The sequence below is a fragment of the Homo sapiens genome, chromosome 10 (assembly GCF_000001405.40).
Source record: "Homo sapiens chromosome 10, GRCh38.p14 Primary Assembly".
Lineage (NCBI taxonomy): Eukaryota > Metazoa > Chordata > Mammalia > Primates > Hominidae > Homo > Homo sapiens.
This window is the reverse complement of record NC_000010.11, coordinates 8,612,023-8,684,111: the sequence shown is the minus strand read 5'-3', so window position 1 is coordinate 8,684,111 and position 72,089 is coordinate 8,612,023. Positions and strand designations below refer to the sequence as shown.

General features: G+C 37.7%; 1 long non-coding RNA gene and 2 pseudogenes across 1 annotated transcript, besides 1 other annotated feature; 2 read left to right on the top strand and 1 right to left on the bottom strand.

Moving 5' to 3' along the window:
* The first annotated feature begins 14,311 nt into the window (after window positions 1–14,311).
* LOC105376400 (uncharacterized) lies at window positions 14,312–26,981 on the top strand. The gene is made up of 3 exons (XR_001747277.2): window positions 14,312–14,409; window positions 24,896–24,997; window positions 26,864–26,981. It is a non-coding gene; the product is annotated as an uncharacterized LOC105376400 (long non-coding RNA).
* RNA5SP299 (RNA, 5S ribosomal pseudogene 299) lies at window positions 27,281–27,396 on the top strand (annotated as a pseudogene).
* Window positions 27,317–28,516: an enhancer, noted in NCBI's record as "BRD4-independent group 4 enhancer chr10:8697559-8698758 (GRCh37/hg19 assembly coordinates)". NCBI's record gives its function as "activates an origin of replication core promoter dependent on BRD2, P300/CBP, MED14 and CDK7 cofactors, and independent of BRD4, by STARR-seq in HCT116 cells {active_cell/tissue: HCT116}" and the evidence as "EXISTENCE:reporter gene assay evidence [ECO:0000049][PMID:35650434]".
* CHCHD3P1 (coiled-coil-helix-coiled-coil-helix domain containing 3 pseudogene 1) lies at window positions 63,303–64,306 on the bottom strand (annotated as a pseudogene).

The following is a 72,089-nucleotide window of genomic DNA, read 5'->3' as shown; positions in this document are numbered from 1 at the left end:
TTAACCCACAAATAGTTTGATCTTTGTGTATTGACCAGTTGTTTGAATATTTTCATAACCAATTATTTCTTCTTAACAGAATATATAAACTGTAATCTATTCAATGATGCTGGGGAGATGTTTTTGAACTTTTTCCCTTGGTACATTTGCATTTTCAATTTGTAAAATTCTTTGACTTTATTCTCTTTGGAGCATTCTGTTTCACTAGGTTTCATAAATGTTTTCTAATTTCTGAGAGAAAGGTTCTTGCACACCCAGGGTTCTCATTAATTGTTCTCATTTTGCTTAGTGTGTTTCTATCAGGATAAAAGAGGATACAGTAAAATGTGTTTCCACTGCTCGACAAAATCCCTGATAAAGAGAAACTTCTGCGGTAAACTACACCTTGTTCCACACATTCATTAAAATGTCTACTGATAGCTATTTTGCATTAACATATGTCACCAAAGACTAATTCAATAGTTGCTTAACCAGAACAAGCCTCCATTTCCAGAATCAACATTACCCTTTCCTCAATGGGAGGCTGTGAGCTGCTAAAGACTCATAGTAATTGACGTAAGTCTATACGTCAAGTCTAAATAGACTCAGAGTAAATTGCGTAGCGTTTGGTGAAATACGTTACTCAGGGTTCCTTTTCCAAACTGTAATGACTGTAATTCAGTTAGGCTTATTGCCTGTTATTCAAGATGATACTACTGTAAAACTGGTCCTTTTTCATTACAAACTTCAGAGTTAAAGAATCTGCTTTTTTTCTTAAAGACGCCCTCTATTATAGGAACAGGATTTCATATATTTAAAAACTTTTTCCACTGTTTACTTTACCACTGGGGTCAGATAAAGGAGCGAGATTCAGAATTAGTCTCTTGACCTTGCATGGGGGAAGTGAAGAGAGACAGAAACCCCAGAGGAAATTCACTGTGGATTTATTTGTATTTCCCTAGTGCAGAAATTACAGGAAGATTAGCAGTGTTAAGAGAACTTGTGGAAAGAGTAGAAGTGGTCATATTTGTAGTATTATTTTTATTCCTAAAATGCGCTACAAGTAATCCTGAAATATTTTGATACGGGGTATTTAAAGTAGCCTATGAATCAAATATTTTCAATCTCAAAGTTTTTCACCATTAAAAAAAAAAAAAAACTTTTCCCAGGCTGAGCTAACCAAAAGGAGTTTATGTATAGTTCCCTTATCTAACTGTGAAAAATACCTACATATATGGTCTATTTTTAGATTAAAAAACAATTATACAGGTTCAAGGAATTTTCATGCAAGTTAAAAAAAGAATCAGATCTGAGTAGATATGATTCACAGGATGGGTTGGTGTTATCTCTGCAACTGTAGACAAATTACTAAAACTCAGTCTTGTACATCAGAGGATTTTTGTAAATGAGTTAGTACAGATAAAGTACTTAGGATAGTCCCTGGTACATTGCAGGTATCAAAAAAAAGTTAGCTACTTTACTTTTATTATTATTACCATTATGATTATTACTATTTGGAATAACATTGGAAGTTTGTCTATCCTATGAAGTCCACTTCAGTTTTCATCTCCATAGAACTCTCAATGATAGTGGATTATTTTCCATTAATTTGGTGACCATAGTATACAATTTAACACATGATTATATAGCTAATTCTCTTACTATGACATCTTACCTGTGAAAATCTTATAGATGTAAACAGACTGCAGCTTCTTCTACTTAGTGGAAGCTCTGGGAATGCCCCCTCGAACTTCCCTAAGCTGGGAATACTCTTCTGGGTACACACACAGACATATGCATGCACCACTGTGTGTACCCCTAACTAATGTGCTTAATGTAGAGAAGTTGAGATGATGCCTTGTGCTTTTAGTATCCCTTACAGTGCATAGTGCCCATTAAAGCCTTAAGAAATATCACATTCAGTTTAGATTTGACAACATTAGGACCAACACTATTAGTACATATCATTACAGGATCTTGTCATTTAGACCTAATATATGAATTTATACAAAACACTTAGAATATTAAAGAATAAATGTCTTGGGAGGCCAAGGCAGGTGGATCACCTGAGGTCAGGAGTTCGAGACTAGCCTGACCAACATAAAGACACTCTATCTCTACTAAAAATACAAAATTAGCTTGGAGTTGTGGAGCATGCCTGTAATCCCAGTTACTCTGGAGGCTGAGTCAGGAGAATCGCTTGAACCCGGGAGGCAGAGGTTGTGGTGAGCCGAGATTGCACCACTGGACTCCAGCGTGGGTAACAAGAGCAAAACTCTGTGTTAAAAAAAAAAAAGAAGAAGAGAAGGAAGGAGAAGGAGAAGGAGAATAAGGAGGAGGAGGAAGAGGAGAGGAGGAGGAGGAGGAGAAGGAGGAGGAGGCAGAAGAAGAAGAGAAAGAAGAAGAGGAAGAAGAAGAAGACGAAGAAGAAGAAGGAGGAGGAGGAAGAAGAAGAGAAAGAAGAAGAGGAAGAAGAAGAAGAGGAAGAAGAAGGAGAAGGAGGAGAAGGAGAAGGGGAAGGGGAAGAGGAAGAGGAAGAAGAAGAAGAAGAAGAAGAAGAAGAAGAAGAAGAAGAAGAAGGAGAAGAAGAAGGAGAAGAAGAAGAAGAAGAAAAGAAGAAGAAGAAGAAAAGAAGAAGAAGAAGAAGAAGAAGAAGAAGAAGAAGAAGAAGAAGAAGAAGAAAAAGAAAGAAAGAAAGAAAGAAAGAAAGAAAGAAAGAAAGAAAGAAAGAAAGAAAGAAAGAAAGAGAAAGAAAGAAGAAGAAATGCCAAGAGCAACAGTCTTCCAAAATTGGTTAGGAAATGTCCACATTGTCCACATGTCACCTTGTCATTATTACTACTGAGCAATGGAAGCCTTAAACTGTCTGTTGCTTTAATATTCTGATATTCCTATTATTTGGGTTTCTCTAACATAGTATCCAGTTGACTTAGCTCAAGTCACTTATTCTGAAGTTGCCATGAACTCAAATGGAATGGAATTTCACACTGAACCAAAGAGCCCCATTGTAACTGCCCCTTGACATTTGCACTTTGTGTACAAGCACATTTTAGTTCTATTTTCATGGCAAAAATCAGTCAACTTCACATGGCACTTCAGTCATCTTGTTAAAAGTGATACATTACATTAGTTTGTTGAATTTATCGGATGTAAATCAATTTGACTTGTTTCTTTATCTTCACCACAGTAAATAAACTAATTCTTTTTCCTTTTGACCACACTTCCCTTCTGCTCGCCTAACCCCAGCTGACATCACCAGGCACAGGCATCAGGTTTGGAAAAACTTGGGCTCAGATTATTCATCTACCACTCACTAGCTCTGTTTTCTGAAATACATTTGTGAGTATCTGCTTCACAAATTGGTTATGAGTATTTGGTGAGATACAGAACGTTAAGCAGATAGCACAGTACCTAGCATGTTACAAGCCTCCATGACCAAGAAAAGAAATTGCTTTCCAACATGAAAAAAATAAGCTAATTTAGGTGGTGGGTAGTTGGAGGACATTGTTGATGGTTGTGGAACACATTGGCATAGATCTGAGGACAGTTATGGGGAAGACAATTACAGAAAATAGTGTAGAGAAATCCATATAATGTTACTTTTTTAAGTGGAGCAAAAAATTAAAGAATCAAAAAAATGTAAAGACCAAAACGTGTATCGTGGGCAAATAACTTTAAGTTAGAAGTGAGTCCTGGGTGCATAACTGCCTCATAGAGATAATCCATCCAGGCCCACAGTGGCAGTACTGAGTTAATGGATTGCATTATCCAAAGCAACAGTTTCAATGTTTCCTGCTCCTGATGGAAGAGAAGAATGAGCTCTTATTTCCGGATATAAAAGCACTCCAGCCTTCTGAGACCAAGATACATCTTTGAAGTATCATATTTTATTTTCAAAATTCAGGCATATTTTATATGCTATTCTATAATATATCTGTGTTAATCTTAAAGTTTTTTTAAACAAAACTTGGGGCATGTTAAAAGCTCCAGGAACTCCAGAAAGTCAGTCCCCTAGTTTTGCAAATCCCTTGTCATGCTGCTCTCTACTTCAGGATGGGATTCAATTGCACCAGTCCAAGGGGCAAAGAGAGACCCCCAGTATTGCAGATAATATTAGGTTGCCACAAAAGAAATTGCAGTTTTTGCCATTAAAAGTAATGACCAAAACCGCAATAACTTTTGCATCGACCTAATAAAAGCGTTCATAAAGAAATAAGTCTCTATTTGAGGTCTTCTGCAAGTTCCTTCAAGGAAGACATTTCTTTTTTAAGTTTATTTTTTCTTTTTATAGATTTTAGAGGGTACAAATGCATCTTGTTACATGGATATATTTTGTTGCAACGAAGTCTGTGCTTTTAGCCTAGCTACCACCCAAATAGTGTCATTGGACCCCTTAAGTAATTTCTCGTCTCTTGTCTCCATCTCACCCTTCCGCCTTTCTAAGTCTTCAGTGTCTATTATTCCACTCTCATTTTCCACGTGTACACATTATTTAGCTCCTGCTTATAAGAGAGAACATGTGGTATTTGACTTTCTAGTTTTGAGTTACTTCACTTAAGATAATGACCTCTAATTCTATCCATGTTGCTGCAAAAGACATGATTTTATTTTTTATGGATGAGTAGTATTCCATGGTGTATGTGTGTGTGTGTTTGTGTGTGTGTGTATCACATTTTCTTTATTCAGTCATCTGTTGATGGACACTTGGGTTGATTCAATATCTTTGCAATTGTGAATAGTGCTGTGATAGACATATAGGTGCAGGTATCTTTTTTATATGATTTATTTTTCTTTGGGTAGATACCCAGTCATGGGATTTTTGGATCAAATGATGGTTATGAACTTTTACTTCTTTGAGAAATCTATGTCCTGTTTTCCATAGAGGTTGTACTAATTGACATGCTCACCAACAGTGTGTGAGCATTTCCAGCATACACTTTTTTAAAGGTGGTCCTTTATATATATAAATATATATATATATAATATATGTAATATATATAATATACTCCTGAAATAGTTCTGGACAGTTTGGATCAACTCAAAATTACCCATGGATTAGACTGAAGTTAGGGAAAGGGATGACATGCTCACAAAATAAGTTCTCTAAAAGTGTGTCGACCGTTGACAACTATGCCTACAAGCAACTGTGGGTCAACACGTTTCTTTGGATGAAATTGATGTATCTCTTTGGACTACTCAGAAGATAGAAGCAACTCTGCCTAACACATGGTGTGAATACCACTGGTACACCTTCCGGCTATACTGGTAGCTGTTCACTTCTTAGAAAATTAGGTTGTTCGGCCAGGGACGGCAGCTCATGCCTGTAATCCCAGACTTTGGGAGGCCAAGGTGGGTGGATCACCTGAGGTTGGGAGTTTGAGACCAGCCTGACCAACATGGAGAAACCCCGTCTCTACTAAAAAAAAAAAAAAAAAAAAAAAAAAAAAAAAAAAAAACAAAAAACAAAATTAGCCAGGTGTGGTGGCACATGCCTGTAATCCCATCTACTGAGGAGGCTGAGGCAGGAGAATCACTTGAACCCGGGAGGAGGAGGTTGTGGTGAGCCATTGCACTTCAGCCTGGGCGACAAGAACAAAACTCCATCTAAATAAATAAATAAATAAATAAATAAATAAATAAGAAAATTATGTTGTTCCTTAGTGAAACTAATGAGAAAAAATACTCCTTTTTTGACAGTTGACAGACTTATATATCCAAAAATACCAGTCAAAACCTATGCCTAATTATTTTATAAATTATGTTGTGCTATCACAGACTTCTCTTGGAGTCAAGCATTTCCAAGCATTTTCACTCCTCCCCAGCCTGAGGCTGAGGGAAACACACCAACTGCCACCAGTCTTGTCTTGTTCATCCACCCTCACTCTTGTGGGGGGGTCGTGTTTATCTCCTCATTGGTGGGTGGTCCCTCTCAGTCTGCCTTGGATTAATATAATAGGACACCCAGTTTAATTCCCATGATATATGAAGATATTTCTTAAAATGCTATCTTCCAGGAAGGTGAGGGTGTGAATCTCCAACATGCATTTTGCCTGTATTCTTCCTGCCAAAACAAAAGGGAAAATCATTTTTTAACAGCTAGAATTATTTTTTATTTTCTAAATGACATATTATAAGCAATTTTTGTGTGTTAAGAATATAAACTTCTTCTTGAGCCCTGGATATAGAATTCATCCTTGAAAATGCTTAGCACTAGAGAGTACTACTAGACCTGCCTTAATGACCATCTACGAATCACCCCTTCCTCACACTCACACAAACACACGTGCACACGTGCACGTGTAATCACTGCCATGGAATTCCCCTATTTCCAGTCTGATGCTTCTATTTCCTGTAGTAGAACAGATAATTTATTTCATTCACTAATAGAGGACCTAAAATACAAACGCCCTTGGAAGAGATAATAATTGGCCTAAAATCCTAAAATCACACTGAAGACTGAATGATAATAATAGGTCTTCTCTCTGCCCACGTGTAACAGTTATCATGCTTTGGACTGCAGTTAACAGAAAACCTGACTCAGCCAGATCAAACAAGGAAATAGGGAAAATGTTTCATCTCATACAACAAGACATCCAGAGATAGGGAGGTTCCAGAAATTGGTTAGGTTGGGAGCTGAGCAATGTCAAACAAGAACAAAGTTCTTTCTGTCCCCCTGCTCTTTCATCCTCAGTGTGCTCATCTTCACCCGCAGGCTTGCCTCCTCATTGTCAGACAAACTGCTGCAGAAACTCACATGGTCAAACAACAATTTCAAATTTCAGAAAGGGATAGCAGGGCTCATTCCTTCCATGGTTCCCCTTTTAAGGGTGAAGAAACTTTCAGGAAAGCCCTCCCATATTCGCTTTGGATTTTATTGGCTGGAATTATACCATTGACCCATCTTAAACCAACCATCTACTAGGAGAATGGAGTTGCCATGATTATCCTTGACCAGTGGTTCTCAAACCTGGAGAATGCATCACAGTAGCCTGGAGGGTTTACTAAAACACAGGTTGTGGTCCCTACCCCTTGGGTTACCAATTCAGTAGATCTGCAATGATGTTCATAGGTTTACATCATGAGATGTTGATAATGCAAATTTAAGGAACCACAGTTTGAGAACCACTATATTAGACCTGTTGATACAAACCTGCTGGAGCTGGTAAGATTCCCACTTTCCCTGAAATATGTGGTCACCTGAGGCCTGAGCAGAATCAGGCTTCCTTTAGCAAGGAAGAAGAGGGAAGTAGCTTTCGGGTATTTGGGTAAATGTTCCCAGGAGATATTGATTAAAAGAGGCAACTTACCATGAGAGAAAAATATCAGACTGGAGTCCAAAAAATCACATACAGTCAAAGCTTTAACAAGAATTCATGGAATATTGATACAATAATGCAGGCATTCACTAAGGTCTCCAATTTCCTTGGAGCAGAGAACTCCTTCATCCTCATTCTCTGACGTTTGCTGAGGCCCTAGACTGCTTAGTTAAATTCCATGCCACTTAGTGCCTGTGGGAAATGCATTTTTGGAATATCTAAAATCTTTTCCTACCTTTTGCTATTCTCATGGATGACGGTGCCAATTTTACTCTTCTCTGACCCAATTCTAGAGGCTCATGGAAACTCCAGGAGATTATTTCAGACCCCTCTACCTAATACATACTGAACACATTTCTGTCTCTCTCTAGGTTCTTTTGGATAGCCTGGTCTCTATTCAAAAAGGGTGCAAAGATTGTTTCTGTTCTCAGATCTTCAAATCTGTCATGGGATTCTGTTATCTACTACTCCGCCCATCGTGAATTTGGCCAAGCCCAGAAGAACGGGCACAAAAACTGGGTGATATGGTTTGGCTCTGTGTCCCCACCCAAATCTCATCTCTAATTGTAATCTCCATAATCTGCATGTATCAAGGGAGGGATCAGGTGGAAGTTAGATCATGGGGGTGGTTTCCCACATGCTGTTCTGACAGTAAATGAGTTCTCATGAGATCTGATAGTTTTATAAGCATTTGGTAGTTCCTCTCTTGTTCACTGTCTCTCCTGCCACCATGTGAGAAGGTCCAAGCGTGCTTCCCCTTTGCCTTCCACCATGATTGTAAGTTTCCTGAGGGCTCCCCAGCTATGTGGAACTGTGAGTCAATTAAACCTGTTTTCTTTATAAATTATGCCATCTCAAGTATGTCTTTATAGCAGTGTGAAAACAGACTAATATACTGGGCTTTTAAGTTCTCTTTCTCCTTGGATTTTCTCTCCTTCTTTCCTTCCTGGGAAGCCTTTAATCAGTCAGAAAAAATAAAGACCACTTTTTCAATTCTTTTCATCTTATGGCTGGATCTATATTTTGAAACTCAAAATGTAGTCATTTGATATTTTTATATCTGCTGTTTTTCTGTGTAGCAAACTTTTCTATAGTAAACAGGGCATAGAAGAAAACAGCAGAAACATAAAACAGATACATAAAACATGTAAAAGTTGTGCCATAATAATAAAATTTATAACTATGGCCTGTTTCTTGATCCCCAAGGAAGCATTCTTTCAATATGCCATACCGTGGTCTTCCTAATATATTTTGGAGAGCATTGAGCCTAGAGTTTCTGATTCACCATTGGAAAAATATTGGTAAGGAGAAAAAGGAGAAACTTTCAGTCAAGACCTGTACAAAATTTTTACTTCACTTCGCCATAACACATTAGCACTTTTTGATACCTCAGCTTTCAGAAAAAGTCTTAGGGCCCAGAGATAGGATGGATCCAGGAGTCCACTCTGTACTTTGGTCCTTGACTGAAGGTGATTCATGGTGAAGAGGACATCAATAGGTCTCAGAATGAGTTGTAATATGGGTTCTGATAGATTTGGTTGGGATTGTACGAGTCTGATAAATTTTCATGCAGGAAGGCCAAGGAGTTTTGTAGCAGCTTAGCATAAGTTGAAGCTTTAGATATTTCCTGCTTGATTGATTAAAATGACAATGATCTCAATATGCCAGGAGCATTTCATTTGTCATACATAGTATCCTAAAAATGTCTTTATGGTCCTAAGTAGGAATATAAGCAATTGATGAGAAAATTATGAAAGTGGGCCAATTAGAATGGGTAGATACGTATATTAAACGAGATCACATATACTAAAATGCCATATGACTATTCCAGTATAAACAATTAACATCATTATAGCTATAAAATCAGTTTTTATTTCTCTGATTAATTCAATAATTGAAGCATTGGGGTTCAAATGAAAATTCAAGTTAGTAATATTGCCTTGTGCTCTATTTTGGATTATTATTATTTAAAACAACTCATATACTATGAAACATACAGCTTTAAAATTATTTCATAACCCTTATATAAATATAGTGATATTTTCTTATACAATTTCTTAAAGCAGATCGCTTTATAAGATACGCATATTCGTGAATACTATGTAATACTTCATTTCACTTTGTCATTCAATTTCACCTTCATACATATTTTTGATTAACATAGATAAATACTCTTTTACATATACAAATGCTACTAATGCTTCAAAACCAAGTAAACAGAGGGGAAATTATATATTTTTATTTTTAAAAGTCACATAGACTTGAACTTTAATAATGACTATCATCTATAATTCTTTAAAGGAATTTTTTTTTCAGATAGTTTAGAGAACTGTTTTGCACAATGGGCAAATCCAGACTTGAGCAAAGTATTACAAGTACAAAGGTTTGTGCATTTCCTTAAATGCTGACACTTCATCAAGAGCTTGCTACTGTCAAGGCAACCGGAGGTGGAAGAAAAAGTGAGACGGCAGGCAATTAATGAAACAATTCTAACATCGGCACAGATCATTTTCTATTGAATACTTTTTTAAAAGGCAAAAATGATATCCCTGACTAAATGACATGGATAATTACAACAATTATTAATCCTATTTTTAAGATAAATAGACACAAGGCAAGCTAAAATGCTTATCAATGGTTATTTAATGCCAAGGGTCTTTGAAACCAAAACACCTCAATCAGCTTCCCAAAACTCACCTAGCATTTGATAGAATAACAGGTAATGAGAATCAATAATAATTTAATTGTACATTTAAAAATAACTAAAAGACTATAATTGTATTGTTTGTAACATAAAGGATAAATGCTTGAGGGGATGGAAACTCCATTTTCCATAGTGTGATTATTACACATTGCATGCCTGTATCAAAATATCTCATGTACCCCATAAATATATACACCTACTCTGTATGTACCTGCAAAAACTGAAAAAAAAATTTAACTCGCCTAAAATTTCCATGTTTTTCATTAACCAAAAGACGTGCAGTTAAAGTGTTTCAAAGTAAAAAAAAAAAAAAACAGGAAAAAAAAGTAGAAAAATATATGTATTTATTTCCTTTTTTCCACTGCTAAGTTTAAAACACCTATCCCCTCCCCCAGCTGGGAATTTACTACAGAGGCCAACTGGTTAATTTATTTCATCTTTAGATCCTAAAGATGGCACGAGATTTCAAACAATACATTGACTTAAAAAGAAAACTTCATTATAACAAGTGTTTAAAAATGCTTTTCTGTATCAGTTGCCTAAAAATGATGAAGTGTTTATATTAATAAGATATCTCTCTGAGAATTATGTGTTTTCATTCTGGGAGCTTGGTATTCTCAGTTATTTTAATGTATTTTATAAAATAATATATAGGCCAAAAACAAAGAAAATTTGATCAATGTTAAAGCCAAAATCACTTAGAAATACCACCCAAATAAGATGCTAAGGTTTTTTTAATGGCAGGGTCTGGTTTTACAGCAAATGCTTTCTTTTAATATTTTATTTTTGGGGTATACTCTGAAGTTTTTGGAGACCCCAAAATATTAGGAAATCCTATCAACATACACTAGCTACTGTTCTCTCAAGGATATAAAATAATTAACTGAAGAAATGTCTTCTAAATACAAACATTTTCTGTAACATCCAGTAAAACAGAAAAGCAACGCGTACAAATTTGATACTCACGGTCAAGCTTTTTTTCTGTAGATTTCAAGATACTTCCTTTCATCAGAACAGTTCCCAAAATAAGTGTCATCTCCTACAAATCTGCTTCTAAACGCGATCTTTTGTTTCATCCATGCAGTATCGTTAACATTTCCAATACATTATTCTTCTTAAACAGCAGCTCTGCCTTCCAATTGTACTCTCACCACTGAATTGAAATATTCTACCACTCCCTTCCATAAAATGCTTGCCTTTTGATCATCTAGAGCAGCTCTCCCCCAAAAGAAATACAATATAGGTCACATATGTAATTTCATGTTTTCTAGTAGCCACATTAAAAGACAGCTTTATAAAGAAGTTAGAATTAATTTTTATAGTAGGTTTATTGAGATATAATTGATATGCCATAAAATTTACTTTTTTAAAGTGTACACTTCAGTGGGTTTTAGTATATTCAGAGTTGTGTAACCATCACCACTGCAATGGACTGAATGTTTATGTTCCTCCCACAGATTTCATATGTTGAAATCCTGACTCCCAGCCTGAGGGCATTACGAGGGGCTCTGGGAGGTGATTAGGTCATGAGGGTGGAGCCCTCATGAATGGGATTAGTGCCCTTATAAAAGAGGCATCAGAGAGATCGTTTGCTCCTTCTGCCATGTGAAAACATAGCAATGGATGACTATCAAGGTATAAGAAAGTGAGTAAGGCCATGTTGAATCCTCCAGCCCCAGGTGAACTGTCCCAGGTGACAGCAATGGAGGAGAGGGGCCTAGCTGTCTCAGCCATCCTACCTGGCACTTTGGACACTGTAGGGCAGAGCTAAGCCATTCCTGCTAAGCCCCTTTCAAATGCTTCACTTATAAAATAGCAACAACAACAACAAAATTGTTGTTTTAAGCCAGTAATTTTGGGATGTTTTGTACACAGCAATAAACAATGGATGCAGAAGTCGATGCAAAGAGGTGATGTGCTGTCATAACAAAATCTAGAATATGTGCCCTTGGCTTTAGGAGTGGGGAGCAGAGACACCAGAAAGCAGCAACGGACTGTTTCCTAGAGCCTGGAAAGGTAGTGAGAAAATTGCTTTGGAGGCTGGAAAAACAACAACCCGTGTTATGTAGTGGCAGAAAAATTAGTGAAACTGCTGCCCACATTAACTTAGACAGGAAAGGTATCCTAAAATCTGTACATTTGGATAAAAGGATTCCAAGAAGGATGGTAAAAGTGTCATTTGTCTTCTTTTAGCTGAATATAAGGTATTGTAAGACAGAAATAAGGCTAAAGAAGGAACTGCTTAGGGTCCTTTTTAAAATCAGAATTTAATGGGAATATAGAATGCTCAGAAAGTCTCTTCAGTTAGCAAAAGACCTTCAAGGAAAGAAACAAATAGAAGCCTGCCAATAAAACTTGGCCTTGGGGTCAATATTAAATCAAAGATGAAGCTGGAAGTTCTCTTATAAAGACCTCAGAGTGACCTAAGTCAGTGATTCATAGTTGCTCTTGTCTGGACAAAAGGCTTCTAAGAATCTTAAGGGCATTATCGCATGTCATCCCAGCTCACAGCCAATGTAAGGAAGTGCCTGTCTAGAAGAGGTTTATGACCATAATTGTGACACTTATAATTATGTTTGTGACAAATAATCTAACATATCTGATCATAATTTGATATATAGGAAGTCCACAACATTTTAAAGGAGATTTTTAGTGGATAAACTAAGAAACAACAAGAAGGTTCCATGAAAGATGAATATAAGGGCATTAAAATATTTATGTGTAAACATTTTAATTTACTAAACTAACATAGCAGATAAAGTCACATAATCAAATGTGGAGACATATTACAAATATACTTTTCCCTGTTTTGAAGTTTCTAAGAAATATCTTCTGTCCCTCATAAATAATTATTTAAACATTTATTAAATTAAATATGAAAATTCTATGCATATTTAATAGCTGTGTGTACACATCTGCATGTATCTATCTATCTATCTATCTATCTATATATATATATGTATATTTATGTCTGCACCTGAGTTAGCCTATCTTTTGTTATTATGAAACTATCAGCTGGGTGAGAGAGTAGGAGGAGGGTGGATGACAAAAGATTACTTTAGGGGAACAATGTACATTATTTGGGTGATGGAAACCCTAAAAGCCTCGACTTTACCACCATGCAACCTATGCCTGTAGCAAAATTACACTGGTACCTCATACATTTATACAAATAAAAATAAATAAATAAATACAAGCTAAAAGAAGAAAGAAAATATAAGCTCTTTGATAATAGTAAGAAAATAATCGACCTATTTGGAATGAAGACTTCATTTATACAAAGCATATTAGTGGTTCCATACTAACAAGTTAACATAACGACACTGTTTCTTTCTCTGACTGCTGTAACTTGCTATATTAGCGACTAGTCATCATTTAAAAGACTATGTAGTGACACCAGGTAAACAGAAAGTAAAAAGTTGATATAAAGGTCAGCCATTATGAGCATTACCTGTTGAGCCATTTGTGGTTTATTCTCAATAGTGTCAACACAGAACTGGAATGTTATGCTTACAACATGATCCCCTATCTGTCATCTATTTGACATAGACATGCTGGTTTTAAATAATACCTTGAGCTTTACTTAAAAAAAAAAAACCAAAAATTTCAATGACCATGTCTAATTTCCAAAATGGTATTTCTATTCATTTGACAATTCCCTTCAGATAATCTGATCAAGATAACTACATAACAGCATTTTAAATTTCCAAGGTACAAACATACCTCCTTCAGCTTCACTTGTTTATGTACTTATGATATTCACACACATATTAAATGATCTTATAAGGCAGTTTATTTATATTCTTGTTATCCATGAATACACATATTACATGGAAGTGCTGAACCCTGTCCTTTGGATTCAGTAACAGGGAAGTTTCAATCTGCATTGTTCAGTTTCTGTAAGTTTCTGTAGTTTGTGAATGGAGTGGGGGGCACCTCCATGTTTGCAAATGCACACATTTGTGAAAAGGAGAAAGTGATTAGGGGAATGAAGAAGAAATATTTTCTACTAGGAGGCTGTTATACTTTACTTTTTAAGCTATTCCAGCCATATTGGACTCAAATCAGTTCCAACTTTTGAAGTTCATCATCATTCATCTCCCTAGGGGATATGAAAGTGCCAGCATTTGTTAAATTCCTTTTTGTGTGATGCCACTGCTGTTCCCTTATTCGATTCTATTGCCTGTCAGAAACATTTTGTAAGCTAATTGGAACACCCTGTTATTCTAAATCAACTGAAACTTCTCAGTTTATATTTCAATTCCATTTCTAGGCAAGCCTCTGCTAGCCCCTGGTTTCCTTCTCTTCTAGGAACACATGATTTTCTCTTCCTGAAGCATGGGACCGATATTGTAGCTTACCCTCCAGGGCAGGATAATTTGCTCATTGTGGATTAGTTGCCTTCAGCAGGTAAGTCTCACCTGGGTCACATCCTTTAAGGGTATATCCATGGATAGAATTGCCTGAAAACTTTCACTGGAATGTGCAAAATTCTGCCCTGGCTTGTCTTGCTTTATGTTGCACTTTCTTTCCAGAGCTAATTTTCACTCAAAAGCCAACACTATTATTAGTGAATCTGAAACTTCTTTGCTTTTTATTTCATTCTTTTTAGTTTTTCTCGTCGTCAGACAAGTTGTGCCCAGAGGAAAGTAGACTGTCATTATAGAAATCTTTGACCCCATTATTGCACAAAATCTCTAAAGAAGTTTGACTTAATCTGTCCAGCCTAATTTCTACATTTGGTGAATAAACTGGATAATTAATAAATAAGTGTGTATGGTGGGATAGGAGGAGTGTTTTGGTGTGGCATAGAATGTACCTTAAAGAAGACACCCAACAAAATATAAAGTATTTGCCCATCTATTGTCCAGCTTAATATCATTTACTCCATATGGGGACTAAAGTTTATTGTAGAGAATTTGTTGCAGTCTAGCACATCTTGGCATTGAAAAACATTATCTTTTAATCAATAATAGCAGTAAGAAATTGGTATTATTATAAATGCCCCCTCTTCATATTTAGTTAATAATGTTTACCTTGAAGTCCATGGTATATTGAAGCACATACATAAACTCTGCTTATGGCTTCAGGAGATACATGAATTGCTTGAAATTAAATGCATATGTTTGCACATATGTGCATTTTGGGGGGAAAAGTTGTCAAAGTTCTTATGCTATTCTCAAAAGAAACTCTGACTCTTCCAAAATATAATAATAACTCATACTTTAGGTTAACTGTTTTTTGAAAGATATTGAAAATATAGATGCAACATGATAGTTTAAAAATGATTAAAGATCATACTGGGTTTTCCTTTTTATTAACTCTACATAATGGTCTGTGGCTTTGCCTCCATATTAATTTCCCATATTCATTCATCATTTAATCATCACAAAGAATCATTATACAACTGAATCTTATGTGCCGTGCTTTTTTTTTAGACGGAGTCTTGCTCTGTTGTCCTGTTGAAGTTGCTGTATTTTTCCTCTATCCTGATTAGACTCTGATATGGTTAGGCTTTGTGTTCCCACCCAAAATCTCATCTTGAATTGTAATCCAAAAGTAATCTCCACATGTTGGGGATGGGACCTCGTGGGAGGTGATTAGATCGTGAGGGTCGTTCCCCCATAGCTGTTCTTGTGATGGTGAGTGAGTTTTCATGAGATCTGATGGTTTCATAAGGGATTTTTTTCCCCTTTGCTCTGCACTCATTCTCTTTCCTGCTGCCCTATGAAGAGGTGCCTTCCACCATGATTATAAGTTTCCTGAGGCCTCCCCAGCCATGCAGAACTGTGAATCATTTAAACCTGTTTTCTTTATAAATTACACAGTCTCGGGTATTTCTTCATAGCAGCATGAGAACAGACTTATAAAGACCCAGGCCCAGTTTTGTCTGGGTTTGGTTATAAAAGACATTGTAGCTTCCATCTAGTCACACATTCTCTGATCACTGGCTGGTAGGGAAGTTAGCTGCCATGACCTGAGCAGCAATTCCAGAGGGCCACGTACTGAGGCGCCAAAGCCTCCAGTCAACAGCCACATGAGGGTGCTTGGGAGTGCATCCTCCAGCCCAGTCAAGCCTTCACATGAGACAGCAGCCCCAGCTGACATCTTGACTGCAGCCACTTGAGAACCCCTGACCCAGAACCACAGAGCTAAGCTGCTCACAGATTCCTGACATCTGAAACTAAAGTAGACAATAAAAATTTGAGGTTTTAAGCCACTAAATTTTGGGATAATTTATTATATAGCAATAAATAACTAACCCACTTGGCTTAAGGCTTTTTAAAAGCAAATCACATTATTTTTAATACATGATCTTTACAATGAAATTTGTCATCTAGAATTTTGATAAGTCAATAGAACACATTTATTCCACAACATGGTAAAATTGTGACTTGGGAAGCATATGGAACACAATGTAAAGATCACAGGCTCTGTGAAATCACTATCAAAGTGTGGCTAGGGGACAGTTGTTTTACCCCTCTGAGCTTTAGTCTCTCAAAATGTGAGTAATGCCATCTACCTCAAGCAGCCATTGGTGTGAATTAAATTGATTAATGAAGGTAAAGAACTTAATAAGGTGTTTGGCAAATACTAGACACCCTTAAAATTGATGCAACAAAACTCTAATTCACATTAAAAAACAGAGCAATTCATTGCAGTATGCTTAAAAATAATTACATCTGAAGCATATATTCTTGTGGATTCACCTTCCAGGCATGTTATTCCAAGAACCTAATCCCTGCACTCTGTTAACTGCTGCTTTATTTCACTATTATTCCCACTAGACAGTTAGCTTCATTAGAACGGATATTACATTCCTCTATTCATGATTACAGCCTCGACACCTACAACAATATCTAACATATGATAACCTAATAATACTAGCTGTTAAATAAATGAGGGCTCTATGACATAGAACAATATTCCTGAAGAAATTTTAATGACAACTATTCATGGAACTGAATTTAAAATATCTCAGCTTTAAAAATATTTGTAATATGGCTGGACACAGTGGCTCACACCTGTAATCCCAGCACTTTGGGAGGCCAAGGCAGGAGGATCACTTGAGGTCAGGAGTTCAAGATCAATATGGCCAACATGGTGAAACCCTATCTCTCCTAAAAGTACAAAAGTTGGTGTGGTGGAGCATGCCTGTAGTCTCAGCTACTCAAGAGGCTGAAGCAGGAGAATCACTTAAACTGGGGAGGCGGAGGCTGCAGTGAGCTGAGATTGCACCACTGCACTCCAGCCTGAGTGACAGGGCAAGACTCCATCTCTCTCTCTCTCTATATATATATGTGTGTGTGTGTGTGTGTGTGTGTGTGTGTGTGTGTGTGTGTAATACCATCATATTCTGTAATTAATAGTGAATGCTGCTAAAAGTATACTTTATAATCATTATGGTATTAAAATGCAAGAATACTATGTCCTTTAAGAGTGTCAGACTTCTTTCCATAATAAGCAACAATTTAAGAAACTTTCTGTGGTATACTGTTCACATTTTTAAATTCTTTAGCCCTTGAAAACGAAGTTGGGCATTTTTCTAATCAATAACTTTTGTTGCAATAATTACTGATACTTATAACATAATACCTTTTTAAGTTGAAAATTTCTTTTTTCACCGCTGGTTATGAAGTATGTGGCTAATGATGTCACCTCTTTCATCACATGGAATTTAACACATTCAAAGTCAAGGACAATGTGTTCCATATTTTTAATGAAATGAGGGTGTCTTCATTAAAAGGCAAATCCTTCATTTCAAAAATCTGAATGATTCTTAAAATAGAATGCCAGGTGGCTAAATTTAGGTGCTGAAGAAAGTCTAATTCAGGAAGGCTTTCTGGCACCATTCCCAAAACTTTTTCATTTGATTATGGATTGAATATATTTTCATTCATTTCAAACTCTTGCCTCTCTGTATGTTATTCTGAGTTAGGCAAACTAATGTTGGTGGGCAAACTGGCCTCAAAAAACTATGCCACTCTGCTTAAATGATCTATTTGTTGACATACTGAAAAGATGGCCTTATGCTTTATAGTTATCAAGGTCACATGTGTCCCTGGTAAATTGTACATAGGTGCTGTGCTTCATAATAAATGGAGATCCCTGAATTACAACAGGTAAGCCACAATCCGCAGAGACTGTAATGGCTGGGAAGTACAAACCACATAGACCTCTCGGCTATGCCTTGATAAGTCTTTCAGTTCTTGTTTTTATTTTTCTTTTGTTGATTTTGTTTTTGCCATGTTTGTCTTACTTTTTTAAATATTTCTTGTGCATCTTCATCCTAGCTTAGCTTAAATATAATTGTTAAATGAAGTTTACTTTTTTACTAGTCCTCACCATAAATTCATGGATCATTTTATTATTCAGACTTTTTCTTTTTTTCAAAAAAAAAAACACCATTTCTTCTTATTTTTGTACAAATTTGGGCATAGTCAGAAACTCTGCTGACTCTCTCTTCCCATTTAACCTAATCTTACCATAGCACTCCTCACCCTATGACTTGCCCATTGCAGTAAACCAGAAAGCAAAAAAAGGTCAAGCACGTGTGTTTGAGATCCAACTCTAGTGTTTGTAGCAGCTCTGCAGAACCACAGTTTGCACATCTGTAAATTGTGCAATAACAACTGCCCTGCCTGTTTCACAGGGTTGCTTAAAGAGTTATATGAGCTATTGCATGTGAAAGTGTTCCATAAGCTGCCATTTGCTCTGAAGCTCACGGGTATAATTATTCTAGTCTAACCTACTTATGTTTGCCCTCTTTTCTGCAGTTGCATCTTTGTGCATAAAGATTCTCTCTCCAACCTGTGCAATTGATTCATCTTTAAAGACCAACTCAAATTCGACCTTCTAAAAGAAATCTTCTCTGACCTTCCAACTCTAAACTAGAGTAATTTACTAACTGTATTTATCACTTTCAAATTCTTCATTAGGTCTTGAATCATAGAATATTGTTACCCATTGGCATTTATCATCCCTGCCAACAAGACAGTGGGTTCCATGTGTTAGACTTCGTGTCCCATTGCTCCTTGCATCTCAAATGCACATCCCCCAGGTCTCTTGCACATGTCTGTGTGAGGGGCAGAAACACACTGTATGTTCATTTCGCTTAGCTCTTCCTCTCACCACTGCTAGCTTCTCCCTGGACACCATGACTGATGATCCTCTTTCCCTCTCCCTCTCCAAGACTTGTGATATGAGACACATCCTTGTGACACATGCAAATATTGAGAATTAACTTCAGTAATTTAAAATCTTTAATGTAAAGTTTCTGTTAAAATATTTATGTTAAATATAAAACTCTAAATTTCTAAGTTAAATTTGTAATTTTTATTTTTCAGAATTTATCTATATCTACTCAAAATGAATTACTCTAGACAATGATCAAAAAAGAATACATTTTCCCATAGAACTGATGAACTGAATTATGTTTTTAAAAAACAGGCCCAGGCACAACTTGAAAGACAAACCCTAATCCAAACTTAGGTGGAGATTCTGCTAAAAAGTGTTTACCAACAAATGCAGTTGATTTTCAGGTCCTTAAAATATTTTTCAAGCCAAATATTTGATTGACATTGACGGAGAATGTAGCTTACTCTACCAAAGCGTTAGCATCAGATAGAGCTCCACTTAGACTGTGAGTGAAGAGGTTGAGAAGGATGGCAGTTTGCTGAAGTTTGACAATGTTGTCCTAGGATTCATCTTCCTTTATTCACTTTTAAATAGTTAACTGACAATAGACCTAGGTGTAATCACATCATGAAAAATTAAAAAAAAAACTTGCCACTGAGTTATTAATTATCTTCTAAGCATCTATTTTGTAGCCAAAGAAAACTGTTACAATAACTTTTTGACATTTTTGTAAACATCTTCTGAACAAACCTGTTGATTTTGCCACTCAAGAATTGAACAAGGCCAGGCGCAGTGGCTCAAGCCTGTAATCCCAGCACTTTGGGAGGCCAAGGCAGGTGAATCATCTCAGCTCAGGAGTTAGATACCAGCCTGGGCAACATGGCGAAACCCAGTCTCTACCAAAAATACAAAAAATTAGCCAGGCCTGGTGGCACACACCTGTAGTCCCAGCTATACAGAAGGCTGAGGTGGGAGGATCACTTGAACCTGGGAGGCAGAGGTTGCAGTGAGCCGAGATCATGCTACTGCACTCCAACCTAGGTGACAGAGTGAGACTCCATCTCAAAAGAAACAAAATGACAACAACAAAAAACTTACTCCCCACTACAAACTTAAAATATTATCTTTGAGAAAAATTAAAAAAAAAAGAATTGAACAAGCACACTATACTTCACCTTCTTGGTGTAAGATCTCTTGCTAATCACAAAATTATGCAAGTTATTTTTGATAGTAATTTATCTATCTGCTCCTCAAATTATATGTTCTCAAAATATTCCATTAACATAAGTTTGTATAAAGTGCCTTGTTCAAGTTTGCACAATCCAAGCAAAGTTCACAAAACACTTTACAAACTTTGTTTAATTAAACACAATACCACACCTTTGCTTTAAATGTAACAATCGTAATTTCTTGCAGACAATTTTTAATGAGTTTGCACTTTGCTATACCCCTCATATATTTTCCTCTCCTTCCAGGCACAGGTGATGAAATTGTGATCAACATTATGAAATTGGATCACAATTATGTCTTTAATCAAAACAAACCAAGCCTTATGCCATAGGTGTGGAAATCCATTTTGCTATGCTATCCAATTGCAGTCGTATTTTGTAATCAGTGCTTTTGGCCAAACTCATGGTGTAAATTATCTGGAAAAATGAGAAGACGTGTTCTGTCTCATGCTGTTGTCAGGTATGTTTCATATTTAGGCATAAACAGTGAGAGAAATTAAAATTTCACAACAGTTGAGTCATTTCTGCCACTATGAACACTTGTAGTTTATTTGTAGTTTCTCATGATTTTTATTAATAGCAAAGCTGTTGTATGGTTTGGGATCATTTTTGCACTTAAATGATTACACTCTCACCATGTTGCCCATGCTTATTTCAGTCAGTACTAAGCAATAATTCAATTGCTTTTCCCAGAGAGCAACTCAAAGCTCACATACTGATTGAATAACCGTTCTGCAAAAAGCGAGGAGTTACATGGGGAAAATACCATAGTATAAGACATGATCACAAAGTTACTGATATCTTACGCATCTCACATCTAAAATGAAAGTTTCCCTATTTTAATTAATACCTACGAGGTGTAAGAGTTTGATACCCTAAATGCTCCCAACCGAGACATCCTTCTCAAAACTCTGTGCAGAGGTGTCTAAAAACCTATCAGAAAGCCAAATGTTTCTCTTTCCTTTACAATGACTTTGAGGAGATGATGTCTTAAGATGAATTTAGGATGATATCTAGCTAAGTGGAAGGAGTTCCTAACAGTCCAGCAGAATTTTCCAAGTTTCTACATTCAAGTACTTGAACATATTGGAGAGAAATCTCTACCACATGATAAAAACAACATGGAGAAAATGTTTTAAGGTTATGGTCAACTTAGCCATACCTATTTTTTCCAGCCTTTGTTTCCTACACTGATATATTGCTCTCTAAATCTTTGAGGAAAAGGTATTACATGAAATTAAAATAATTAATATCCATAAAATAATTATCAACATTTTAATTCAGCATATCCAACTGAAGTTCCCACGTGTGTAAATACATCTTCTGAACACCATTATGGAAATAGTCAATCACTGGTGCTGATATAAAAAAAAGATTGACATTTTATATGGATTTTTCTCCTACTTTATTCTGCAGCTCTTTCTAGTCTAGAAAATATATCTATTAGTACACAATCTTTTAAATTGCATTCTTAGTTTAATAATAATCACAAATTAATGGTGTGTAGTCACGTGTCCACTCTCTTGGAGGGAAATAACCATATGCTTCAATAACTAAAACTTCTAGTTCCACAAACTAATTAAAAGGCCTTGTGGCACAGTAATCAGAGAAACAGGTGTTTCATTTAGTTTCTCTCCCTTCAAGGTTGAATAGTTGCCATTCAAACTTCCCTGCGATTCCTTTAAAGTCAAAGGAAGTCACATAGTCCTATACTGCCTATCAGAGGACAATATCCTCCTGTCCCGCCCCAGGATTTGGCAGAATATAAATCAAGAAGAGAAAGAAAACAGTTTTATAGCACAATATGTTAAATTATGAGTGAGATTTTTCACAGCAGATTTTGGGAAATTTAGCTCCTCAAAAGAAAAAAAGTTCCAATCCTGTTTTCTTTTCTCTTTGATGTATTGTGTGTGTGTGTGTGTGTGTGTGTGTGTGTGTGTGTGTATGTGTGTGTATATGTATGTGTGTATGTATGTATGTGTGTCTATGTATATATGTGTGCACGTGTGTGTGTATATATATACACACACATATATGTATATACATAGGTTGATTCCATATCTTTGCTATTGTGAATAGTGCTGCAATAAACATACAAGAGCAAGTATCTTTTTGATGTAATGACTTATTTTCCTTTGGGTGTATGCCCAGGAGTGGGATTGCCAGATTTAATGGTAGTTCTATTTTTAGTTCTTTGAGAAATCTCCATACTTTTTTCCATAGAGGTTGAACTAATTTGCATTCCCTCCAACAATGTATAAGCCTTTCCTTTTCTCCACATCCTCACCAACATCTGTTGTTTTTGACTTTTCAGTAATAACCACTGTGACTGCTGTAAGATGGTACCTTATTGTGGTTTTATTTATATATATATATATATAAATTTATATATAATTTGTACATATACACATAAGTACACAGACACATATATATTAAAAACCCGAATACATATGTGTATATATACATATACACGCATATACATAGACATACACACATATATACACATATACACACACATATATACATATATGAAGAGATGTGGCCCTCTCTAAGAGATAGAGTCCATTCTTCTCCCAAATGTAATTGGCTAATCAAAACCACACCTCCTAAGACCTGTTCTTGTGAGTACAGGGTGCATTACATACGTTTTTATAATACACACAGCAACTTTGGAAGGCTTCAGCCTCATTCCTGCTATTATTTAAACTCTGACATATCGCAATAAAACATTTCAGCAGGCACTCCAGTTCAGGGAATGATAGGCATCAACACTGTATTGGTAATGCAAAATAAATGGATCGGGGTTGAAAATAATGAGTTTGGTGGATTACATCTGTCACCGTGAATTATTATTGTTGAACATAATAGGGCAAAGCGCTACAAAAATAAAGCTTGTCTTCTCTAGTTAAAGGTGAGACAACTACCTCTAATGAGATACAGAAATTCAAGTGTGAGTTATTAATTATGCACACAAAAGGTTTATCTGCTTGCTCAATCTTAATTTTTTATGTATATTACTACAGAACAAAAGGTCCCCGTTGCTAAAACTGGTGATAGTTCATAGTGCTTTCTTGCCAGAAACCAGAGAAGACATTAGGTTTGGCCACATTTGACCATGCATAAAGAATAAAAAGATAAAAACTTGGATATGTGGCGAGGCACCAGCAACAGCAGACCCTGATTCAGGCACTGATTCTTCCGCCAGCCTCCTCTGTCATAAAAGCTTCCTACTTCTGGAATTCAGGTTCATTGTCCGTAAAAGTAAGGCCTTGAACTGAACTGTCTTCAACTCCAGCTTCAAAACATTTCTGGACTCTACATAAAATGAGTATGTGTATCATTGGGTTATAATTGGGATAACTTGATAGCTTTTTTTTTGTAAGCAGAAAGCTTGAAGGAGAACTTATTTGAGTAATAATCTAAGTTGCTTCTCTTAATAAGGTCCCTGTTAGTGAGTAAAGAGGATGTCCACTGTTCAAAAGAAAGCCCTCAATAGAATATTTTATTTCTCTAGGCAATGTTGCCTAATCAGAGCCGAGGAAGCACTGCTAGGTGTGACTGTATCTTTTACAAAAATGTGATCACATTACTTTGTTTGCTTAGCAAATTGTTATAAACGTTACCATGTATTTAACAGTTCTGTAATATGACTACAATATGAAATTTTATATCCCATGACATGGTTTGTCATCATTTGTTGAACTTTTTTATTGTTAGACATTCAAATTTTTTCCAGTTTTCTAAATATCCCTAAAATGAATATCCTTGCACCTGCCTCTTTATGCATATATCTGATTCTTCCATTGAAATGGAATTGTAGGATTAGAATGTAATATTTTGTAATTTGCAACAAGAAAATGTAATTGTTGTTTTCTCCCTGGATGAGAAGAGTTCCTCTGGTACAATGCAGTTCTAGTATATGAATCTGCTGTGTGGACCTACTCAGAGGTGCATCAGAAAAGTTCAACAGCCATTGAAAAAGGACTGTGGTTTCTTAGAAATGAACCAGGTTGTAATGTTTATAAGGGAGCCAGAAAGTATTTGAAACATTTATGTACCAACTACAAATAACCAGTATTGAGGAGCTGTCAGAATGGCAGAAGAAATGCGCAGTGGCTCATGCCTGTAATCCCAGCACTTTGGGAGGCTGAAGCTGGCAGATTTGAGGTCAGGAGTTCAAGACCCGCCTGGCCAACATGGAGAAAACCTGTCTCTACTAAAAATTCAAAAATTAGCCAGTCATGGTGGCACACATCTGTAATCCCAGCTACTCAGGAGGCTGAAGCAGGAGAATCATTTGAACCTGGGAGGCAGAGGTTGCATGCAGTGAGCCGAGATCGCACCACTGCACTCCAGCCTGGGCGACGGAGCGAGACTCCGTCTGAAAAAGAAAAGAAAAGAAAAGAAATACACATGGAGGAAAGTAGAGACAATCAGGTAGAAAAGTAGAAATACTTGTACCTTGGTGGGAAATATAAAATCATGGAATCTAAGAATCTAACTTTTTCTCTTTCTGCTGCTGCTCATAGATGAAAACTCCTGAAAACAATGGAAATCAAGGAGTCAGAATGAACGTCAATGCCATTGTTTTCAATAAGCCTCACAAATCAAGCATGGAAAAGAGATTGCTGGTGAGTGATTATAAATGTGATGTAAAGAGGAACTATTGAAAAGTGAAAAAAGCTTTTTGGAAGAGTTTTTCGTGCTAAGGTTCTCAGAAGCTTTGAAGCCTTTCATAGCTTTTTCTGCTTCCCAATATAGTTTGATAACTAGGTAACATGTGGAGTAATTTTTCTCAAATCATAGAGAAAATCTGGGTTCCACTAAGGAGGTAGTGAGCAGTTATAAAGTAGCAAGTAAGTAGTGTAATTTTATAACTAAACCAATTGTATTTATGTCTTCAAATTGTAATCAAAATTATAACCTGAAATATGTATAACACTTACATTAATACTACTTATATTAAGTTATGCAAATTAAGTTGTAGTTTATAGGTGGAAAAGCATGTTCTAATTCATCACATGGACAGGTGTACCTAACTGAAGACTTGCTGCTGGGCCAATGATCTCATCATATCTTGTGGTTGTACCATGGTAATACATGTGGATAAAACAACAACAACAATGTATTGGCTAAAATAAAATAAATTGCATTTACATCATTAACATTTAGTTTTATTTATTTATTTTTTTAACAAGAGAAACTTTCCTATTACAACAGAAGAAATGTGAAAAGATTAGGCGTGAATATTACTCCAATGCTGAAATGGAAGAGATCCCCAGAAAAACTGTCTCTTCATGTGACTCAATGATATGGCTACAAGTTTCTTGTTTAGAGCTAAGTTTACAGGGACTTATTATTTTCAGTCTCATAGATCAAAGAAAAATAAGGTTCTAGGTGGAAGAAAGTCAAAGGATAGGACTCTTGACTAACCTCGACTTCATTCAGTTTTTTAAAAAAATTAAACACTCTTCCTCCTCCTCTCTCTAAAAGAAAAAGAAACCCTCAAAACCGTATCATTGCTATGAATTCACAGATAACCTCTGAAGCCAGAATAATACTCCTTGTCCACAATAAATCCTATATATTTTTTTCAATATACTCACCTCATCACCCCACACCCCTCCACACACACAAACACAATCACAGCTATTATGTGCCACCATCCCACATTCTTAGCAAAAAAAAAATCTGGAAAGAAAAAGCAAGTAGACACAAGAAATATACGTTAGACGGGAGTAGAGGTCTGGGGAAAAGCTCAGATTCCCTCACTACAATTTTGCACATCTTGAGACAATGGTGCAGTACTTAGGGTGTTCTGAAGGAAGGAAAGTTTAAGGGAAAGGAAGAATTATCAAGCCAAATTGTCTTTTAAAAATAAAGATAATAGCAGATATGCTTACATAAGAATATGCCCAGGGGCGCCTTAGAGCCCTTTTGGATATAAACTAGGTGATTAAACATTGCTAAGCAAAAACAGTCAAAACAAGAAATACAAAAAACACAAAGCAAGAAAAGACTAGATATTTTAAAGTTAAAAAAAAGTTCTTGAGACTAAACCCCTGGGAAAATTTTTATTGCACACCAAGATATAAATGTTTTATATATATATAACATTTATATGTATATATCTGCATAAGTATTATACATATATCTATGCATCTATATATAATGTAACTCAGTGTAGTAAAATAATGTAAGCAATGAAATTACAAAGTCATTTATAGAAGATGGTCAATTGGTGTACTTTAAAACTGAAACAGATAATTTTAACATATCATGATCTTAATGTTGTATATTTATTTTTCATTTTTAAATGATATTATGGGTACTGATATCCTTTGTGAAATGAATCCTACTTTTAGAAATTTATTTATCCAATTCAATTACAGTAAAATTAAATACTTAACTATTTTGAAAATAGCATGCATACTATGATCCATTGATATAAAATTATTTCTCAGTATCTACTGATCTACTTCTCCTCCTTTGTCAAGGTTTATAATATTTACATTCTGTTCTGCAACAATCATTCCCCTAGCTGCAGAGAGAGCCGCAATAATGTTCATCAAGCATCATTGCTGCATAATTCAGTGTGGTAAGATTTGTGGTGATTTGTTATTTCTTTCTTTGTATTTTCTACTATTGTTTTGTTAAGAAATCATGAACAAATGTATTTTTTATAAAAGAAGGAAATAATTTTTAAAAAAAAAATGAGAAAAGATTCACATCTCAATAACAAGTTGCAGATGTATTTAAATAAGGGCTTCATATTTGTGATTATAATTTACTTCTGTATGTATTGTGATACCGGTAGCACCAATGAATGTAGAAGGTACTGGAAGACCTACAGGAGCAACTAAATGAGCCTTGAGAAGCCGTAGGTGTTGAAGATGGGTTTTGAAGGGCGAAGAGTCTATAGCCACAGCACTGTGAATGTACTCAATCTCTAGTCTCAGAAGCTAAGCAGGATCCAGCCCGGTTAGTACTTGGATGGAAGACCACCTGGGAATACTGGATGCAATGGGCTAAAAAATAAGAATAAATGAATAAAGACTAAGACTGAAGAGAATCTTTTTGCATGACTGAGAAGAGGAAGACATAGGAGGACAATATTACTGTCTGTGCAAAGAGCAAGAGGGGAGATCCACAGGAGGAGTCCACACAACTGTGAATTGGTGCAGCAGCACCGAAGGGAAGGCAAGTATGACTCAGAATCCTAAAAAATGAGGAAAGAGAGACCCACACCTCGATGTCATGGGGCTCCCAGTCTAGTGAATGACACACGTCAACAGGCAAGTATGTCCAATGAGATAAGCCCTCTGACCGGAAAAAAATGGGATGCTTATGGGAATGTGTAAAAAGGTCCCCTCATCCTATTGTGAGGTCAAGAGAGGCCTCCTGGAAGAAGAGACATGTAAGCCAAACTTAAGAACCAGGAGAAATTAGTGACAAAACAGAGCAGAAAAATTCTTTTCACTATGGGTAAAAAGAATAGGAGAAGACAAACCCAGAGCAGAGCATGGGGGATTGCCAGGCCCAGACAGGGAGCGTGTGACTGAGTCATGAAGCGTGCTCGGAAGTGTAGCTCCCTCCTCACTCAGAACTGGCAGTCCGGCTGTGGGCCTAAGGTTTCTCCACGCAGGCCAAATTCTCTCCCTTCTTGGTGCACTTCCAAAAGAGGCTGAGGTCAACTCTCCTACCCCTTTTATTTAGAGCCTATCTTCCCCGTTGACCTAGAAAAATGGTGACAAACTTTATAGGTGTTGTTTCTTCCAGGAGACGTACAGGGTCTTCATACATGGCCTGACCTAACTCCCAGAGTTCCCAAGAGAGGTATGCAGACTGGTACCCTGATTGTGACATTAGTCACAGCCCTTCCCATATTTTGCCTTACAGATCTTATTTCTCCCTCTCTCCTCTCATAGGTTACTTGAGGACATGGCATTTCCTCTCCCTCTTTTTGTATAAATTTAGGGAATACAAGTGGAGTTTTGTTACCTGGATGAAAGAGGTGAAGTTCGGGTCTTTAGTGTAATTCTCACCTGAATAATGTACATTGTATCCATTAAGTAATTTCTCATCCCTCATGCCCAGTCTCCCACCCTTCCAAGTCTCCAGTGTCTATTATTCTACTCTCTATGTCCATGTGAACACATTATTTATCTCCCACTTATAAGTGAGAACATGCAATACTTTACCTTCTGCTTCGGAGTTATTTCACTTAAAATAATGACTTCTAGTTCCATTCACATTGATGCAAGAGACAGGATTTCATTTATTTTTATGGATGAGTAGTATTCCATGGTGTGTGTGTGTGTGTTTGTGTGTGTGTGTGTGTGTGTGTGTGTGTGTATCACATTTTCTTTATCCAATCATCCATTGATGGACTGGTAGGTTGATTCCATATCTTTGCTGTTGTAAATACTGCTGCAGTAAACATACAAGAGCAGGTATCTTTTTGATATAATGATTTGTTTTCCTTTCGGTGTATGCCCAGGAGTGGGATTGCCAGATTTAATGGTAGTTCTATTTTTAGTTCTTTGAGAAATGTCCGTTATGTTTTCCATAGAGGCTGAACTGTTTACATTCCCTCCAACAATGTATAAGCCTTTCCTTTTCTCCACAACCTCACCAATATCTGTTGTTTTTGGCTTTTTAATAATAGCCACTCTGACTGGTGTAAGATGGTGCCTCATTGTGGTCTTAATTTGCATTTCTGTGATGTCAGTGATGTTGAGCATTTTTTCATATGTTTGTTGGTCATTTGTATGTCTTCTTTTGAAAAAGTCTGTTCATGTTCTTTGCCCACTTTTTAATGGGGTTATTTGTTTTATTGCTGTTGTTGAGTTATTGAGGAGTTCATTGTAGATTCTGAATATTAGGCCCTCATCAGAGGAATAGTTTGCAAATATTTTCTCCCATTCTGCAGGTTCTTTGTTCACTCTGCTGATTATTTCTTTTACTGTGCAGAAGCTTTTTAGTTTAATTAAGTCCTAATCGTCTATTTTTGTTTCTGTTGAATCTACTTTTGAGGTCTTATTCATGAATTATTTGCCTAGGCCAATGTCTAGAAGCGTTTTTCCTGGGTTTTCTTCTAGTGTTTTTGTAGTTCCAGGCCTTATATTTAAGTCTTTAATCCATCTTGAGTTAATTTTTATATATGGTGAAAGATAGGAGTCCAGTTTCTCTTTGTATATGGCATTTTCTTATTCATAGGACCTTGATCCCAGTGAGTTCTAAATAGATGTTTGTTACTTGTCATTCAAGACTTGTGGCAAGCAAAAAGTTCAGATATATATACTTTTCAATACAAGGAATTTACATACCTCTTAATGTTAATACTTGCAGGTAGTAATCATATTTATTTCAGCTCTATTTATTCCAAAACATAAATAACATTATCCGTTTGTGGTAAATGCACTTAAATGTTCATGAAGTCATAAGCTATTTAACTGCAGTAAGCTTTTCATCATACACTTCTCTTGAGTAATACATATGTTCCTGAACTTCTTTCCAAAGTTGTAGAAACAGAACTAGACAGACTTGAGGCAAGTCTGAGTTTCTTGGTTTTATCCATTGGTAACATGCAGTGCGATCTAGTGTCATGCTTCCTTACATTTGGAGATAGTGTTACCTGATTGCCAGGAATAGATCTCAACTAAGTCATTTCTCATTCATAGAGACAAGGCAGGTGAATTCTCTTCAAATTAGGCCATCTAAAAAGGTATATGTTATTTCAATATTAATTTAATAACAAGCTACCCACAGTAATTACCTCTTTAGTTTCACATGAGTAACTTTCCTTGTCTGGACTTGGACTAATGAGTACATTAAATCTGCTACAAAGACAATCTACTCAGTGTAGTACTAAAGACAAGGTGGAAGGAAGGAGCTTTTCTGGATAGTTTTATCCTGAAAAGATCAGCACAGGAGTGTGGCACTGAGAACACACTGTATCCTCGAATGGAAAGCCTACAATAGGCAGCAATGTTATACATTTATTTAGAACTATATATGTATCAAAGAGTTTTCACATACACCATTTCACTCAATTCACTCATCAAAAGGTCAGAAGGCATCCAAATAACCCTCTAGGTGCATCACACAGCATTTATGTTCTGCATATGAAAAAAAAATCTTACATGAGTTTTGTCTGCCTTAACAAGGGAAGAGAACTAGCAAATGAAAAATACAAAATCATCCTCTTGCCAATTTCTACATAAAGGCACCATTTCCTTCAGTTATCTTACAAAATACCACAAATGGGCAATTCAACCCAATTATTTCCTTGGGATAAAGAAATAAAGTATTGACAAATAAATGCATTACTACTATCTTGACTACAAGGTATTTGAATTAGGGAATATAAAGAACCATTCTTCTTTGACTCAGTTCCATCAATGGGTTTAACATTTGCTGAAAGAAATCTTTATTGAGTCGTGTTTATGTAGTAGAGATAGCACTTCACAGAGACCATTTATACCCATCAAAAGGTGGCTGCCATGATTCTCAGAATAAATCTCTTTGTCTTACCAAAACATCTAATCATAAATTTTTTCAAATAGGAAACCATTTGAGTATCAAATTCTAAGACTTTAGGGGAAGAAGTTTTCTAGATGGCAATATCTTTTTCAGAAAGTTCTCATTTGGCCAGGCTCATGTGGTGGTTCTCGTCTGTAATCCTGGCACTTTGGGAGGATGAGGCAAGAGGATTGCTTGAATCCCAAGTTTGAGCCTGGGCAACATAGCAAGACCCTCTCTTGCTATTTTTCTTAAAAATAAAGAGAGAAACACAGTTCTTACTTGTGCTTCATCTGAAATGGGAAGTACCATAGAAAGAAATGCCATAACAAATGCACAGGCCAATCATTCACGCTGTGAAAGAACACTATGTGGTTTGCTGCCTATTTGCAGGGAGCAGTTCTTCACTAGTGATATAAAGACTCGATTGCAAAACTTGGCTCCAGATGTTGGGCTCAGCCTCCAGGTCTAATGTGGTGGGAACTTTATCAATCAAATCCCTGTACCGAGCACAGGCACGAAGCCATAGCTATGTTGCATAGCTGAGGTGTTCTTTAAAAACAAAATTTAAAAAAATGCAAACATCAAGCCCCATGGGCACCTGGGTAATCTTCAGGTGCGCTGTGCCCCTCCCCTGGGTGTGAGCCTCTGGTTTCATTCCTTCCTGAGGCATCGTTTTATCTCTAGCTCATCTTTCATCAGTGCCTGTCAGTGGAATATCACAATTCCAGACTGGGAAAACAATTCTTTTGGAGCTAGGGAAATACAAAAAGATTTTAGTCATGGAAATCCCCTCTACTTTAAACCAATATTTTATTCATGTTTGGAAAATACCACTTTGTTGTTGTTTCCATTCTAATCTGCTTCAGTATTTCCTGTTTTAATTCCAAAACCAAATGTATGACAAACCAGGAGGGTCTTGGGCCAATTCCAAATCAATAAAACCAGAAAGTAACCACCAACTAACCAAATTACTGCTCATGCCGGATTTTGTGCAGAATTTTAAAAGGTGGACATAAAGTGCATAAGACAATCAAACTCAGAGTTTCAGATATGACGTGTATCAAAGTCAACCAGAGAGAGCCCAGTCCTTTCTATATGGTGGGTGACATTTATATGTAATCTGAGGGCGATGATGAATGTATCATAGGGAAATATTTTGTTGATTATGACATAAAAGAGAGAGAAGAAATTGCCTTTCTGACTTGCGTATCTACTTTTTCTTTCTTTGTTTCTTCCCCCTTTACTTTGTAATTGGAGAAAATGTTGGTCAAGTTTGAATTGGTGGAGCCAAAAATTCATTCTAGCCCTGCGATTCTGTAAGTCTGTAATAACAATAATCATAGAATTAGAGAATTTTCTTTAAATAGAAGGAGACTGCACTCAACATTCATTTATTAGGCATCTATTCTGGGGGAGGGGGACTAGCCCGACCCCATTTTACAAACATAAGAAGTGATCTGTAGACTTGATGATTGCTCTGAGATCACTCAGCCAACGAGTCTCAGAGTCAGGCTTCTTGAATCCAAGGCAGATCTTTTCACTCTGGGCCAAGCCTATTACTCTCTCACAGTCTCCTAACCATATCACATCCAGGGTCAATATGCAGACATGATAAAAAAATCATCCATATACTATTTGATATTTTCGGGGGGATCATTTGTAAATAAACAAACAAATTGCCTAATTGCTAGCCTGGACTAGGGACAGAGATAAGTTTAAAAAAAGAAAGCTATGAACCACAAACACTGTTATTAAAATTGGAACCAGGAAACATGACCCATTAAACTGTCAATTAAATAAATTATCAAATCAAATAACAAGATCTTTGTCTGCAGATGATGGTAGGGAAAAGGCTGAAAGGAAAACTGGCAAATACATGTTCTTCTTAAGGCAATTGAGAGCTAGGCCCTGAAATTATGAGAATTTGCAAAAACTGTCTAAGAGAAATAGGATGCTCGTATATATACCCTTCTTTAGATTCATAATAATCTAACGACTTATGAAGAATTACTATATCACCAGTTAAACATCAAATGTATTTCCTTAAAATGAATGTGTTATTAATTGTATTTAATTTTCCAGGAAGAATGCAGAATATTATTATTAAACATCTTATGCATTTCATATATTTCCTGTTTATAAATTACTTTCCCAAATTATGTATCATGTTTCCCTTATTGTTCTCAAAATTCAGCATTACTATCTCACTTTTTTCTCATTTTCAGAGATTAAAGTTAAGAAAAATTAATAATCTGTGACAGAAGTTCTGCAATTTATAGCAACTCACACAAGAGCCTGCTGAAATACATTATTACCTCCCTTTAATATTCTGATGTGCCCAGCAGGAAAAATAGAGTCAACACCCACCTCCCCACAATGGCTTAAATAATTTACCAATGAACTAACAGCACATTTTTAATCCTACCCTTGTCTCCTAACATGCCAATTTTCCTTGTGTCAGTTTACATTTCTTCAGAAATGCAAACTCACTTTGAAATACACCTAATTGGAAAGGTAAGTGAGCTACTAATATTTTCATACTGCATTTAAAATCTAACTAAAAAGTCTTTTTAATTTTTCATGAAGATGTTCCATCCATAGCCATGGCTATTGACAAATTTATTGAAACATCAGAATACTCAGAAACAACTCATTGAACATATCACAGATTACAGCAGTTTTGGAAAACATGGAGAATAGAGGCCATATTTGAACAACATAGGTTTATCATGGGGTTCCACATTTCCATATATAGGTAGGGCAGGTTTCCACACATAGGTTTGAGGCACAGTAATAGGGAGAGAGCAATGAAAGTAAACAAATTTACCTTCATTTTACAAATTTACTTTCACTTTACAAAATAGGTGTTCCAGTCACCAATTTGAAGGCTTGAAGACCAATTCCAAAGCTTGCACTGGTCTTCAAGCCTTCAAGCTGGTGACTGGAACATCTATTTTGGACTCCAGAAACACTACTGCTAGTGACCCCTACAACCACACATTGAATTATACCATGCAGCTTTCCAGTTGTACAGCCTAATCCTTCCATGGGCCATAATAAAAATGCTACTCTGCCTTTAACTTTAGTGAAGTTAATTAATTTGTATTAATAAAAAATGCCTTGGCAAACCCAGATGAAAAGTTTCATATAGATGTAATCAACTACTTTTCTCCAGATAATTGCCACTTGGGCTGAGAAATTGAAAGCATGCCAGCTTAAAATGTTTTTAAAGACTTCGATCAACTTTCTCTCCCCAAATAAAGAACTAAAAGTCACAGGACAGACTGTAGGCTGCAGACTCCATTCTTAACATTGCCCAGCAACATATATTTATATTACCAGCATTTGTCCTCCAAATTTGACCTGGAGTTGGCCTCTGAATTGGTACAGGGAAGGAAAAGCACAGGGGCTGTAGAGCCCAGGAAAGCTAGAAACAAACTGTCTTCTTAAATTACCCAGATTTGTAACCAAGCCTAAAATAACACAGCCCTGCCAGCCTTCAGCCCTAAGATCTGACGCTCACTCTCAGAAATAATAAAACAATACTGTTGTCTTGGCCTTATTTGTTTTATTTCATTGTCTCTATGGCCATTTCCAAAGAAATGGATAAAAGCCCCTATTCCCTTTCTTAATTTGCTATAGAATCTTGTTTTAAAGTAAATGTATACTTACCAGAAGAAAACAATAAAGATTTTCTTTCAAGAAGCAGTGTTTGAACAGTTCTAGTAACTCACAGAATAATTTTGAATTAGTTAAATTTAAAAAAAAACTAAGCATGTATTTATTTAGAAAACTTTGAGTCATTAAAGTTTTAAAACACAACAACACAGGTGTGGAGAAGTAAAGATATTTGATAAGAGATTTTGTGTTTCTTTCACAGTAAGTAGCTTTGGGTTTCTGTCTATATTACTGGCTCATGCATGACCTACTTATTTCAGTAGTCAAATTGAATTGGATCATTCCGTTAATCAACATACAAAATGTACATAGCTTGACCCATTTGGTAATTTCATGTAGATATATCTTAATCTGTTTATTTTTTAAATCTGTTACTTGATTTAGTTAATATCTCTTATTACAAGGAGAATAAGATCAAAGCTACGTAACACTGGAGGCTTTAAATTATTCTATCCTAAGTATGCGTTGTGCAGGACGCCTTACATAGTGATGAGTTCATTTAATGGCATCATTTTTGTATTCAAGAACTAAAAAACTTTAGACAAGGCCCAGAAGAGATGAACCTTAGAAGAAATCTCACTTTCTAAAAAGTATAATAAAAAGCATATTAGGGAAAAAAAGCTGAAGCTAAGAATGATATTAACAGATACTAAATCATAAAGTGTTTTTTGCTGAATTGCTTAATAATCACAAATTATTTTATTATCTTGTAATAATTTAATAATCAATAGAACTAGGTATTTCAAATTGTGATAATGTTACTTGGCTCATAGGTAGGAAATTACTATTGAGTTAAAAAAAATCACCTTAAAACTATGCTATAGCAACATTAATAAAACAGTTTTTGGCTTATAAAAAACAGGCTCTTCTCCTAAAAATGCTGTGAAGAGAGGATTTTTCCCATTTCACAAATCCTGTGTTTAAAGAACCTACTCAAGGTCACCCAGCTAGGAAGAAAACCTTCCCGTTATATCTCTGCCTTTACACTTTTGAGATCTGTTCCCATAGCTACTTTTAAGTTTTGGGCTAATTTTTAGTGATCCTAAACATTTCTCATTTCCAGCCTCACACACCCATACGTCTTGGAGATAGGCACTCACTAGAGGCTTTGTGAACTTGCTTACTTGGGGAAATTACCTAACCTGCCTGTGTTTCAGATTTCTCCTCTGTAAATTAAAAATAATTATAAAACCTACCTCCTATGGTTGATAGGAAAAATTTTAAAAACTTACATATGTCAAGATCTTAGTAAGTCAACAAGGGTTAGCAATGGAGGAAAGAGCAAATCACAGGAAAATATCACCCTTGTAACTTTCCAATTTCCGCCATTTTTCTCCCTGGATTTGGCATGCCCCTCACAGAATCTGCCGTGCATGCAGTGCTTGCAAAGAAAAGGAAACCTTGGTTGACCTTGAGCAAGGGGTCAACAATTAACTGATCCAGAAGTGATAACCTTATGTAGGGACAGCCAATCCTCAAAGTGGGTTGGTATCTACTGAGGCAGTTTTGCATAATAATAATGATGGTAATCATTAGACCAGTTGGCCTCTGTCATTTAAATGAGAAAACAGGGTGAGTAAGCCAGGTGATGGACGAATAAACCATTGGGGATAAAAGCATGGGTTTTTAAGTTGAAGAAACCTAGAATCAAATTTGGTTCTGCCTAGCTGGGGTCCTTTGGGATGAACGGATTCATTCATCCAGCTGAGCCTCAGTTTCCTCCCACATTCCCACTACCCAGCCCTAATTCAAGCCACTCTCTGCCCACCTAATTGGGCTCCATGTTTCCTGCCTAGAGTTCCCCAAACCCATCGCTCACACTGCCCTGGAACAGTGTGGCCAGATAAAATACAGGAAGTCTGGTTAAATTTGAAATTCAGATAAATAACAAACAATATTTAATACTGTATAGGTATGTTTCATGCTGAAACGTTACTCCTTATTTATCTAACATTCAAACTTGGACGAGTACCATGGCTCACATCTGTAATCCCAGTACTTTGGGAGGCCAAAGCAGGAGGATGGCTTGAGACCAGGAGTTTGAGACCAGCCTGGGCAAGACAGTAAGACCTTATCTCTAAAACAAGAAAAAAAAAATCAAACTTAAGTGAGCATCCCATTCTTTTATATTTTACTATAAGAAAATTTTATATCTTATAGTAAAATATAAAAGATATAAAGAATTTTATACTTTATAGTAAAAGCATATCACAACTATATACCAGAGTTACATTACATGCAGAAAATATAAATCTGGTCAGGGTATTCCCATCTTAAATTTTCAAATGGCATCCTATAAGTATTCAATTCAAATGGCATCCTATAGGTATTCAATTCATGCTTTTATCTATAAATACATTTCACAAATGTCTTCATGATACCACCATTTTCTCTCTGACATCATGTTCCATCTCTTTCTACCATCTCATTTTCCTACTTATGTGACTGTTTCTTTGCTTAAGTTTTTCACTTCATCCAGAAAGCCTTAACTAATTAATGTATCTCTTACTCATCTCAAACACACCATCCACTCCCAGCTGTCCATTAACGTGGCTAGATTAAGTGTCTCTTCTTTATACTCCTAGAGTATATATATGACCTAGAGTCATATATATATTTGTACTAAACATATATGTGTGTGTATGTGTGTGTTTGCGTGTATTATGCTAGGAGTAATATATATATATATATATAGATAAATAGATAGATAGATCACTCTTTTGCCACCAATCTACTTCACAAGAACATACATATTTTTTTAGAACAGAGGCTGTTTTCTTTACGTTTGTATCTGTAACTCCTAAAACAGTAACTGACATTTAATACATATTTGTGGTACTAAACTGTACTCATGCACATGGCTCCTAATTATTCTCCGCCTACTTTTGGTGGGGGGTCATGCCTTATCCTAAAAACAAAGCAGCAGTTTCTTTCATGCATGCTGTGAACTAATTTCATGCCCTTCAATAATGACGATAGAAAATTTGCAGAGAAGATTTTTGTAACTTTCAACAAATGGTCACCTATATTAATTTACAAGAGTCCTTCTGCATTTAAAGATCTCCTTCAGTGATTCATTCATCTATTTAAGAAGCATCTATAAAGGCTGGGCGTGGTGCCTCATGCCTGTAATCCCAGCACTTTGGGAGGCCAATGTGGGTGGATTGCTTGAGTTCAGGAGCTCAAGACCAGCCTGGGTAACATGGCAAAACCCCATCTCTACAAAAAATGCAAAAATTAGCCAGGCATGGTGCACCTGTAGTCCTAGCTACTCAGGAGGCTGAGGTGGGAGAATCGCTGAACCTGAGAGGCAGAGATTGCAGTGAGCCATGGTCGCACCACTGCACTCCAGCCTGGATGAGAATGAGACCCTGTCTCAAAAACAAACAAAAAAAAAGAGGGTGGGGGGAAGCATTCATTCAGTGGATATTAAAGTAATACATTATCAGAAATGAATAGGGAGACACAGTAGGAGTGTTACAGCAGAAATGAAGTGGTTTCCATAGTCAACAGGGCGAAAAACTAAGAGTAACAAAAGCCTCTTCCCTTCTTAACTCAATTCTATTTTCCTAGTATACAAGGTACCTTGGAGGAACTATTCTTAGAAATCCACAGCAGCACACTTAAAGACTGTCACTGGACTGAATTTGATTGCAGCAACTACTGTTCATCACTACAGAGTTATCGAAAAGGAGAACCATGAATAAAGTTCTTGTTGAACTGGAACTCATTCAGTGAAAAAGGGAGGCTCCAAGGCTGGTAGAAAAGCATCAGTAAACAATTCTTCAAATTTTAATTCATAAAGGGGACTGACCCTAAGACAGCAGATGTAGACAGATCCACAGTGAAAAGGGTGGAGGCAGCAAGAGATAGTGGACTCTTGGTCTAGGCTATGGAAAGATTTATGCAGGTACAAAGCCAATAGGAATGAATCAAGTTTGCAAGATCCACATCCTTGGGCACCATGTATGCACTGTGAAAGTCACCCCAGGAAACTAGTGTCACCAGTGTTATTTTTTCAGGAAAGTAAAATAGTCTGTGCTTAAAGAGAGCCCCTTTTAGAATTTCATTCTAAAACACACTCCCCCAGAGCGGTCCGTTATGGAACACTTGACACTTCTTAAATCGACTAGCAGCACTTTCTCTTCCTCTGAGGTTTGCATTATGACCTGGACATGTAGGATAAGTCAAGAGAGCTGGTTATGGGTACATGTCTCTTTTTCTAATGAATTTACAGCCAGCACATAACATTTTTTAGATTGTTAACTACAGGCCCACGGCCTCTCCCCAGCCTCATTCATACTATAATTATAAATCCACTGATGTCATTCATCCCACATGCTTCCTTGTTGCTACCTTGTCTTTCAATGCCACTGACTATTTCTGTTGTCTTCTGGTAGACCTTCCTGTCACTAGACCAATTACCACCATCTATTCAGCTCTTCCTTCTGACCCAATGGACTCCTTGTTCTCCCACCGATGACAGTCTTAGAAGGCAACAGCCAAACTGGCTGTTAGCTTCTGACCTCTCTATAGACAACCTTATTATGGTAATTGCAAGGCTGGAAATAGCAGACACTAGGCCAATTACACCTGTCCCTGTCCCAATTCAACCTGGGTTTAAATTACTCAGATGGGGTGGAGAGCATAATTTGGCTCAGCTGCATAACAACTTTTTCTCTATTCTTGTGAAATTTGGAGACAGACATTTCTCATTAGGCTTGTCATTAGGACATAATGGCCCAGTATTTCTTTAAATGACATAATTCTTTATCAAACAAACCAATGCACTATATTAATAGATAACTTTACCGTGGTATTTTAAAGCAAACAAATCTTTAAAGTGTTAAAGATTTAACTCCTCAAAATATAGCAAGACATAAACTGAAAACGATATACTCAATGTTTTCCTCCACAGCCATTTTTATATGAATGATATACATAGATGTATGTATCTAAAATAAATAAGTCCTTATAAATGTTATATTTGTATGTGCTTAAATTTTTAAAATTATACATAGTTAAATCTGTAAATGGATAGCTGTGGCATACACACATAATTATATTAAAAATATATATGTGCACATTATAGCTAAATGAATTCCTTTTTTAATTGCATTATATAAAACATTAAGAGAGGGAAGCTTTTACATTCATTTTAAAACTATTCGTGTTGAACATCCTAGTAATACCAATGTCTTATAATATGCCCCTATTAATTTAAATTGAAATTAATGGAATATATTCTTGTATTAATTTTAGTTAATTCTTAATAGAATGCCTTTATTTGCTTTCAAGTCCTGTATTTCCAGAAGGGCTTCCCTACTTGAATTATCCTTGAAAAGAAATTTGAGATGCAGAGATGTTAGAGCTCTGAATTGCTTCAGTAATCCCGTGAGTCTTATAGAGCTCTCTGAGGATGCTCCAAGTCTAAAGCACATTCCTTCTAGAAATAGGAATTCCTGGGACCCTAAATCAAAAAGCTTCTCCATTCTCTGTCCTGGAATCACTATTGGTTTTTCAGCCAGTCTTTTCTGTACTGCAAGTAGCCACTTAAGTTACGCTGAAAAGAACAATACCAGGCTCTATAAACCCTCTGCTGTCTTGAGTAGAAAGGCTTAGTCTCCATCATCCCAATGAGATATTAAAGTCAGAGTCCTTTTCTGGGCTCCAGAATCTTTCCAGGATGAGCTAACTAAGGTCTCCCCCAACCAAGAAATCAGAGCACAGCCTTATAATTTTACCATGGAGCATCTTCCCTCAGGCCCATGTGGTTCCCCCTTTACTGAGGTCTGCCATTGCTTTTACATCTACTGGATCTCTCATTCCCCGACTAAATCAGAGGTGAAGGTGGAAGCCACAGGGCTCTGTTCCCCTAACTCCATTACTGCTTCCTCTCTCTCAGGCTGTTTCCTAAATTGGGGGTGATAATCACACCAAAAAAAAAGAGAGTCATTGTGAAATTTAGAGAAGTATTTACAATTCTTAGAGTTCCATGCCTTACTTATAATGGGAATCTTATACATTTTGGCATCCTACAGGGTTTGGAGTCAATCAGACCTAAGCTCAACTCCTGACTCCAAAGTGGACAGACTGTTGGAACTTTGAGTCATCACCTAACTCTCTTTAGGAGTCAGTATTAAATGAGATACTGTATACAAAGTTGTTAGGACTCCCTTGATCTGCCCCTAGATACCTCCCAATGGTTCTTGCACTTTTATTTCTTTCCTCTTCCTTTTCATTCCTTCCTTAGATAATCAAGTCATAAACCTATCCATTGTGTAAGGACCACATACAGTCATATAGTTGCTGTATGATAAACGTACTTGATAGCAATAACTTAAGCATACCCTGAGAATGACCCTGAATATGTACGGCAAATACACCTGAATATGTGTTCCAAGCCAGGGAATCCTGGAGTGGCCAACCCGGAGATTCATTTCTTGTCTGTGAAGAACATTTGAGCCCTTCTGCCTGTCCAGTGGAACACAGGCCATATAGGGGATTGAGGCCCTGAGTTTTGGGTTGGATGAAGGTTGCCAGATGGAGGACATTAAGGGGAGGATGTTAAGTGAAAATGTTGTATAGACTGCATGTTGTTTGCAAGTGATGATGGTTTTCCTTCCCAGCCTGCTGCCACTGGACCGTACGTAAGGTGGTTCTCCTATGCAGCCCACTGCCACTGGACTCTCTGCCCTATGTGTTAGCCCCTGATAAAACTCCATGTCTCATTTGTTGGCTCTGGGTCTCTTCTTTCATGTCTTGAATCTGTGCCTTCTCTATGTGAGTTTGTAGGTGCTCAACACAACAGTTGCATTTCCATTTCTCGGAGGAATGTCAGGTCTTCCTGCTCCCCTTGGTTGGTCTTTGATATGGTTTGCCTGTGTCCCCACCCAAATCTCATCTTGAATTGTAGCTCCCATAATTCCCAAGTGTTGTGGGAGGAACCCAGTGGGAGATCATTGAAACATGGGGGCAAGTCTTTCCTGTGCTGTTCTCATGATAGCGAGTAAGTCTCATGAGATCTGATGGTTTTATAAAGAGGTGTTCTCCTGCACATGCTCTCTCTCTTTGCCTGCTGCCATCCATGTAAGACATGACTTGCTCCTCCTTGCCTTCAGCAATGATTGTGAGGCCTCCCCAGCCATGTGGAACTGAGTCCATTAAACCTCTTTCTTTTGTAAATTGCCCAGTCTCGGGTATGTCTTTATCAGCAGTGTGAAAGTGGACTAACAGTCTTGCTCTGTGCTGCCTCGGCTATCTCTTTTTCCACATCTAAGACGTCCAACTTTGCAACTCCTGACACCAGGTCCTGGCAAGCAATCATCTCCTACAGCCGAGGTAATTTTCACTCACAAGGTCATCACTGATGAATCATTAGGTCACTTGGGTTAATACACTGACAGTGGTTATTGTACTTTACAAACTTCCAATGGAATCTAAAGACACCATAGCAGATCACAGGGGCTTCTTTCCCTGTATTCACTCTCAGATTCTTCCAGAACAAACTGGGAACCACGTAGGGAACAAGACTCTTCCAAAGGACTCTGACCTCTCCCCTTCCCCACAAATTTCATTCAGTCCTTCCTCATTAATGTCCTAAATATGCTTGTTTTGAGTTTATGGAGATGCCTTTTCAACTCTGGCCAAAGACATTCTAGCAGCATGTCTGCTTTGGGATTTTTATACCAGTAGGCACCAAATAGGAGCAGTGACAGAGCTGTCTCAAAACCCCTCTGATTGTGGAGCATACAAAGCAGCGATTTTCAGCCCGAGAGCACCTCAGCTTCACCAGCGGGGCTTGTCAAAGCCCAAGTGGTTGAGTCCCATTGCAAGTCCTGGTTCAGTTGGTGTGAAGTGGGGCCTGAAGATGCATATTTCTAAAAGTTTCCGGATGATGTCGGTGCTGTGGTTCAGGAGCTGCTGTTGGAGAACCACTGATATAAAACATGAGGGGGTCTTTGTTACCCTTTCTTCATTATATGGTTTCTCCTCTGAGTCTCTCTGCTGCTTTGGTGCTTCAGAACATAAGAAAGGCCAAAACCTTGTTGCTATGAAAAAGGCTATTTCTTGGATACCACTTATTTCTGCTTTAAGTGGCATTAAGTCCTGCTCAAGGCCTGGGGGTGTACAAGAAGAAAGGAAGGGAGAGAACAGCAAAAATTATGAAATGTGCCTCGGACTTTATAAAGCAGTGGATAAGACTTCATGGATAGCAACATTTACGAACATTCAAACTTATTTCCCTAAACCCAGATTGAAAATAAACACATAGGATTGGAGGAGAGGGAAAGTCATTTTTCCTTTAACCCAACAAAGTACACTATGTTTTTTTAATCCTCTCTCTCTTTTAGATGAACAACACAGGATTGCCTGGCCAGAGCTTGTCATCTGTGCTTATCTCATCTGGGCTGTCTATAATTAGATTGCAAGCCCCTTTGGGCAGTAGCTGTGGAGCTGTAATCAGATTTTGTACAGTGCCTGGCACAGTCTCTTAACCAGAAAAAGGGTGTACAATAAATATTTATTGATGATGATTATCTTTAATTCCTCAGGAAGCTCAGGCAATTCTAGGCCACTCTACTTAGTTGAATGATAATGGAATTGATAAACTATCATGGGAGGAGAAGCAGGTCTGGTAGATTTCTTAAAGCCAACCCACCATCAGATATTCAAAATAGGGAGGTATCATTTAGTACCCTAGGGGAATTAGAGGTTTAATGCACTACTTTATGCCAAATGTTTAAGAGTGGCCTGAGCACTGGAAAAGAAGAAACACCATAAACCAGGACTTATCAATGAACTTTCTGGCACTTCCCTTTAGGGGTGCTGAAGTTTGTAATATTAGAGATTTTTCTCTTCCTCTATACAATTTTCCAGTAAGTTGAATAAATTGATCTACATGGTAAGCATTACTTTGATTTTTGTCAAGCATTGTCATCCACCAGATGACTTTTCTTTGTTAAAAATCATGGAACTGACATAACTTGAAAGACGATACATGTTTGGCTGCCACAGTCTCTTCCATCTGAAAAACATTTCAAACCTTTAAGAATCAAGCCTGACACAAGCAGTGAAGTAATTGGGGATTTTTTTTTTATGTTCAAAAAGAGAAAAAGAGTTTAACGGCTCCTGAAATGCCTCCAAAAGACATGTGTCTAATTAAAAACACACGTACAACCAGTAAATGAGCAGGTGCTATGTTACTTACTGGGGGAAGTGAGACAAGAAATTTCAGGATACAGAAAAACCTGGAAGACTTCTTTTTTCTAGGCATACTTAGGTGCAAAAGAAGGCTGCACTTAAAAGGTACACCCAGGTAAGATAATAACTGCATCAAGGCATACACTCTTGATTGCTAGCCCAGCCAGTGAGAATATTTGGCTGTCTTCCAGATACTCCATTGGCAAGAACTCTGGAAAGCAACAGATTTTGTGAGCCTTTACCCTACTCTTCAATGCGAATATGGGGTTAAAGAAATACATTGTGTAAGAGGTAAAAGGGTGAGAGACAGAGACAGAGAACTAGGAGTTCAAGAAGAAAGCAGTGAGATTGCCCAACGTGAGCTTGTCTGTTCAATACATTGTTTGGAGAAGACATAATTCATTGTTTCTTGCAGATGATTCCTCTGGAATTCTTTTCTTGGCTTCTAAGCCTCCATCACCTCATGACCTTAAATATTTCACTTACCGCCTTGTTCCTTTGCCTTTGTGCCTTGCTCCTCTCTTCCATACATGGAGCTTCTGTTGATTGAAAAATGGAGCTATGTGGCCATTCAGACAATGACGACACTTCACCTGGATCTCTCTCACCAGAGCTAAGGTTCAAGCATCTGTTACCTTTCATCTATTTAGCACAAAGAAAGGTTTGCTCCTATAGTTAGGGACATGGTGTTCTGGCGATTTTTCTCTTGTGTTTGATCTCTTCCTGTACATTTGGAACCAGAGAGTCAAAAGTCCATCCAATTACTTATATGGGATTGGAATTTTGGCTTTCATACACTGCCTTGAGTTTCTGGGAAGTGGAATTTAACACCGTAGAGGCTGAGCTGCTTGCTTGCTTGCTTGCCTGCCTGCCTGCCTGCCTGCTTGCTTTCTTTCTCTCTTTCTTTTTCTTTCTTTCTTTCTTTCTTTCTTTCTTTCTTTCTTTCTTTCCTTCTTTCTTTCTTTCTTTCTCTCTTTCTTTCTTTCTTTCTTTCTCTCTTTCTTTCTCTCTCTGTCTTTCTTTTCTTCTTTCTTTCTTTCTTTTTCAAAGCTTTGCCCTGTAGCCCAGGCTAGAGTGCAGTGGCATGATGTTAGCTCACTGCAGCCTTCTGCCTCCCATTTTCAGGTGATTCTCCTGCCTCAGCCTCCCAAGTAGCTGGAATTACAGGTCCGCACCACTGCACCTGCTAATTGTTTGTATTTTTTAGTAGAGACAAGGTTTCACCATGTTGGCCAAGATGGTCTTGAACTCCCGACCTCAGGTAATCCGCCCGCCTCGGCCTCCCAAAGTGCTAGGATTATAGCAGTGAGCCACTGCACCCAGCCAAACTCTACTTTTCCTAGGTGAATTCCTAGCATGTGAAAAATAAAGGAAATATGAGAAGTTCGTGTGGGTGTCATGCAGGATGACCCAAGAAAATGATGTAAGAAATGATATAAAACTGTTCCTCTGAAAGAAACTGCCCAGCGTTCAGAAACACCTTTCTGCTTCCTGCAACTGGAGCCCTGCTCAATTAAAGGAACACCGTGCTGCTAGCCAGGATATTTGAATGTTAGGCATGGCCGTTGACCAACTCTATTTCCTTTGGCAAATTGCTTCAGGTCTCTGATTCTCAATTGCCCCTTTTATAAAATAAGCAATTTGGAAAAGATGACTGCTGGGATCCCCTCTAACTCTAACAGTCCAGGAAAGCAGTAAATGTTCATTATGGTTCCCAAGAGTAAGGATTCTGCTCAAAAGATCTGTTTTGAATCCCAGCTTCTCTGTTCATAAGCTGTGTAAACTTGGCCTTGGGCAGGTTTATCACCTCTCTAAGCCCAAGTTTCCTCACCTAAGAAGTGGAGATAACCATAGTACCTTCCTCAAAGGGTTACTATGGGGATTAACTAGGATGACGCATGGTTGGTGCCTGGCACCTTGGTCATTTGCTTTACGATTATTCTGGGATCCTAGAAGCACCCTTTCAGATACTGTCAGTTGGGAGCAGTGCAGCAAGGGATTAGGAGCACAGATGATGAACAGTCTGCCTGGGTTGGCGTTCCATCTCAGTCACTGAGATGGCGACAAGGTGTCTGGTATTAAGTTGACAATGCCCATTCCCTATTATCAGTCTCTTATCACTAAAGATACACTTGTCTTTGGGAGGGGCAGGGTGGATTTGCAGAATTTTTCATTTCCATCTTTGCACTTTATATATTCCAAATTTTCTACAATTACTTTTAAAACAGAAAATAAGGCCCCTTTTGGTTGGCTTTAAATACCATAATCAACTACATCAGGGCCTCATCACTAATGTATGCATAAACTTCTATCTTACGGACACTACTCATTTCTTTGATAGAAGTAAAAGTTTGCCTCCTCCTCATTCAAATTCTTATCATGAAAGCAAGTCTGGCTTCATGAATCATTGCAACAGAAATCAAACATCTGCTGTTTATGGAAATATTCTGAGGCCTCCAGGCCACACAGTATGTTTTCTCCCAGCAACATGAAATTTCTCCCCAGCGCTTAATTGCTTTGGGGTAAGAACTTGTCAGCATACGATGACAAATAAATTTTCCCGGAGAGTCCATGAGGGAATCTTAACAATTGTGAGTTCAGTTAGAGGCTCTAGGAGCAGACACCATGGCCTGCAAAACAGGGACTCTCCTGTGTCTTCTGCCTGAGCTAATGACCAACTCTACTTGATACAGATGCAAGCTCATCTCCCTGCTAGAGGGTGAGATAAAGGGTCTTAAATAATACCTCTCAGCACTCCAGATTATTCTCTACAGTGGTTTTCCTTGTTTTTTTTTTTTTTTTTTTTTTTTTAATTTTGGAGACATGGTCTCACTCCGGTCGCTCAGACTGGAGGGCACTGGTCTGATCTCAGCTCACTGCAGCCTGGACCTCCCAGGCTTGGGCGATCATCCCACCTCAGCCTCTGGTAGCTGAAGTACAGGCATGTACCACCATTTTGTACTTCTAGTAGAGACAGGCTTTCACCATGTTGCCCAGTTTGTACAATAAAGGATTCTTAGAGAAGAAGGGAGAAAAAGATTCTAGGAAGAAAGCCAGAAAGAGGAAGTTTCCCAGAGGATAAGGGAAGAGATGCCAGTGGGTAGGAGTGTGGAGTGACAGAGCACAGCAGAAAGAAAGGGAGGAATTATTTACCTCAGGGAAGGACACTTTTCGTTAAAACTTTCCTATTAATTTATATACGTACAACTTGACAGTTTATAAAAATGCTAACCTATATCAACATTTTTCCCCACCAAAGTGTTCCCAAGGGCAAAGGTAAGTGAATACATGTTTCCATGCTTGTGTCAGGGGCACACAGCAAGGGAAGGCAGAATGGGCATGACCTAGATTAGATCCCAGAAGCCTTCAAATTCCTTATAAGACTTGGGACTGCATCTTAAAATAATATTGTTTTTTTTTATTCTTTGATAATAAAAGAATGGAACCAAATCCTGGTTGTCTGATTCTTTGCCCAGTGCTCTTTCTTATGTCTAACACTGCCTCGTCTTATGAATAACTCTGACATTACAGAGAAAGACTATTGTTTGTTCAGTTCAACACTCAATTCCATAGGTGCTAGCAATTATGAAAAAGGCTGTTAGTATCCAGCGGGGAAAGCAAAGGATCCGCAGGTGGTAACACCCTACTGAGAGCAGAGGGGGATGAATACATAAAATTTTGCAGAAGCACGTTGGGAATTCCGCCATCTTCACATAGCACCCCTGCAAGCTACGGCCGACAACCTGCCAGACTAATCAGACAATGATCACTACCCACCTCTGCTGATTCATGTAGGAACACATGATACGATCGTTAAAAATCTACCATGTATCTCTGGAGACTTTGAAGCTCAGGTCAAGAAACAGAGACCTGGGGGCACAGGTAATGTCTGAATTCCTCTTTCATCATAAGAAGACCTGACTTCAGAAAATATGTTAGAGTTGTTAACAATCAGTTCAGTCGATGGTAGAGTAATAATCACCATTTTTTTTCTAAATTAAGCCCTTGTGACTTATATTCAATGAAAAAAATACAATATATATAGGAAGAGAGATAATCCTTTCTCATGTTAGAGTTATGGTTTAATGGAAAGTATACTGACTGACAAGAGGAGTTTATTTTGCAAAGAACACGTGGGAAATTTTTTGTCAGAGGCTCCGAGATGCCATCAAAAAGAAAGGACACTGAATTCAAGGAACAGAGAGTAAGAAATCCAGAAGAAAAAAAAAACAACTAAAGATAAATTGTATGGACAATATGACTGCAACAAAGTGGAAGAGCAGCTTCCAAAGAGGTGATTATCTTCGGAAATTTGTCAGGAACAATCTATGTATGCATATTAAAGACAAAGTAAATACAGAATTTAGGTTTCTAAAATGGGAAGTAAATGTTACTATTTGTTTAAAAGAAAAAGATCTACTAGGAAGTAAAGCATAGTGGGTAGTAGCATGATGAAGGTGTACACTTGTGCGGAATCTACCATTCTGAAAGTGAAAGACCATTGAGATTAAAATTAAAAATTAAAGAAACACTGTTATGGTGGGAGAATAAACCAGGCAGCCCAGATTTATGAAGGCCATGCATCATGCTTACTTTAATTTTATTCTAAAATATGAGATACCTGAAAGATATATAAGTGTATCCCACCCCAATAGGAGGCGGGGCTAAGTTGGTCCTTCAGAGATGTCTTCAGCACGGACAAGAGGTCAGACCCTGTCATCTCACATATTGGAGACAGGCCACCTCAGGAAGGGAGGGTAACTTCAGGCAAGGCAGCTGTCTGCAGCAGAGAGACTCCTGCCTACAGCACTCTCAGCACCAGGAAGAGGGGATCCCTCTATCCTGAAGAGGGCCTGGGCAGTACGTCACAGGGGCTGCTGCAATGGCCAAAACGTTTGCCAAGCATGATATATTTTCTCAACACTCCTATGGAGGAGTACTATGGTAAACGGTAATTTAGAAAGGGGAAACTGAGGCACAGAGTAATTAAGAAACTTACCTATCCAAGGTGACCCAGTCAATGGAGGTGGCAGCTCCAGGATTTGAATGGAGGCCATCTGACTCTGAGGCCTTTGCGTTTCTCTGTAAGTGATGGTGCCTTTGGTCATTGCCTGCTGTCATCATCAGTCCACACAGGAGCTGTTATTATTATTTTACTTTATTTATTGTTTATCCCAATCCCCATTCCTATTTTCTTCTTCTATACATGGTTCTGTGCTAGAGAGGTCACATTCTTCTTCTTCTTTTTCTGAATTCGGCACTCTTTTTAACACCTTTCCATGTTAACATATATGCCTCTACTTCATGGCTTCAAACTGCTTAATAATTCATCTCTGTAAAAAATGTTTATAGTCTCTTTCAGATTTGATTTTACTATGTCACGTTTTGGGGGTTAAGGGTAGTATTCTGATTTGTTGAATGTATAGACTTTTGATTGTGAGGAATTTGTTCCCGGCATCTCTTTAAATGTTGGATTGTGAGCTCATCTTCAGTGGGATTTTGTTCTGTGGTAAGTCCCAACTGCCTAGGTTGGGGGAAAGTCCCTCTGCAGCAACTTTGCGTGTGATGCTTCCAGATATCTCGGGAATAGCACCGGGTTTTGACCAAGTTTATGTTAGTTTCTTAGCTAGAAATTCAGACTCCAAACCTACTTAAGGAACAAGACTTGGGTTGTGATTTCTTATAAGAAAATTTTGCTCTGCCTGGAAATCAGCAAGAAATAAGACCTTTTTTTAATTGTCTCTCTCTGGTGGTGAGTAGATTTTTTTCTATTTTCCATTTGCTGAGTGTGTAGCCCTGGCTGTAAGCTGGGGTTTCCATAACGCCTCCCTCTTCACAAGGTCTTGTCTGCCATTTGTGCATAGTCAGTAGGAAAACAGTTTCTTGCTTTGTATCTTTGTATTGGAACCAACTTCTCGCCTCCCAATTTGTTCAGCTGCTTAAAGAGCACTTGTAGTTCCAATATCTGACACCTATAAAACCCATCTTTCATGCAGGCTTAGGTGGTGTCTTAAAATTTTTTTGCTATATTTTATTCAGTATTTCTAGATATAGTTGCTGGAATGTGTGTCTATTAGTTTAGACAATCACATTGCCAAAAGCAAAGTCCTCTCATCTGAATCATGCATTCTTACTCGATGGGTTCAATTGGGTGGGAATGGAAATGTTCACCTACCTGTGTGCCAATGGCCTTTTGCTTTTAACAGCTTTATTGAGAAATATTTCACATACCATAAAATTTACCCTTTAGAGTAAATAATTTGATGGGTTTTAGCCCATTTATAGAGTTGTACAACAATGACCTCAGTCAATTTTAGAACATTTTTATCACCACAGAAAAGCCAAACCCATTAGTATTCACTGCCCCCTTACTCCTACCCAACCCAGCCTTAGGCAATCACTAATGTACTTTCTGTCTCTTTGAATTTGCCTATGTGGGACATTTCATATAAATGGAATCATACAATATGTGCCCTTTTATGCCCAGCTTCTTTCACTTAGCACTATTTCCAAGGTCCATCTATGTTGTAGAATATATCAGTACTTCATTCCCTTTTATTCTTGAATAATATTCCAGTGTATAGCTAGACCACATTTTGTTTATCCATGTTGATGGACATTTGCATTGCTTTCACTTTTTTATTATGAATAATGTTGCTATAAACATTTGTGTACAAGACTTCATGTAAATACATGTTTTCATTTCTCTTGGGAACATATGAAAAAGGTAACTTTTAGATCATATAGCAACCCTATTTTAACTTTTTGATGAACTGGCAAACTGTTTTCCAAAATAATGGCACCACTTTACATTCTCACCTGCCACGTAGTATGAAGGTTCCAGACCTTTCTTTTGATGCTAAGATGAAATGCATCCTATAGAATCTCATGTTAGGTTCATTCTACAGAGTCTTGTGTTAGGTAGAATATAAGTGTTCTGATGCTTAGATCCTCCCCCTTACTGGATCATTCTCCTTGGATGTTCTACAAACACGTCACATCCAACAAGTTCTAATAGAAATCATCATTTCTCCCTTTCTCTAAATGTGCTTCTCTTGTATTCACTATCTCGCTCAGTATAGAAATCTGGGAATTATTCTAGATGCCCAAATTTCACTCATGCCTTCACTTTTAACTAGTCAGTAAGGCCTGCCTTTTCTTTCCCCAGAAAAGTTCACAAACTCATAATCCTTCTCTGTGTCACAGCCTCAGTTCTTTTTCTCACTTAAACCATTGCCATGGCCAGTGGCCTCCCGGCCACCCACCAACCAACCCACTGTGTGTGTGGTCATTGTACACTGCAGAATGCAAATCCAATCATATCTTTCCCCTGCTTAATCTTTCTCGTGCTTCCCTGTAACTTACAAGATAATAAGCAAACTCCACAACAGAGTATCCAGAGCACTTTGAGATCTGGCCTGCTCCCTTCTCTCCAATTGTACAGCTTGCCATTCCCATCACACAACCTCTGCCCCTACCATGCCTAGCTCCTTCCACTCCCTAAGCTAACTCTGCTAACTCAAACTACAGTTTTTGGAGTACATTTATCCAATTTGATCACCGTATTTGAAGGATGGCCAACTTTTATTCTCATTTTACCAGTGATGAAACAGGCTTGATGAAGAGGTCTGCCCAAAGTTATACAAATGCTAAAGAAAAAAGCCTGGTGCTCATTTCCAGGTTTTCTGACTTTAAGGCACTCAGTGTTTCCCCACACTAAGCATAGAGCAATCACTGAGCTTTGCTCCCTCCTGAATCTCACTGTGTTCTCTCTTACCCGGGGTCCTTTAGCATGTCACCTTCATTCCCTCCACCTGTGCACTCTCTAGTCCCTTGACTACCGCATCATCAGACTTTACCATGCAAGTTCATTTTTAATTATATGTTACTTTGTGCTTTTTCATAGTCCTATGCCATGACCCCCATCTAGTTGAGGCCTGGCCTTCAGTTTGTGCCCAGTGATAGGTCTTGGTAGGAACTCAATTACCATTGCTTGACTGATTGTTAGCTTTTTCCCTGAGCAGACTTCTAGACTTTAGCTATAAGGATTCCCTATAAAGCACAACACTATATATCATCTCATATTAGGACATTTTTACAGTTTCCACTCAACATATTACAATATACTAGTACTTTATATTACTAAATATGTTTAGGTTTTAGGACTGAAAACATACTACTAATTATTATTTTATTTATTTACTGACATCAGGCAGTATTTATTGATTCTTAATGCACACAATTTTTTAAAGAATGTCAAGGAATTACAGTGACAATTAAAGTGGACTTTCACACTTTGAGTTCACACACCATTTTGCCAACCCCAGAAGTGGATGGTTCTTGATTTTCTTTAAAGAACTCTTGGCTTGGCATCCTCTGATAGTATCTTAAGTCTCACTGGAATATAAGTCTCACTTATATTTACTCAGAGGTAAAACTTCTCGTCAGTCACTGCTTTTCTATTGTCTTATATAGTCTTTTATTTGTGCCAAGTGCTTTAATATTTTGGGGCTTTTTTCTCTTTCCCAAAAGCTCTGTGAAATAGATAGCACAGTTTACTGATGTGTTATAGAAAAGAAAAATAATAATCCATTCATCTACAATCAGACTGCAGATTAACACGGAGTCAGAATTAGAATCTGTAGCTCCCAAAACCTGTACATGGCCCAGTATGTTATAATTTTATGCTATATATGTTTTCTCTTTTTTGATTTTTCTTGATGTTCATATCAAAGGTTTTAATCACCTCCCAGTTACTAAACTTTCCATTTAAAAAATGTAGGAAAGTTTATGAAAAAAGGTCACTGTTAAATCTCTAAAACAGGTACCAAATAAAAAGTTATATTGGATTGTTTATTATTAAACTTCCTGAAATTCTACAGAATATAACTAAATTTTAGCAGAATTTACTCATGGATATTCAAATGATGCAGAACAAAAGATCTTGACTAGTTTATTCTCTCCTTTGGAACAATTGCATGTTATAACCAGTATGTTATATAGAACCTTTAACAATGAAGTCTGTACTAACCTAAAATCATTATCATAACTTACACATTCTTGCTCATAGTACAGGTCTGACATCATTTGATTGATTAGCACTCCAAATTTAGGTAGTATGCAATAATTGCATCAATGTTGAAAGTATGGTTCTAGTTAGCTGCTCAACCTCTTGGTTATCTATTAGTTGAAGAGACAAATAAGTGTTAATTCAAAAGTTATTTCAGGCCACACGTGGTGTCTCATGCCTATAATCCTAGCATTTTTGGAGGCCAAGGCAAGAGGATTTCTTGAGCCCAGAAGTTTGAGACCAGTCTGGACAACAAAGTGAGATCCCATCTCTATATTATATAATTAAACTTTTTTTTTTTTTTTGAGGTGGAATCTTGCTGTGTCACCCAGGCTGGAGTGCAGTGGCATGATCTTGGCTCACTGCAACCTCTGCCTTCTGAGCTAAAGTGATCCTCCTGCCTCAGCCTCCCAAGTAGCTGGGATTACAGGTGCATGTCACAACACCCAGCTAATTTTTGTATTTTTAGTAGAGACAGGGTTTCACCATGTTGGCCAGACTGGTCTCGAACTCCTGACCTCATAATCCACCTGTCTCAGGCTTCGAAAATGCTGGGATTACAGGTGTGAGCCACCACATCCAGCCTAAATATTTTTTAATAATTTTAAAATAATGCAATCTAAGTAGTAGATGACCAGCTAATTAAGTTGTCTGATTATTGAAATCCTAACTTTCAAATGCATACTTAATTATTCCTCTTTGTGTCACTTTGAAAAATCCCTTTTAGCACCAAGACCTGTATGAAATCCCCTAATTTTTGATCTATGAAATATTTACAAGAATTGCTCAGAAACACCTGTGTTCTCTCTCCTTTCTCTCTATCTCTCTCCCCCTTTCTTTCACACACACTGAATCCATCATTGTTTCATCATTACCTCCAAACAATCCTCTTGCTCATGAGCAAATGGCATCATGTCAGGTAGAACTCACATCTTCAAGAAACAGAACTATGCTGCCTCCAGAACTTTAACTTTAAAAAAAGAAGTCTTTGTAATTAGGTACATATTCAACAACTGACATTGGGAAAATGGGAGGCAGTTTCACCAAAGAAGTCCGTTAGAGTAAGTTGTTTTGTTCCCTTCCAATGACAAGAATACAAATAATGTTGACTTGTGATTATGGTGAAAAGGGTGTTTTGGTACTTGATCCAGCTATGATTGCTAACTTGAAACTTTGAGCTGTTGAATCAGATGATTTTGGTCAGTGCTATCCAATAGGAACTTAATGCAAGCTGCAAGTGCAAACCCCAAGTGTAATTTTAAATTTTCTAATAGCCACATTTAATAAACCACCTATTATTAAGACACATGCATGCATATGTTTATTACAAAACTATTTACAATGCCAAAGACTTGGAACCAACCCAAATGCCTATCAATGATAGACTGGATAAATAAAATGTGGCACAAATACACCAGGGAATACCATGCAGCCATAAAAAAGGATAAGTTCATGTCCTTTGCAGGGACATAGATGAAGCTAGAAACCATGATCCTCAGCCAACTAACACAGGAACAGAAAACCAAACACTGCATGTTCTCACTCATAAGTGGGAATTGAACAATGAGAACACATGGACGGAGGGAGGGGAACATCACACACTGGGGCCTGTCGAAGGGTAGGGGGCTAGGGGAAGGTGAGCATTAGAACAAATACCTAATGCATGTGGGGCTTAAAACATAGATGACAGGTTGATAGGTGCAGCAAACCATAGCACATGTATACCTATGTAACCTGCATGGTCAGCACATGTATCCCAGAACTTAAAGTAAAATTTAAAACAATAATACATTTTAAAAAATAGGTGACACTGGTTTTAATAATACATTTTATTTAACAAAATATATCCAAAATATTGTCATTTCAACATGCAATAAATGTAAAACATATTGAGTTATCTTTCATTTGAAGTCTGTGAAATCTTGTGTGTAATTCGGACTTACAACACATTTCATTCGGACTAGCCACATTTCAAATGCTCGATAGTCACTTGTTGCTAGCAGCTACTGCACTGGACAGCACAAATATAGATCTTCTCTTGCCAGCCTTCTATGGAGTAGCAACCAAAAGCATTTCTTATGCAAGATTTGTAATGTATTTAATTTGTCCACAGTTCTCATTACAAAGAGATGCCCAGCCATAAATCAACCAGTTAGCAGCTGCAATAACAAACCAAAAAGAGGCCAGCATGGTGGCTCATGCCTGTAATCCCAGCATTTTGGGAGGCTGAGGTGGGCAGATCACAAGGTCAGGAGATTGAGACTATCTTGGTCAACATGGTGAAACCCCATCTCTACTAAAAATACAAATATTAGTTGGGCGTGGTGGTGCGCACCTGTAGTCTCAGCTACTCGAGAGGCTGAGGCAGGAGAATCTCTTGAACCCGGGAGGCGGAGGTTGCAGTGAGCCGAGATTCTGCCACTGCCTCCAGCCTGGTGACAGAGCAAGACTCTGTTAAAAAAAAAAAGAAAGAAAGAAAGAAGAAAAAAAAAGAAAAAGAAAAAGAAAAAAAAATTTGCTTGTCTCTCTCTTTTTGCTTCTAATAATAAGGTTTTATCCTCCATGCCAGCCAAAGTACTTAGCTAAAAGGATAACCATCAAATGACTCATTTCATCTGTTTTCCTCCTCTGAAGCAAACAAACAAAAACAATGGCAGAAACCAGTCTCTGCTGTCTTGCAACCACCACCTGGGTATCTCCCTTTTGTCATAGAGATGCATGTCAACAACTTGAATGACAGCCACGTAGGAGAAGTGGGGAAGAGTGGAGTGTGATTCACCAAGCTCAGCGCCCAGGGGCAAAGATTGAAAACCCATGATATGAGCTAGCACAGAAATCACATTGGAAGGTTGATTCCTTAAGTATGTTCCACGTTCCATCCTTCGTCCCATTCAGAAACGTTACTCCCAAAATACACCTAACTGTGCAATCCAATATTCTGTGGAGGGAAAAATACTTCCTGATTTCATGCTCTACCGCATTCAGATTGATAGGCCTGTAATTTTACCCAAAGTGGAGCAACCACAAATGCTCTCTTTTTTTTCCATATATAAATGTTTAATCCCTTCTAGAAACATGCTGTGCTGCAAACCAGAGTGATATCTCATCATCGTGGGTTCCACAGGTTAATTACACACTGCTAAAAAAGAAAGAAAGAAAGAAAGAAAGAAAGAAAGAAAGAAAGAAAGAAAGAAAAAAAGCCTAATTTATTAAGTCATGAATATAGACACTTCCAAGAAAAAATAAAAACTCTGTATTCCTATTCCTAAGTAAGGAGATAATAGAAAACTTAGATGTGTTTGGGTGGTTGTGATCAGACATAAATTTGGGGTGTGGTGCAATTTTCATATAAGTGGGTTGTTGTATCTGGTGTGAGTTAGTGTTAGGCAAGTCATTTATCTTCACTCATCATTCCAAACATATAAGAAAGACGAGGGAAGGAGGCATAGGAGAAATCAATTGTAAGAGAAACTTGTGAGTTAAAGAAATTGGCTGTACTGCATTGAAATCTAATAGAATGGTGCAGTGGAATTTGGTTTGTTCTGCTTGCAAGTTATACTTGTATTGCTTTAGATATATAACCTATGAGCTACTCTGCTAATGTCAGTTTCTTGAGTGGTAATACATCTATCTGTTGTCTATTCTGATTAAATGGGGAAGTATGGTCTCACATTTTTTTTAGTAGTATAAAGGTGATCAGAATGCACTCATACTTTCTTGAACAATAAGTGCAATACATCAAATTTAAATGAAATTTTAGGGCCAGGTGTGGTGGCTCACAACTGTAATCCCAGCACTTTGGGAGGCCGAGGCAGGTGGATCACTTGAGTTCAGGAGTTCGAGACCAGCCTGGGCAACATGGTGAAACCCTTTCTCTAGTAAAAATACAAAAATTAGCTGGGTGTGGTGGCGCATGCCTGTAATCCCAGCTACTTGGGAGGCTGAGGCGAAAGAATTGCTTGAGCCCAGGAGGCGGAGGTTGCAGTGAGCTGAGATCACATCACCGTACTCCTGCCTGGGTGATAGAGCGAGACCCTGTCTCAAAAAAAAAAAAAATAAAGTAAAATAATGAAATGAAATGAAATTTTTGGTGGTTTTAATTATGTCAGAACTTGGTCCTTTTCATCTTAATACAAGAGTTGAAAACAAAAACCAACTTTCATATAGAAAGATGTCTTAATGAGTCTGAGCTCAGAATCAAGACACTTGGTATGACAAAGGATTAGTTTCTGATTAGTGAAAACAGAGATGAAATTGGGATTGCCCTAGAAATGATAATGGCAAACAGTTACATAAGCACATGCATCTGGCATTTACTATTATTCTAGGTGCTTTGCATTATATTAGCTTTAATTCTTACAACAGCCCTCTGATGTAGGTACTCTTTCTTTTTCCTTCTTCCTTTACATATGAGAAAATGTAGGCACAAAGAGGTTAAATAACTTTTTCAAGGCCACCCAGTTTTTAACTAGGAGCTGAGATTCAAAATCCAGGCTGGAACCTGAGGCTGGCCCTCAACTGCCTCTGTAACGTGTGGTCATTATGCCCATGAGTGAGCAGAATAGCATTTCTACAAAGTCCTTAGGTTGAAAGTTTTATTGCTCTTTAGAATATCTTCTTCCCTTTGCCCCAAATTTCTATTAGTAGGGTCCATCCTTCCAATAAACAACTACCAAGGATTCCCTAATTAAGTGCAAATGGTGTCAGACATTAATGTTTCTATAGCTTACACTGTAGCCCAAAATGTTTAGTAGCTATGATGACAATTTTTAAATATTTCTTAGCTATAAGGCATAAAATCCTGAGGAAGTTCAATACAGGAGAGATAAGTTTCTTGGATCAGAAGAAGGGGATCCAGAAAAGTATGGAATCAACCTGGGGATATCAGGAAAGAAAAGTATATGTAAGAAACAAAGCAAGAACGCAAAAAAAATGATAATAATACATGACCTTGGTGTATCTATATTCAGCTGAAAGTGAACCCTGTCCAAAGCCCAATGAGGTATTAAAAAGCCCAACCCAATGAAGAGTAAACAAAAATTGACAGCTAGATGTTAATGTAAGCATCCCATTTTTACATTTCTCTATTAATTACTCTGCAGATATAATAATAATAATAATAGCAAATATATTTCAAACATATATGGACCAGGCTGTGTTCCAAACATTTTGCTAGGATTATTTTATTAAATGCTCATATAACCAACCCTGTACAAAAGTTAGTATTAGTGTCATCATTTTAAAGATGAGAATACTGATTTATTTATTTATTTATTTATTTCGAGATGGAGTCTCACTCTGTTGCCCAGGCTGGAGTGCAGTGGTGAGATGTCAGCTCGCTGCAACCTCTGCCTCCTGGGTTCAAGTGATTCTCATGCCTCAGCCTCCTGAGTAGCTGGGATTACAGGCACCCGCCACCATACCCAGCTAATTTTTGTATTTTTGGTAGAGACGGGGTTTCACCATGTTGCCCAAGCTGGTCTTGAACTGCTGACCTGAGGTGATCCACTTGCCTCAGGCTTCCAAAGTGCTGGGATTACAGATGTGAGCCACTGTGCCTGGCTTGAATTATAATATTATATTATATTATGATATATATTGATTTTTAGCATAATCAAAATTCTATGTGGTATGCAAGATGACTAAAAGTGACATAGCAGACTTAGTAAATAATAGGAAAAATGTTTAAGGGATCGTTAAGATTCCCCATTTCTCTTCAATATCTTTCTAATATTTGATCTCTTTACAAACAAGCCACTAGCCTGCACTTGTAGCTATAGTATTACTTTTAAAATAAATAATCCTTTTATTGGAAAGCTTTACAGTGTAGAGAGAGGTAGAGGAAATTTGCATGTGTTATATATTTTCAGTATCCACCTTCTCTTTCCCCATCCTTAAACAGTGATCAATAGTCACAATGCAGTTAAAAGTTTGTACTTTAAAATTGAGTGTGAGAGTTAGCTCCAACTCAATATCCTGCAACTGGTTCATGTAGATGATCACAGAAGGCAGCTCACAGATAGATGGTCCCCTAGGCTCGAAGGACAGAGGGTCATCTTGTAGTTCCTTCTAAATAACTTCTCCTGAAAAGGAATAACCTCCCCTTTTAAGTTTAGCTTCCTGTGGAAATTAACTCTGAGTCCCCTGGAAAAATACTACTACTGCAAAGCAGGATTAATTTTTTATATTCCAACATGCTGGACCTTTACTTCAGTGGTTCTTAATCTTTTTGGTATCATTCACTCCATGGAGAAATTCATACAAGCTGAGAAAGATCTCCTCCAAAAAAAGCACGTAGACACATACACAAATTCCATAAACCCAATGAAGCCTCTATCTGCTGCACCCTCTGTAAAAGGCCCAGATTAAGAACAATTGAGTTCAATCCAAAGGCTAAGAGATATTAAATGTCAGGAGTGGGGCGGGGGCATGTATCTTTGAAACATCTAAATTCATGGAACAAGAACATCCTTAGCTCCTACTTGGATGCTGGATTCTATCATGAGACACATTTATTTTAATAACCAACTAGAACAATGAATTATCTTTCAAACACTTCACCATTGGCCTTCTCTTTATTTTATAGTGATGTGTCCTTTCACAGTGAGTCTCTCTCTTAGGAATATATACAAGAGAATGAATCAAGTTCACCTGTAATATAAGGAGAAAGGGATGTTGTTAATTAACAGCAGGGCAATTCAAACTTCTTCTTAGCCCTCGGGAGGAATACCCAGGTGCGCTGAGACAGATATGCTTGGAGAAAGAAAAGAGATGCTCTATAGTCAAACACACAGCACCAGGCCTTCTTTCATGAATTGATTTTCCCACTGGGTGACATCCTGGCAATTCCTGTTACCCAACCAATGATATAACTAAGTAGATGAAGCTGAAAGCTGGGTCAGATAAAAAAAGAATGTTTAATCTAACAAAAGCAGCCTCAGTTTTTGCCGTGAAGGGAAGCTGATTTAACAGGCAGTAGCAGATTAAATAGGAAGCAGAACCAGGGAGAAAAAAATCATATTAAACCATTAAAAAATGAAGATAGAGGAATGTCACAATGCCAATTATTTGGAGAAAAAGCACAACATTACCATAGAACTTTCAACAATAAGATAAATGATATCTGCTTAAGATGTACAAAAATAGGTCTTTTGTTCGCAGTATATATTTTAAATTAAATGCTATTGTTTAATTAATAGACTGTAACTTTATGTATTAAAAGCATAAGGTCATATGACTATTTTAGGCCACAAAGTTACTTACTCTGAATCTCAAAAACAGGAATAGCCAATGTGTTTCAAATTATGGAACATTAGCCACCTATACTCAAATTATCAGGGGTATTTTTTTTTAATTCAGATTCTTGGGCTCCATTGACCTATCCAAAACTGAATTAAAAACTTTATGGGTAAAGTTTGGGAATCTTCATTTTAACAACTTCCCAGGTAAGAAATGTGCTAAAATATGAGAACCATTAATGTGTACCCTCATTTGGAAGGCTCCAGGAAACACCATCATAAGAAGGTAGCTCTCCAGGCCGGATGTGGTGGCTCACGCCTGGAATCCCAGCACTTTGGGAGGCTGAGGCGGGCAGATCACCTGAGCTCAGGAGTTCAAGACCAGCCTGGCCAACACAGTAAAACTCTGTCTCTACTAAAAATACAAAAATTAGCCAGGCATGTTGGCAGGCATTTGTAATCCCAGCTACTCAGGAGGCTGAGGCAGGAGAATTGCTTGAACCTGGGGGCAGAGGTTGCAGTGAGCTGAGATCACACCACTGCACTCCAGCCTGGGCAACAGAGCGAGACTTCATCTCAAGAAAAAAAAAAAAGGTAAGTAGTTCCCCATAGGAACACCCTTTATTTCCCCATTGCTATAGAATAGGATTCATCTCTCTTGTTCATTCTCCTTCCTCCCCACCACTAAAAGCTCCTTTATTATTTGGTAGGTCTCACCCTTATCTTATTCTTCACCCTAGTGATAGCCCAGAATGGTTTCTGGAGGGCTCTTCACCTCCTCTACACTCTTATCTTTTCTTTAATACTCCTAATTGGTGAGATATTTCTCTCTGGTTCACTCCATTACAGCTCCCAGGTTCCCATGGCAGAGCTCTATCTCATCCCCACTGTCAAAACAGCTGGTTTGATGACATTGAAATAAAAGGAATTTTACTTTCATCTTTTATATTTCCAAAGACCCACCCATCTTTCCCCCATATATCTTTTACCTACTAAATCTAAGTGGAAAAATAAAAAGGGAAGGGGCAGGGTTGTAGAAATGAATCTTTTTTTAAAAAAATCTGTTCTGTTTATTATTAAGGCTGTAGTCAAATTCCCAAGGATCAGAAAGAGATTGAAAGCAAAGGACATAACAAAGTCAAGGGAAAACAAGAGGTCAAATTCTTGTATCACTCAGAATAAAGAGGTAGCCGGAGATTGAATGCTAGACCAAGAATAGCCATTCAGGACTTCTGTTGGTAAGAGGTCCCTCACCTCCACATCCGACCCTCAATTTCTCGCTTCAGAGTCCCAGCCCTCAATTCCTGCTCAATCCGTCACACCATCACCCAACTCCAAGCTTCAGTTTGCAAGTTGGAAGAATTTGAAGCCATCCAACTCATTGCTCAATAGAGAATAGCAAGTTAGAGGTAGGAATAAGCCTTCTTTTGAGTAGAAATGCTCTATTATCACAAGATGAATGCTAAACCTTTTCCTATAGAGACTCTTCACTGACATTCTATAATTTCGTTTGTAGCATGTCACAGTCAGATTCAATCTAAGCTTAACAATCTTTTGTTAGTCAACTTGAAACATAACCATTGTTAATTCATTTAATCAATTAGATTCTATTTACAAAATTAAGACCAGTTCTCTGAATAATCACACTGTTTTATCATAACCAATTTGTATGTGTTCAGCTGCCTCTAAACATAGAAGCCAACTGTGGCTTCTTAAAAACCAATGGGCTTTGCGTTTAAATAAATCTTAGTTTAATTTAATCTCTGCCACCCACTCACTGCATAACTTGGAAGATGTTTTTCAGCCTTACTATGTTCAAGTTCCTACATCCATAAAGCCATAAAGTGAGGATGAAAATATGTCTCTTGAATAAGTTCTTGTGAAGATTTAATTGACAAATATTTATTGAATTTTTCTATATGTCAAGCACTAATGACACATAGACCATGCCCTTAAGTAACATGAAGTCTGTCTGGGAAGACTCACAGGAAAGCAGTCAATTCTATTACCCTGTGGTAAGTGCCCTGGAGATGGTGGAGGTGGTGGTGACTAAAGAGCAGAAACATCTTAGAACAAAACCTGAATTGTTCTTGGGGAGAAGAAATGTTCAGGGCAGGTGTTGTGGAGGTGATGACATCTAAAGAAGAAGCTGGTATTTGGAAAGAGGGATGGGACTGGGGGTGTGGTGGGAGGGTGGCTTGTCAACACGGAGAGGACATCAAGAGCAAGTCCGAGAGGCAAGCCAGACACCATATGCCAAAGATTTGCAAGCAGGCAGTCTGACCAGGGAAGAGAGGCGCAGTGAGAGTGTGAGGAGCAGGGAGGAAGAGTTCGACTCCAGACAGTGGACAGGTAGGAAGCCATCAGATCCAGAAGAGCATTTCCTGTGCCAGGATGGGCTAGACTGCTAGACTCATGTCCCAAAGACATGGGCAGGATGGGCTAGACTCATGTCCCAAAGAATGGCATCAGGCAGGAAAATGATCACCCTCAGATTCTCTGCTTAGGAAGATCACTCTAACAAAAGTGAAGATGAGCTGTCAGAGGCGGTATCTGGCACTTAGTGGGTTCCAATGGGGGACAGCTGGCACTGTTTATTAAATCATTTGCCTCCTGTTGATTGGGATAACACAATTGTTCTCTTTAGGGGTTACTTTTTTAAAATTTTTTTTGTCAGAAAATATATTTATTATTGGTAGTGAGTGAAGTAAAGATGTCAGTATTCACGATAGACGTTATATAAGCCAAGGTTGCCTTTATATTGATAAAAATACCTTATTTCACTTCTAATCATACATATTAGTCCTGTAAAAGAGGTACATCATCTCTCCTTTTTGTTTCCTTGCTTGCATGATCACCAAAAGTTAAAATGAAATCACTCTTATGTAATCAAAGGTAAAAAGAAAAAGCAAGAAAACCAACATGCCACGGCCTAGACAATTCCACCCAGCACTGCTGCCCTGAGAGCTATGTTTTCTGGTGCTCTCCTCTCCACACTCCAATTACTTTAGCCCCACACCTCCACCTCACCCCATCACACTTTGTTAGGGTGGAGGTTCACCAAATGATGGGGCTTGCTTAGAAGATAAACATTTTATGTTCAGTAGAATTTGAATAGAAAGTACCAAAAGGTGGAGAGGGCTGCCCTTCTCTTAATCATCGTAAGAGGGGTTTACTAATACTGAAGAGCATCCTTTGATGACTGATCCTGATCTAGGTTTTGGCCGCCCTTCAAATTGCTGCCAATGGAAATGTGGTATGATTCTGTTGGATCCATTGTCCGCTGTCTCTTTTGAGTGGTCTTCTCATTAGTGCTCGTCTCTTTAAATGGGTTATTTTCTTACTAGGAAAAAAAATATTCCCTCTCTGAAATTAACGTTGAAGGTGTTTTGCTTGTTCTAAAAGTTGTTGATACTTTTTTCTCAAGCATGCTCTGTTTGGCATGATTGACGTAGTGCATATACCGGCTGGCCAGAGTGGAGCATTTGAAGGTCTGGTGGGTGTTCTCGTAGTAACACTGAAGAATTTTGGCCTGGAGGTCAGCATAGACTGGATGAGACTCATACACTTGAACCGTGCTTCCACGTCTTCAGCAATTTTCTGATATTGTTCAGTGGTGACTTTGTAGAACTCTGAGCTCCTCTCCTCCAGTCTAGCCAGCTCCACTTTGCAGAATGCAACCTGCTTCTTTAGCACTCGGCCTTTCTCTTCCAGCCGCCTAGCAAGGTGCATTGCCTTAGTGCCTTCCTCTTGGCTTGATACCCTCTCTCGAGGGATGGCTCTGGTTAACTGCCCATTGGCAGCAGCCCTCTCTCTCTCCAGCTCTGTGGCTTGCTTTAGTCGTTTCTGATCTTCAGTTTGTTTCTTGGCTTGTTCCAATGTTAGCTCCTCAGCTACTCTTCTTTTCAATTCTTCATCAGAAACCAAGGCATCATAAGCACCAGAATACCACTGAGACTTTGAACCAGATGGAGAGGATTCCTTCATTCAATCAATCACATTTTCTGAAAGCTCAATGCCCTTCACCACAGTGATGGGTGATGTTCTCATTCTTGTCCACCTCGAAGGTGACCCGATGAGTGCTCAAGGTCCCACCCGTGGCTCCTGTTCCTGCCCCCACAGAGATCTAGTACAGAACCACAAGCACTTCAGTTCCCCCGTGCCCACACTCGCGTGGAGGGGCCTGGATTCTTTTCCCCCAGAGCAGGAGCAAGGCCACGACCTAGGGGATACTCTTCAAGTGAGCTTTGTCTTCCTGAGGCAGTGTGTACATTGTGTAATGCATTGTAAATTATGTTATTGGCATTCTACTCATCCAATTCTGAATAATGTCAGAATTTAACATCTGAGAAACAGCTCATGACCATTGATGTTGCTATAAACACACCTGGGGTTAAGGCACTGTGGGTCTGGTTCCTTGCTAAGTCTATGGTGGTGACGACTGCCTGCAATTCAGATTGGCATTTTAAGTACTCAACTGTTTTTAGGAAGAGGGAAGACAGTTGACTGATCACCATCATTACTCATTATGGTAACCTAAACTTGTCACCTTCCTCCTGCCAGTCACAGGAGTAACACCTGAGGCACAGGCCTGAAGCAGAACAAACCCACACAGACCCAACTCCAGGTGGAAGCCGAGGGCCTAGAAATGCCAAAGTTATTTTCTTGTCTCCTGGTGACGCTACGCAGCTTTGCTTTGCTGTTAATAAAAAATAATTGCTTTTGGTTGTCACTTTTTAAAATTTTAAGACTAAAATTGAATGCCATCTGCCAGAGCTTTGCTTATCGTACAGGAGAGAGGAGCATGGTAAGGTCATTTATTTTTCCTAATGTTCATGAGACATGAGTTTGCAGCATTGAGCATCTTGATCACCAATTAGCTTGAAAACATTCATCGTATTTTACCAATAATCTCTCCAAGAGAGACATGTACTCTGATCCATAGATGAGTCACTGGCCATCTCTAATACACAAACGAGAAAGTCAAATATGAATGCTACCTGTTTCCTTGTGAATCACTCCACAATCAAGTAACTGCCAGTGTGAAAAAACCACAACAGTCGAGATCCTTCCACCCATGACGTAAGATTTATTTGTACAAGTCTGCTTAATTTTTATATTCTATCCATGCCTTAATACTCATGACATTATTTTGAAAGTTCTCATTTTCTTGTCTTTGTTTCTTTTTTCTCTTTTTTTTTCTTACTTTGGTTATCATTTAAAAGTGGCCACATTTATTCAGAGGCATTCTGCAAACGTATATCAAGTGCTTTTTAAAATATTTTAGCACTGTGATAAGTGTTATAAATGTAGCAAATAAATGCAAAATGTTTAATGAAAAAAGATACCTATGCATGTTGAAAAGATCCAAAGAGATGTGAAAAGATCTGTATGTGCTTTTTTTTGCTCATTCTATTATTATTATTATATAGTTGTCTGTGCTGTTTATTAATGAGTACTACTACTAATGATAATATTTATTCAATGCTTCCAGTGTCCTATAAATGTACAAATACCTTACATCTATTATGTTGTTTAATATTCCCAACAAATCTATGAAGTACTGAGTATTATTAGCCACAGTTTACAGATAAGGAAACTACAATGTAAAGAAACGATATGACTTGTTCATGACCACATAATTCCGATGTGGTAGAGCCTCTGATTCACGGACTCCATGTTCGGTTCACTTACCCCTTTTGTGCTGCCACAGTGAATACGAAAATAAATGAAATATATATGCTGACCTCAAGAAAAGAAAATTCCAATTGCAAAGAGAAAACTATACATGCATAAAACACTGAATTGTGATATGAGAAAATATAAGGGCTGCCATTAAGCCACTGCCAGTTGAATAGAGCAGAGTCAATAAAAATTCAAAGGTGGGTACGATTCCACAGACTGGAGAGGCCCAAGAATCTTGATGGCTTTGGAGATTTTGAATTGGTTATACGTGGGTATAAAAGGATGGAGAATCCTGCAGGCCCTGGGAGGAAGAGGGCATACCATGGGAATGTCTATGAAGAGCATTGAGAGAGTGAGTCAGCCAGTTTGGCTGGGGAAAGTGGGAAAGGATTGAGAGACACAGGTCAGTTTGCAAAAGGTCTCTCATGTTAGGGCATTTGCCTTCAGCCAATGGGAAAACCAAATGGACACAGAAAGAGGCTTTCTGATGTCACTGAATGGGCAAGGGTTTCAGAGCCAAAAAGGCATAGACCCAATCCCATACTCTAGGTGTGACCTCAGGCAAATGACTTACTCTCGCGACACTTCAGTTTCTATAAAATAGAAATTAAAATTAAAATATTTACCTTGCAGGGTATTTTGTGGATTAGAGATCATTTGCATGCAGTACATAACACTATGCTTGGCACATAGTAATTTGTCAGTAAATAGCAGCTCTCTCACTCATTTTATTAACACAATTGTCACATTGATTCCATTGTTTAAAATACTTTTGATCTTCTCACTGATAATTTCCCTCAGGCAGAGACTATGTATTCATTGCAAAAGAAAATCTGATTTGTTATTTTTTTAAATGTGAATTTACTTTTTCCTACTATAAATGTACCAAAAATTCATTCATAATCCAAGCACCTTAACATTAGCATTTGGTAGGTTTTCTTTCATTTGCTTTGCAATGGGTATTACACGTTGTTTTAATACCCATGATCATAGTATTTCAATCATCAATACTCATCAATACATATTTCATGTATATCATACATACAAATCAATACATATTTCTTGTCATTAATTTTTATTGATCTATTTATTTCGTTAGATAATATTACAAAGATTGATAATGTACTTTACCAGATTCAATTCCAAATGGGCTTTTTAATTGTTACAAAATGTCAGATTTAACTCAGAAGTTAGAGATTTTTCTTGTGAATGCAAAATAACCCACATATTTAAAAAAATTCCTATAAAGCACAAGTCACTGTTCTAGTCCTCAAAGGGAGTTTCTAGACTAATAAGGTACAGTTCCTGCCTTCACTCTCACAGAGCTTCCTACAGAAGATAAAATAAAGTTATAAATAAAGTTAAAAATAGTATAAAATGATGTCCTAAGGGACCTGAATACAATTTCAAGATGTTTCCAAAGCTGTTATTTCACCATTTTGCACATTATTGAATATCTTGTAGAGCATCCCAAAGTTATCTTAACTGAGGGGGTCATAATTAATTGAGTGTATAAATCCAAGTGGATATGCTAGAAACCTGTTACTTTATTTTATAATCATTCTCCCTCCATCTGGAATGAGAACATATATGCACTTCCCCACACATCCACTTTGCCTGTCATTTCTGGCCATTCCGTGAACATTTTGTAACCTGTGAGAGAAAGAAGGCTTTGAAAAACAGGACCAAGTTCTTTTTTTTTAGGGATATACAATGTTGACAGAAATATACTCCAGAGGAATTTAATGCAGCTTTTTTTGGTTCCGGGCACAGCTCCTTTAGTGCATCAGTAAATGAAAAATGAGCACGGGAAGCTCCTGACAGTAGGAGAGGACCGCAGAGAGCCCTCGCCTCCAAACCAACGACTGGATTCTACTGTACAAACAGAGAAATGTCTGTGAACTCCTCACCTTTGAAAGGTAAACACTGAGAAGGAAATACTCCTCCCACGTGCTTTGAAGCATTCACCTTGTAAAAGGAAAAAGGACTTCTTTAAAGAGTTCTTCATGCAGAGAAAAGAGGAAGTTCTTTGAAGTCCAGGCTAATTTTGGGTCACCATGAAACCAGCCATCCTTCTATCTACAAGTTCCCCTGACCCTTTGGACCGAAACAATAGAAACACAACCAGGTTATTTCATCAGTGTGAACAAAAACTAAAAATAATAATCTCCAGGAAATGTACAAAAACCATAATCCCCAAGAGGCAGCTCTCTTTCACCCTTTTCTCTTCCCTTCTCATTCCTTAGCTAAAAGGTAAGCCATCCATTGGGGACAGAGTAATAAATAGATTTGTATGATAGGAAAGGTATGCCTGTGCCATGTACAGTGGCTCACCCCTGTAATCCCAGCACTTTGGGAGGCCAAGATGGAGGATCACTTGAGCCCAGGAGTTTGAGATCACTCTGGGCAATATAACAAGACCCTGTCTCTACAAAAACTAGGAAAGACAAAAATAGGCCAGGCGCAGTGGCTCACGCCTGTAATCCCAGCACTTTGGGAGGCTAAGGCAGGCTGATCATGAAGTCAGGAGTTTGAGACCAGCCTGACCAACATGGTGAAACCGCATCTCTACTAAAAACACGAAAATTAGCTGGATGTGGTGACATGTGCCTGTAATTCCAGCTACTTGGGAGGCTGAGGCGGGAGAATCACTTGAACCCAGGAGGTGGAGGTTGCAGTGAGCTGAGATCGTGCCACTGCACTCCAGCCTGGGCAACAGAGCCAGACTCCATCTCAAAAATAAATAAATAAATAAAAAAGATATATCTTCGTCAATGTAAGAGATCCAGATAATGTAACATCTCTTTGTTTTTGATTAATTCAGTACTCACAGCCAGGATCCAAGCTTTAAGTAGCCCTCTGATTTAACTTCAAATAATAAATTAAATAGCTATATTGAAGGCTCTCTGGGAAGAGCTCCAGGGAGACAACTGCGAATTTCTCAGAAGAATGGGCCACTTGGAATGTCCTGCTGATTCCTCGATTTCTCTGATTGGTGCACCAGACCCCAGCCCAATAGCTTCTGAGCTAATTCAATCCCTGCTGTTCTATCTCCTGCAGAGATGCTGAGCTACAATACTGTTACATTCTTCTGCGTAGTTGCAGCAAGGAGGAAAGGACCTTAGGCCATCTCCATGGCCAATGAATAGGTGTAGGTTATTTGCACCAGGAACTTTGAAATCGAAGTTTTGGAGGAATATAAAAGTTAAACATTTTTATTTTGTGACATCTAGTTATGCAATTGCCATGCTTGCTAGAAAGGATACATTTATTGTGACAAATAGGGTATCGGTGTGGCTCCCTCCCCTGCTTTTCTATGTCTATGGCAAAACCATTTGGTCAGGCTGGCATGGAGCTACCGAGGACAAGGTCGTGGAACTGTTTGCCATGTGGGCCCCCAGCTGTGACTCCCGCCGAATGACTGGCAATACCCAGCATACCCCATAAGTCACGGCTAGGAAGCTCTCAGTGCACAGAAATCTGGGCAAATAGAATTGAAAACTGGCATGATTTTTATCAGTTTGTAGAGACTTAGGCTGTATAGTCCATGATAAGTTAATATCTCTTTCTAAAAAAAAAATACCAAATGCTATATATAAATAATTAATTAGCTACTTCATAGGTTGCCTCATGCTTGAGAACTTGAAAGAAAAATTCTCAAAACTTTCTTCAATGTTTAGCATGGTTTCAAATTATGTAGGTCATCTTCCCTATATTCTAAATCTAGGAAAAACACTCTGAATATACACAATATAGTTATAGGACAAATAAAAGTACACACTTTAGGTAGCAGATAGGGAGGGTGTATACAGATCATTCCATCTCAAGATGCGGTTCAGATTGTAGAAAGGTTCAAGTAGAGTTAAACAAATTCAACAAACATTTTGTTCTTGATTAAATGCCAGACACTTATCTCTGCCTTTGTGGAAATTACAGGGGAGGAGTTCGGATGAAAATATACATATCGAGTCACAAAGGCTGCCAAAAGGTAAGTACGGAGTACTCCGTGGATGTTTTCTGAGTCTTTAAGGATAACAGAAAGGGATTTGATTATAAGGCAGTTGCTCAGAACACTTCCCCTTTGAGGAATGCCAGCTAACCACAGCAATGACTTAGTCCTGTATGACATTCTCATTTGTCTGTCTTAATCTCTTACATCTAATTTTATTTTTGCTGTTGTGAATTTGAAATCTTGATTTCACATATTTATTTGACGTTTTATATCATTTTCACCCCATAACATCTATTGGAGATAGGTATTTTTACCCAGATTTTACAACTTAGGAATCTGGTTTCATAATTTTCTCTCAGTAAAGTAACTAAAAATGAGTAGAACCAAAACCTGAGCCTGGTTAGTCAGAATCTAAGTCCTGTCAATTCTCCTGTATATCATACCAGTCACTGTATAGGCATTCCCAAAATGACAAATAGATCATATTCACATATTTTATTTTGAAATCTGAATTTAATCCCTACAGAAGTCACTTTTAAATGACGGTTGAGTTCCTGACTAGTTTAGGAAGGGTGATTTAACCCATAATGTAAAGGAATTACTGTAGACTTGTTAGACAGAACTCTGGAATAGGGGAACAAGAGATTTGTGATGACAGCCGTTCAAACAACCAGAGGCATTTGCCTTTTTACAAAAGGTGATTAGCGTGCAGAATGAAGCTATAATTGGTGAAATTGCACATTATATTTCAGAAGGAAGTAGAAAGAAACAGCCAGTGTAGGGAGAAGATCCTTTAGGATGAGAAGTCAGCCTTACCTAGAAATCTACCACTGAGGTCACTTCCACCTGAGACACTTTTGATTTTCATAGCTTCTTTTCTCCCTCCACCTAAAAAAAAAAAAAAAAAAAAAAAAAAGTGAAAAATAATGCATGTATAATAAAGTATACAACATATCAATATAGAATTCAGTGAATTACCATAAACTGAAAACCAGTGTAAACACCTCAGTGTTCAAGAAATAAAACAGTGGTGGTGATCTACAGTACTCCCTTTCTGCTGCATCTCACTCGAAATTCCTGCTGACCTGTACTGGAAAAAATACTCTGCCTACTTTTGTAGTATTCATTCCCTCGATCTTCTTTATAGCTTCACTACCTATGCATATATCCCTAAATTCTTTAATAAAGTTTTGCCTATTTGTTAAATTTTCTATAAATAGGATCACACAATAAGCATTTTTAAAAGTCTAGCTTCTTTCCCTCAACGTTGTTTGTGACATTCAACTATGTTGTTGAGCAGAGCGTTAATTCATTTATTTTCATAACAATATAAATGTCACTGGACAAGCACATCTACTATCATGTTGATGGTTTGGGGGTCATTTTCAGTTTTGGACAAGGAAAAATAATCCTGAAGTGATCATTCTTGTTTATGACAGTCACACATTTTCCTTGGGTATACACCAAGAAATGGAATTGCAGATCACAATGCTTGATTTAAATGCTTAATTTAAATTACTATACTATAACGAATTTACATTGATTAATGTAAATGTTTAATTTAAATAGATGAGGCCAAAATGCTTTTCAGTGTGCTTGTACCAATTTTTACTCCCACAAGCAAAGTGTTAGAGAGTTAATTCCAGTGTTTCTATCATTGGCAACAGTTGGTACTTGCTGTTTTCACTACAGCTATTCTGGTGAAAGAGTAGTGTTATATCACTGTGGTTTTAAACAGGATTTCCCTGGTTCCTAATAATATTATAAAATGGATAAGTTTACTGCCCAGTTGGGTAGCCTCATTATAAAAGTGCCAATTAAAGCTTCTTAGCTATTGGATCCTGTGTCTTTTACATTCCTGATTTTTTGGAGCTCATTATATTTTGGATATTTGTCAGTTACATGTGCTGCAAAATCTTTCTGCTCTGTGGCTTGCATGTTTACTTTCTTGTGTCTTTCAATGAGCAGAAGTTTTTACGTTTAATGTAACCTGAATTCTCAATCTTTTCCTTTATTGACAATAATTTTCATATAGTTTAAGAAATCTCTATATAACATAAAAATATTTTTCATGTATGATCTTCCAGAATTTATAGCTTAATACAATCCACCTGCCATCAATATTTGCATATGGTGAAAGATTGGGGTCAATTGTGATTTTTTTTATTGACACAGTATCATTTATCAAAAAGACCGCCACTGCTCTACTACTCAACGTTGTCAAGAACAAGTGTCCAAATACTCATACGTTTATTTCTGAGCTCTCTATTCTGTTCCAACGGTATAGCCTTTATATGGTTTGGCTGTGTCCCCAGGCAAATCTCATCTTGGATTGTAGCTCCCATAATTCCCGCGTATTGTGGGAAGGA